The sequence below is a fragment of the Daucus carota genome, chromosome 3 (assembly GCF_001625215.2).
Source record: "Daucus carota subsp. sativus chromosome 3, DH1 v3.0, whole genome shotgun sequence".
In the NCBI taxonomy this organism is placed as follows: domain Eukaryota; kingdom Viridiplantae; phylum Streptophyta; class Magnoliopsida; order Apiales; family Apiaceae; genus Daucus; species Daucus carota.
The window spans coordinates 40,361,200-40,433,288 of NC_030383.2; the positions used below are offsets into that span (position 1 = coordinate 40,361,200).

General features: G+C 33.7%; 6 protein-coding genes and 2 long non-coding RNA genes across 8 annotated transcripts; 5 read left to right on the forward strand and 3 right to left on the reverse strand.

The window, feature by feature from the left end:
* Window positions 1-8,337: 8,337 nt before the first annotated feature.
* On the forward strand, window positions 8,338-10,407 carry LOC108213876 (uncharacterized). Its single transcript, XM_017385664.2, has 3 exons — window positions 8,338-8,423; window positions 8,510-9,899; window positions 10,018-10,407. The coding sequence occupies exons 1-3, from the start codon at window positions 8,338-8,340 to the stop codon at window positions 10,405-10,407; spliced, it is 1,866 nt and encodes a 621-aa protein (XP_017241153.2).
* Window positions 10,408-12,585: 2,178 nt separating this feature from the next.
* On the forward strand, window positions 12,586-18,022 carry LOC108215315 (uncharacterized calcium-binding protein At1g02270). The gene is made up of 10 exons (XM_017387764.2): window positions 12,586-13,102; window positions 13,214-13,318; window positions 13,718-13,823; window positions 14,397-14,617; window positions 14,729-14,805; window positions 14,905-15,013; window positions 15,118-15,243; window positions 16,381-16,491; window positions 16,798-16,905; window positions 17,239-18,022. The coding sequence occupies exons 1-10, from the start codon at window positions 13,016-13,018 to the stop codon at window positions 17,470-17,472; spliced, it is 1,284 nt and encodes a 427-aa protein (XP_017243253.1). The 5' UTR covers window positions 12,586-13,015; the 3' UTR covers window positions 17,473-18,022.
* Window positions 18,023-19,116: 1,094 nt separating this feature from the next.
* Window positions 19,117-19,917, reverse strand: LOC135151165 (uncharacterized). The gene is made up of 2 exons (XR_010289711.1): window positions 19,590-19,917; window positions 19,117-19,485 (listed from the first exon to the last, which is right to left on the reverse strand). It is a non-coding gene; the product is annotated as an uncharacterized LOC135151165 (long non-coding RNA).
* A 5,908-nt stretch (window positions 19,918-25,825) lies between these two features.
* On the forward strand, window positions 25,826-30,006 carry LOC108214866 (NAC domain-containing protein 91). Its single transcript, XM_017387097.2, has 6 exons — window positions 25,826-26,502; window positions 27,323-27,606; window positions 28,187-28,477; window positions 28,560-28,892; window positions 29,024-29,386; window positions 29,477-30,006. The coding sequence occupies exons 1-6, from the start codon at window positions 26,337-26,339 to the stop codon at window positions 29,762-29,764; spliced, it is 1,725 nt and encodes a 574-aa protein (XP_017242586.1). The 5' UTR covers window positions 25,826-26,336; the 3' UTR covers window positions 29,765-30,006.
* Window positions 30,007-30,630: 624 nt separating this feature from the next.
* Window positions 30,631-33,573, forward strand: LOC108213754 (peroxidase 5). The gene is made up of 4 exons (XM_017385541.2): window positions 30,631-32,055; window positions 32,267-32,458; window positions 32,675-32,840; window positions 32,955-33,573. The coding sequence occupies exons 1-4, from the start codon at window positions 31,840-31,842 to the stop codon at window positions 33,365-33,367; spliced, it is 987 nt and encodes a 328-aa protein (XP_017241030.1). The 5' UTR covers window positions 30,631-31,839; the 3' UTR covers window positions 33,368-33,573.
* A 278-nt stretch (window positions 33,574-33,851) lies between these two features.
* LOC108215283 (nascent polypeptide-associated complex subunit alpha-like protein 2) lies at window positions 33,852-36,082 on the reverse strand. The gene is made up of 4 exons (XM_017387711.2): window positions 35,921-36,082; window positions 35,515-35,626; window positions 34,460-34,578; window positions 33,852-34,375 (listed from the first exon to the last, which is right to left on the reverse strand). The coding sequence occupies exons 1-4, from the start codon at window positions 35,966-35,968 to the stop codon at window positions 34,034-34,036; spliced, it is 621 nt and encodes a 206-aa protein (XP_017243200.1). The 5' UTR covers window positions 35,969-36,082; the 3' UTR covers window positions 33,852-34,033.
* Window positions 36,083-37,470: 1,388 nt separating this feature from the next.
* LOC108215284 (RPM1 interacting protein 13) lies at window positions 37,471-38,728 on the reverse strand. Its single transcript, XM_017387712.2, has 3 exons — window positions 38,276-38,728; window positions 38,071-38,157; window positions 37,471-37,862 (listed from the first exon to the last, which is right to left on the reverse strand). The coding sequence occupies exons 1-3, from the start codon at window positions 38,564-38,566 to the stop codon at window positions 37,725-37,727; spliced, it is 516 nt and encodes a 171-aa protein (XP_017243201.1). The 5' UTR covers window positions 38,567-38,728; the 3' UTR covers window positions 37,471-37,724.
* Window positions 38,729-46,970: 8,242 nt separating this feature from the next.
* LOC108212467 (uncharacterized) lies at window positions 46,971-47,520 on the forward strand. Its single transcript, XR_010290014.1, has 3 exons — window positions 46,971-47,128; window positions 47,214-47,293; window positions 47,397-47,520. It is a non-coding gene; the product is annotated as an uncharacterized LOC108212467 (long non-coding RNA).
* Window positions 47,521-72,089: the final 24,569 nt, after the last annotated feature.

The window sequence follows — 72,089 nt, forward strand, 5'->3', positions numbered from 1 at the left end:
CTTGACTTCTATGCACTTATGTTCTTGCAAGCTTACTGTTTGTTTTATTGATCAATCAATGTATATGGTTAGATGTTATCAATCAATTCTGTTAAAGAGCTGTGTGCTTTTTATATGTAGGGCATAGTGTATATGTCTAAAAAGTAGTGTTTGGAAATTAATAACAATGTTAGTGTAAAACATGATTACTTAAAAAAAACACAAGATTCGTCATGCTTTAAATCGTTAATTATGTGTAGAAATTTGTAATTTTGAATTATTAATATAATTTTTATAGACCGCCGCAACGCGCGGCTTCTCAACTAGTACTATATTATGCTGTTAAACCGAAAGATGGAAAGTTTGATCGGTCGGTATTTGGCTGAAATATGGGTTTATCCCTATATTCAATTATTTTTTAACTAAAATATATTATTTTTTTTATATTTTTTAACGAAAAATACTCAGTCTTCTGAAATAACATCGAGTAACATAGTAGTTATCTTTTTAACCAAACATATTGTCTTTTTTAGACTTTTTAACTAAAAAAAACGATCTTCTACAAATAACACGGACGACATATATAGAAAAATATAGAGTTGGGCTCAATGGAGACCAAAAACTTTGGAGTCCTTAGAGACTACAAGATCTACCGTTAAAATAATCTGGCAATTAATGGACATGATTAAATATTTTTTGTCCTGCATTTCTAGTAATGTAATATTAATAATTTACATTATTTTTGTCCTGCATTTCTAGTAATGTATTATTAATATTCGTGTCCTGCATTTCTTGTTTTGGTATTAATTCAAAATTATCTTTATAATTTACACTATTCTTGTCCAACATTTCTGGTAATGTAATATTAATAATTTGTCTCGCATACTTGTGATATATCTAAGTGTTATTTTGTCTTGCAACAAATTCAATTCATTGCAGGACAATGATAATGAGTTCAGTGTCAATTATAGTAATGTCCAACTACATCTTTATTTTGTATGCAATTATCATTTTTATTTGTTAGGATTTCGGTGATTGAACACCAGTATTATGGAATTATTATTTTATGTTATGCAGAATTTAGAAGTTCTACTTGTTGTTCACCGATTTAGAAATGCAGGACAAGATAGGCAGAGAAAACGAATGTACAAGACAAATATCTGCAGCCCTGGATGTAAGTCTCTAAAGCCTCCACAAAAATCAGTCTCCATAGAACTTTTCACTAAAAATATAATAATTATATTAAAGTCTAAACATTGAAAGTCTGGTCAGTCGGTACTTAAGTCGAAATATGGGCTTATCTACATAACCAGTTATTTTTTTTGACTAAAATATATTATCTTTTTTATTATTTTTAATTAAAAAAACTCAATCCTTTGAAATAACATCGAGCAACATAGTAATCATCTTTTTAACCAAAACACATTACCTTTTTTTAGATAATCTAACTAAAAAACCCGATCTTCTACAATTAACACAGGTCACGTATATATAAAAATATAATATTATTATATATAATTATTATTAAATAATCGATGATATTTTTCAACCAAAATACATTAATGATATTTTAAAATTCTCTAATGGTCTCACTTTACAAGTAATATTACGAATCTATACTATATTATATATTATTATACTATTAAGGTCGAAACATGAAAAGTTGAGTTGATCAGTTAGTCGGTCGGTCAGTCGAGTTTGGTGGACCGATTGGTATTCGACTCACTGTCGATTAAATCAAAATATTAAAAATGAGGTTAGTATGATGGTATTCGGGTTTACGTGTTGCTTTAACTTATAATATGTCTTATACTATATTATTAATTATTAATAACAAAACATAAAAAGGTTGATTGGTTGATTTATATCTGGTTTATAGATTTTCTTAAATTATACCCAGTGCGCACTCGAATGGTAGCGACTACGGGTTCCCACGTAAAAAAACAACAACATATTTTAACATTATAATTAAAATATATATATTCGACTAATTTTTAATTAGTCATTTGACGAACTTAACTATTAAGAATTTGTTTAGCTTTTAGATAAAAAGTTTATTTAATCATATTATTTTATCATAATTTTATTTTAACAATAAAATTAAATAAATTTAAAATATATACAATAAAATATCAAATATTATAATCGCTCGTGCATTGCACGGGTTATAAGCTGGTTCTAATTATGCTTGTTTAGAAAGATACTACCTTATATAACCGTGTCACGGGATATTTATAATTTTATTGTATATATTTTAAATTTAACTGAAATACAAATTCATCATAAATATCAAATTTTTAAATGTTTTGACTTAATTGATAATAAAAAAGGTTATTAGAAAATGTTATATATTAAGGTTACTCGTAAAATAATACCGTCGAACTGATAAAACCCGACCGACTAATAAATTATTAATATTTCAATTTTAATAAAAATAATAATATATATTATATTATATTATAGTATAAACATATAGTATTTGACCCTTACAAAAATTTTAAAATATTGTAGATTTTTACTATAAATTTTGTCCTGGTATTTTCGTACATTTACTTCATTGAAAATTTAAAAGTGTTGACAATTTTTTTTTATCCCCCCTGTATACATTTCCTTATCTCGTCCCGGGTCAAGATTATAATGTGTATTAAAAAAACTTGTTATGGCTTTTGCCCTAATATGTAATATTTCCGGTTTACCACAAATCGGTTTTTAGTTTTTAATTTTTGATCTTTCATATTGTTTTAAAATAATTAAATCATCAATATACTTATATAAAGGAGAAGCGAGGGGCGTGTAGGTGGCGCCTATCACATCGCTCCGTCCTATTTTTCTAATTTTCTGGATTTTTTGGATGAAAAATATCAAAAATTAGAACTACCTTTTTTAGTTTCGGGTATATTAGAAGCAAGTTTCAGAATCTGATTTTGTTTCAAATTATTTATGGAATATAGTAGCTTGAAAGTTTTAATTTGATTTTGTTTCAGATTATTTAATTATGGGAAAGACAATATCAAAAATTAGAACTACCTTTTTTAGTTTCGGGTATATTAGAAGTAAGTTTCAGAATCTGATTTTGTTTCAAATTATTTATGTAATATAATAACTTGAAAATTTTCATCTGATTTTGTTTCAGATTATTTAATTATGAAAAATAGTATCACACAAGTCTCTTAGCACCTATAAAAACCCCTATAGATTGTAGGGTTTTGGATTATCTAAACACAACCTCCTCTCTCTCAATACCACAACCCTACCTCTCTCTGGTGATAGTTCTCTTGCTCAATTTCTAACTCGGAGGCGTCATTCTTCTGCAACGATAAGTGAAATCTGTTTTATACAGTATTAAAAAAATAAAAGTTGTTGCAAGGAGTTGACAAATCCAAACATGGGAAAAGAATATAGTCTTGACATAATATTGATGGTTGATATCAATAAATTAACTATTAGTGATACTAGCCTTAAACCCGTGCAAAGCACGGGCGGCTATATAAATTTAAACTAATTATTAATTATTATATAATAATAATATATATTAATGATAGTAAATTTACTATTTTTATTTTTTAACTAATTATAAATTTATATTTAAAAGTATAATGGTGGAGTTTTTATCTTGTAGTATATCAAATTGTTTAGAGATGTAAGACTATGAGAACTCTACGTGTAGCAGACTTTTAGTTATAAAGTGAATCACGAAACCAACATGATCAAACCAAAATTTTGTACGACGACAAATTATACCCATGTTGGCTTATTATATTATAGTATAGATAGTATAGATTATAGATAGCCCCGTATTTCGACCTAAGTACCAACTGACCAAACTTTCAATGTTTCGCCTTTAATATTATAGTATAGATGCGTATATATTTTTTAAGGTTTGACTTTAGTTTTTGGTATAGTCAAATAGGTCCTATATTTGTTTTATATTTTGATTTGTTTATATTTTGTTCGAAACCACTAATTTTGTCTGAAGCCCGCTAATTATAAAAGCCCGTGTACCGTCCGATCAAATTTTTAATGTTTCGGCTTTAATTGTATAGTATTTTTTGGGGTTTGACTTTAGTTTTGGTATAGTCAAATAGGTTTTATATTTTATGTTTTGATCGTATATTTGTTTTATGTTTCGATTTGTTTATATTTTGTTTGAAGCCCACTAATTTTGTTTGAAACCCGCTAATTATAAAAGTCCGTATAAAAGTCCGTTATGTTTCGATTTGTTTATATTTTGTTTGAAACCCACTAATTTTGTTTGAAACCCGCTAATTATAAAAGTCTGTATAAAAGCCCGTTATGTTTCGATTTGTTTATATTTTGTTTGAAGCCCACTAATTTTGTTTGAAGCCCGCTAATTATAAAAGTCTGTATAAAAGCCCGCGTACCGACCGACCAAACTTTTAATGTTTCGGCTTTAATAGTATAGTATAGATATGTTTGTTGGTTTTGTTTTGTTCATCAGACATGTTTGTTGTTTTTTTTTATATGATTTATATTGTATACTGGAATAAATTATTCATCGTTTGCTCAAGCAACTTTTAAGTAAAGGTTGTTTATACAATATTAAAAAATAAAGGTTGTTACAAGCAAGGGTAGTTATAGACCGCTATCTCACAGATTTAAAGATTTAAGTTAGATGTATTTGTGCACAATCAATCCAAAAAAATTATTTTTTCACCATGAATTATAATCCAATTTAAATTGTTAATTACGTGTATAAATTTATTTTCCTTTTTTCACCATGAATTAGAATCCAATTTTGCAATTTTATATATTAGTATTGGTATTACATCAAGATTTTTATAATATAAATTTATTTTATCCTACAAATATTAATTTTAAAATATTAATATACTTTTTATAGACAGCCACATAATTATTTTATCCTACAAATATTAATATTGAATCATTAATATAATTTTTATAGGTCGCCGCAACGCGCGGCTTCTCAACTAGTTAACTTATAATTTACTCAATTAATATGCTTTTTCCCCTGGATTGCAGTGCACTGAAAGTACGATGCAAAAACAGTGGGCGGTCACCATTAGCTGTGGGCCGAATCCCGAAAGCAACGTACAATAGATACTCCCTCCGTCCCATTTTAGTTGTCACATTTGGTTTTGTGCCGGTCAAATTGACCAAAGTTTGACTGAAATTTATTAATATTTTATCAATTGAAAAAATAAAAAAAAACATGTCACCGAAAATAACTTGTAATCTACTTTAAGATGTAATTTTCAGTTTTTTAAAATGATAAAAGAGTGACTTGTAATCTTTGGTCAAAAATTAGTCAATTTGACTAACGAAAAAGGAAATGTGACAACTAAAATGGGACGGAGGGAGTATATCGTTCGTCTCCGTCACATTCTAACGGTATACGTTTCTTTTTCAATGTTCAGTATGTTTTTTAAAACTCTTATAAAATACTATAGTAGTATAATATAAATTGTATAAAAATATAAATGTTATACCTTTATACAGAAAAAAATCTTAAAAATAAGTAACAGAATTATAGTTGATTGAAATATTAAAAACCTTGTCGCACTCCGTCCCTAGTGTATACTATTGGCCGGGACAGAGGGAGTATAAATAATAAATCATTTAAACAAATAAAAGATGCATACAAATAAATAAAGGGGTTGTTTGGTTCATGGTTAATGAGGCCGGTTAACGGGATTCGGAACCTCATATCCATACATTATAGTTGGATTAGCAAAATTTTTGTGTGAGATGGGAACCTCATTCCCTCTTGAAAAATATATCATTACTTCCACACACTTGGTTACCCTTTCCCATACCCATTCTCATACCCCTCATTCCTATTCTCGATTCTCATTTCTACCAACCATCCACACACCCCAAATATATATATATATATGCATACTCTCTCAATCCCATTTTTTATTATATAATACAATTAATTTTTAATAATATAAAAACATTATTACATTCACTATTTTCTTCCATTATTTTCTAATCTATAATAATATAACACAATTACATCCACTACTTTTCTCCATTATCTCAAATCTATTATTACATATAAATTAAATGCGTCCACCACTTTTTACTAAATAATACTCCCTCTGTCCCCCTCATTTGTTTACAGTTTTTTCACACTGCTCGACACGCATTTTAAGGTGCATATAAAACATAGTTCTACAGCTTATTTCTAAATTTTTTATTTTTTGTATAAAAATTTAAACGTGAAATTTTTATTCAAAAAAAAATCTCAAAATAATTTATCAAACTACATTTTACAAGCGCATTAGAATGCGTGCCGAACCCGGTCCCCAATGTAAACAAATGAGGGGGGCGGAGGGAGTATAGGTTCTTGGTCGTGCATTTTATGATGGTCCTATTTAAAAATTAAAGGTTTTGCGCATAATTAGAGGTTTGAGCTGTTTAGAGGTTTGATCATTGGAATATACTAATCTTAGTGTTTGATAGTTGGCGAATTGAAATAGAGGTTTGGATCCAAAAAATTGATTTTGAAAATTTTACTACGTAATTTTTTTTGAATCAGTGGTTTTAATTTGTGTAAGAAAAAACTAATTCAATTAGTTTTATGAGAAACTGTTAATTTGATCGATTAATCAAAACATCTACTTCAATCAGCTAGTCAAAACATCTAATTCAATCCGCTAACAACTAACCGCTAATCCCAGGGAAGGTCGGTATAATTTTCTTGCAACCTTTGAATTGAAATTTACATGTAATATATAATTGAGAAAAAAATAAAATTTATAATATTAGAAATTATATTTTGTCTTTTTAATATGTAATTTTCGTATTTCAAAAATAATAAAAAAATAATTAATAATGTTTAAACAAAATTGGTCATCTTAACTCTCGAAAATCAAAATGAGAGGGGAGAGAGGATATATAACATATGATACATGTTGCCTGCAACAAAGTAAAAGCAGAAACATCTGCATCGACAACTGGCTAGCACTGGACCCCCTTCTCACCGCCTTTTTGTCGCTTTGGCGTGACGATAACCAACATTAACATTATGGATATTAAATTATTGCACTATCAACTTTTCTTAGATTCACCAATAATTAATCATTTACGGCAACTCTGCTTGCCTTAATACTCCCTCCGTACCCGTGGGTTATATACATGGGATGGGGACGCGGCACAGATTTTAATACTCCTGTAGAATATAATTCTATAACTTATTTTTAAAATTTTTTTTTTATAAAAATTTGAATGTTATATTTTTATTCAGAAAAAAAAAATTAAAACTAAGTTATAGAAGTATGTTTTATAGGAGTATTGAAGTGTGTGCCGAGCAGTGAAAAAAAAACGTATAGAATTAAATGGGACAGAGGAAGTAGTACTTAACATTTTCACCCGGACTTGATCATATTCCCCGCTTCCATTAATTTCTACCTATTTCAAAAATAATTATTTATAATAATTTAAAAATATTATAACATTCACTATTTTATTTCTTTGTTTATCTCTATAATAATAATAAAAAAATTTAATGTGTATTTATATTGACTTCAATTTCATTTATAATGATAGTCCTAGCATGCATGAAAAATTTCAAAATCAAAATTTTCATCTTAACTAAAAAGTCTTCATCAATCTTCAACAGTTTCCAAATACATAATCCCCGACCTTTAATGGTGTATCTTTATATTTTCAGAGTCGTGCTTCATTTATCTTGGCAGCATCTCCATCCATCCTCACATATAATTGTTAACCATTCACGATGTACTCTGCATATCATCTACGATCCACTCCAAATATCATAGCTCTAGGTTATATATCAACCAAACTTATCCTGGGTTATATAACTTCCTCTGGATTATATACCAAGGACCAGACTTCCTCTGGGTTATAGTTCAAGGACCAGACTTCCTCGACCAGACTTGCTCTAAGTTATATGTCGATGATCAGACTTACTCTGGATTATATGTAGAAGGCTAAACTTACTGTGGGTAATATGATCAAGTAGACAACAACATTGTACAACCCCACAAACAACGGGTTAATAGGCTAAATCATAATCAAACTGACCTCTAAGTTGCAATTTCATAACTGAACTCAAAAAGTTTGCAATCGACTAACTTAACTAATATTTAGTTGCATTTTGATAATTAAACGGAAAAAAAGTTGCACAGCCGTTAACTTATACTCAATTGTAACGGAGGGACGTTAAATTTTTTAAATGGGCTGCCACGTTTCTTAATTGCATTCCACGTAGACTTTATAACCCGAAAGCCCAACAACTAAACCCAATTAATTAAAAATAATACCGATCCATTTATACTAACCAGAGCTAGCCTCATGTATTACGAAGAAAGAGAAGCGAGGAAGAACTCACTTGAAGAAACTCGATCGAAGATGACAGAATGTAGGAATGAGTTAAGAAATAGAGATTCAGAAGGGGATTCAAACGAAGTGGACACAACATTTAGCGAATCGATGAGGTAATTTCTAGGGTTCATATACCCAATTCCAAGTTGGGGGTTTTTGCATTTACAGGTTATCTGATTAAATGATTTCAATTGTATAGGTATGACGTAAAGCTTTATTATGGAGGTCATTTTGTACAAGTGCCTACCTACTCCTACACATCATCTCAGTTCAAGCTCTACAAAAATATTGACTTGGAGAATATAACTGTAAACGACTTGAAGGTATTTTTGGGCGAAATTGTTGGTGAGTTTGATAGCTTATATTTTGGAATCGATAATGGAAGGCTAGAGTTGCTTAATAATGCTTCAAAATTTGAAGTTATTGAATATAGTAGAACATGTAATAATCTGGCTACTTTATATGTGTACCATGTGTCCCTCCCTGAGTGTGATAATGATGATGACTATTTCAATGACCAAGACTGTAGTGACGAGAAATTTGTTCAGATTAAGAAAAAGGGTAAGGAAGATGAGCAAAGATTAGATGAGCTTCAAAATGAAAAATGCAATAATGAAGAGGGGAGTGACTCAGAAGATTCGTACTATAGTGAAGATGAAAATGACCTTTTAAATGAGTATACTAGTGAGGAATCAGATGATGAAATTTGCTATGCCAGTCCCCCAGAGTCAAAGAGAGTGAAAAGAGTTGATGAAATATTTAATGAAAATGCATTAGGTTCTGATATAAAATGGAAGGTTGGTTTGATTTTTCATGATAAAAAACAGTTAAAAAATGCTATTAGATTAAGCTCAATGGAATGTGGCAGACCCTACCATTACATGGTTGATGACCCAAGAAGACTTCAAGTAGGCTGTGCAAAGGGTTGTCCATTTAGGATGTGGGCCACTTATATTAAAAGTACCCAGTCTTGGCAGGTGAAGACTTTAAAAGATGAGCATAATTGTGTATGGAATTACCAAAACAGGCTTGTAACAGTTAAATGGCTTGCTGATAAGTATGGGGATAGAATAAGGAAAAATCCAAATTGGAAGTTAGTAGAGATGCAGGAGGAGTTCAAAAAGGAACTAAAGGTGGATGTGGGTAAGTGGAAGTGTTGTAGAGTGAGGCAAGCAGCTTTGAAGGGTGTTGAAGAAAAGATGGTTCAACATTATGCAAATCTGAGAAAATTTGCTGGTGAGATTCTAAGGAGCAACTCTGAAAATACTGTTAAGATAATGACCTCTAGGTTGCAGGAAGGGGATCCACCTAGATTCCAGAGAATATACATATGTTATGCAGGTTTGAAGAAGGCATGGAAGGAGTGTAGGCCAGTATTGGGACTTGATGGGTGTTTTCTAAAGACAGTCACAGGGGGACAGTTGCTTAGTGCTGTGGGAAGAGATGGAAACCATTGTATTCTACCGGTAGCAATAGCTGTTGTCGAAAATGAAAATTATGAGAGCTGGAAGTGGTTTCTACAGCTTCTGATTGATGACTTGGATTTAGGAGAAGGGACCGGAAAGACACTAATTTCTGATCAGCAGAAGGTAATGTGTAATATGTTTTTAAATCCTTACTTGTTACTGTCTATATTATGCTTTTTGGTAGTAATATGTTTGCTTGTTATTATCAACACTTATGCTCTGTAATTGTCTTGTAAAACAGGGTCTAGACAAGGCGATAAGAGAATTGATGCCATATGTGGAACATAGGTTCTGCACACGACATTTATGTGCAAATTTGAAGAAGGTCTATCCATCTAACCTTGTTACTAATTGTTTCTGGACTGCCTCAACATCAACTCATCCACAAGCGTTTAAGAAAGCCATGAAAGAACTGGAGAGGGTGTCCAAAGGAGCAGCTGAGAAGATGAATGAGTTGGATCCTGGAGTGTGGTCGAAGGCACTCACTGCTATCAATTCACAAAAGAAACAAGTGACTAGTCAATTGTCTACTGCATCAAAGTCATGCACAGGGAGCACAACCAGAACTACATTGAAAGGGGGGAAAAAGTTCAAGCCTCCAAGAAAGACCAAAGACCTGAACTCTCTTTAATTAAAAAATTCATATTTTGTTGAACTCAATGTAGCGGAAGTTTTTAAATTGTTCCACTCTATGTAATGGCACTATTTAATCTTTTGTTCTACCTCGTGTACCAACTGTGTTATGGTAATATTCAAGTAATGCAAGACTATCAGTACTTAAAACAAGTGTGCAATGCAAAAATCAGTAGTATTAATCTATCATGGTGCACAAAAACTATCAATCAAATTTTGAGCCAGAACATACAATATTATTTCTTTTGCTGCACCTTTCTGAAGAGCCTGAAGTATTATTTTTTTGGCCGCCAACAGGGTGCATTGTGCCATCAAGTACTGCAGGGTGCAATATTACTTATTTTTGTTATTTTTATGTAGATATAAAACAATATATTTTATATGATTTTTTGCTGTCTCTGTGATTGAGGTTTGTGTCATTGAGTATTTGTGTGTGTGCTTGTAATTTCTATGTCTAAAGTCCAGTTTTGACGTTTGTGATTTTCTTTTTGGGGCTGATTTTGTTGTTATTTTTTTCCAAGCGCAAGTGACCTTAAATAGTGGCTTCATTGTTTACCATATACTGATTTCTTCATCTTAAAAATGATGGTTCTGCATTCGAAAGAATATGGACTTAGAGCTATGTTCTCCTGAGTCCTAAATGTGGATAAGTTCATCAAGTTAAAGCTGATGCTTTTAGTATCCGCATATTATTATATGTTCATTTATCGGCCAAAATCCTCAGCCATGCCAGACCACATCTCTCCATTTGTTCCAGGCAAGTGAAGTTCATATATTTGAGTTTTTTTATTAAAGCTGGATTTGTAGCAGTGAAAATCTAGAGAAAAAAATCGAGTTCGGTGATGGTGTTCGGTGCTTCTATATGAACATGTAAGTATATATTGTAATTGGGTCAGGTTCTTCATTTAACTACTGATGGGTTATGACAATCAGCAAGCCTAATGGATGTTTTTTTACACGTCATCTAGCCACATCAGCGCTCCGTTAGCTCTGTTAAATGTTTTAACGGCGATCATGTAAATGCAACTAAATATTAGTTAAGTTAGTCGATTGCAAACTTTTTGAGTTCAGTTATGAAATTGCAACTTAGAGGTCAGTTTGATTATGATTTAGCCTATTAACCCCACAAACAACTCTTCAAGGAGGGGGTGCCTTGTTTAAAAAGCTCATTACAGAAAAAGAATTTTCGATGATTTATATTCCCACTTGCATCTCGAATACAAGCCTACAAGTCGGAATCGGGGTAGTTGTTATACACAAAATTCGACTATGGACCTGACTTGCTTGGGCTAAATCTAAATTGGTCGGATCCTTTATTACAAGCGTCATTACGATGATTTATATATTTTCGAAAAGCGTGGAAGACTCTAATGGACTATATTGAAGAACATATTCTATGGGTGTGCATTAGGATTATCTATTTAAAAGACCCTACTATATATTCTGGTGAGTTATCTTCATTTGGAGTATTGGGTTGACGTACATCTGATTTTGGATCACTTATCTTGTAGTCTGACGGGTTGTCCTTATCAGTGAGTATAGATGGGCCTTAACATTTAAGGGAAGTCATGATTTCGCCGGTCGGTTAAATTAGGAGAAATACATAGTGGTTATGTTGGCTTTGATCGATACGGTCAATGTCGTATTCATGAAATCCCGAAATTGTAATCGGACCCTAGGGCTCATCGTTGTGCATTCTTTAGCGGATTTCTATATCTTTTGTTGATCCATGGAAAAGAAATCCAAATCCATCTAGATCACCTGTCCTCCAAGAACTACGGGATAACTTGATCCCTATAAAAATAGGTATACGTAGGCAAATTAAAGAGACACGAGTTGAGTGTACAAAAACGCAACTCGAAATCCAAATCTCTGCCACCCTTTATTTTGATCACCACTGCTCTCCGCTACAAATTGCAAGAAACAACCATCATCACATATCTTAATTTCGACCCCAAACCTAAATATTTTTTTTTCTTTACCAACCTAACACAAAACATTGATTATTAATTGACTTGTTAATAAACTATTACATTGACTTTAAATATAAACTATTTAATTTTCATTTATAAAGATTACCCCCACACGGTTTGAAAGCTCAGCACACCAACAATCCAACATGCAGAAGAAGACAGCGATACAAACTAATGCAAGTCCAATCATTTTATATTACCCATAAATTCAAAAAAAATCAAAATTTAATTCCGTCGGTTTTCAAAACTCGGAATACACAAAGTAACAAAGAAAATATCTGTTGGCGCATAGCAAAACTCGTGTTTATCGACTTAGAAAATCAGGGGACATCCCTGTTAAAACTTGTTGAATAATGAATATTCATCATCTATAGTTTAATCCACCCAGATATTCTTCGTCTCCGTGAGTTCTTTATACATTAATTTTCTGCACCTCAGCCTTCTCTGCCTGTCTGTGTCCTTTTTGTTTGTGGTTGTAGTTATATACGTATTCCATTTAGCCCCCTTTGTTATTTCATTTATTCTCTTTCCCTCTTGTCTATATATTCTGCTCATCTACTGTTATATAAACACACACACACACACACACAAAAAACAAACCACATTCAACTACTTCTTCAGCATAAATAAGCAATGGGTAGGAAGAAGATAGGGAACCATTTGATTACATGTACAACTTTCAACATCTTGGCTCCCATTTACAAGAGGCTTGATCATCAGGTTCTTGATAAAAATCCCATCTTTTTTGGTTCTTGATGGTGTTTTTTGTGTTTTGATTGGTGGGTGTTTTGCTGTTTAGTTAAAGATTGTATGTTGTGTGTGATTGAGCAGGATCAGAGCTGCAGAGAAAGTGATAATAAGGCTAATTGGCTTGATAGGAATCAGAGGATTCTGGATATGTTGTTGTATGAAAGATCATCTATTATCTGCCTTCAGGTACTATGCTATTCATGTTAACACTCTTCGTTAAAATGATATAATTAGGCCCTTTTCCTAACACGATGAGGTTCCGAAAGATGGGCTTGTATAATAAACTCTTAAGTCTCAAAATAGGGGCTTTTGGGTGATATAATTAGGCCCTTTTCCTAACACGTTGAGGTTCCGAAAGATGGGCTTGTATAATAAACTCTTAAGTCTCAAAATAGGGGCTTTTGGGTGAGGAGAGTGTTAAATATGTACTATGAATCAATTAGGCTCTCCAACTGATTCTAACACCTTAAGGATTTAGGAGAGTGCTGACTTGAAACAAATATAAACCATTAGGATTTAGGAAGAGGAAATTATAGATACTAGCACTTTTAACATGTGGTGTATATTTGTCTATTGTTAATGCAGGAATTTTGGGTTGGAAATGAAGAATTAGTGACTTTGTATGATAAGGGACTTGGCGATGCTGGCTACATGACTTTCAAGCTTGCACGGACCAACAATCGTGGTGATGGTAAGACCCCTGATTTCTAATTTTTTCAAATGTTTACTGAATACATGAATTGTACTGCTTCTGGAATTATTTTTAGTGGCTAAACATTGTGCGGTTATTGTTTTTTGTTAAATTTATCTTCTCATATATGTAGGACTACTTTTGGATGTCAAAGATGCCAATTGGACTTTATCAATTGACATGTTTCTCCAGGTTGGAGGATCAAGATATTTCTCAATTACATAATTATTTTTTATTTTTAATCATTAAAGAGGAGTGAAAGTGTACCTTTTGAAAGGAATTGGTATTCGCACTGCCTTTACTATTTGATTGGTGGAGAAAACTATATATCGGAAAGGAAAAAAGGAAGACGATAGTAGTGAAAAGAAAAAAGAAGTATTGAAATATCTCTACAGGCATATGAAGCATTTATTTTCGCATCATCATCCCTTATGTGTTCATTTATATATGATTATCGTGATTTAATATTTGTGAGTAGTTTTACTGGAACTTCTTATTAAAAAAAGACTATATGGTTTGGTATTCATGATGTGTCTTCCAAGTGATCAAGGTTATTTCTATTGGTATATATAGGTCTACTGACTGCTGTGCATAAGGACTACTTTCGGGTTATTAATGATCAACCGTTTCTCTTACATGGGTTTGGAGATCGTGTTGCTCACCTGTTACATCTTGAAGTAGCTACTCCATTTTTGCAACACAGAAACAACAGTGTGCGGCAAGAAATTCTTGTTGTAAATACCCACTTGTTGTTTCCACATGATTCAAGTCTGTGCCTGGAACGCTTGCGTCAGGTAGAATAATATTTGAATTGGGATCATATTTTGTGTGCATTGCTATGAGTAATTTCCTTTCCTATTATCTGCTCTTTGGATATTAACCTGGACTATATTATTTTATAATAGGTGTACAAAATTTTGCAATATGTCGAATCTTATCAGAAGGAAAACAAGCTTCATTCTTTGCCAATCTTACTGTGCGGGTAATTCTTTGATTCATCACTGCTAGACTCCTTAACCCTTGTTCAAATTATATTGAAGAATCTAATTTAAATTCGATTCTACTATTTTCCACCTTGCAGTGACTGGAATGGAAGCAAGAAAGGCCATGTTTACGAATTCCTCAGGTCCCAGGGATTTATATCGTCCTATGATACAGCTCACCAGTACACTGACACAGATGCACAAAAGGTTACCTATGATTACTAATCATGATCCGCAACTACTTTCTTTCTTCTTAATAAAAATAAGAGTGGAACACTCAACTTATGTATTTTTTTTCTTTTTCTCGCCAGTGGGTTAGCCATCGTAATCATAGGGGAAATATCTGTGGAGTTGATTTTATATGGCTTCTCAATCCCAATAGTTACAGGAAAGTACTGAAAGTCAGTTGGAGTGAAACAGTGTTCGGCATGTTTAAGGTAAGCAATATTTTTCTTTGAATTCACTACCTTCACCTGTTGATGTAGTGTAGTGTTCAACAATAATTATGTGCAACTTTACAAAAGCACCTAATTAGCAATTCCTCCGTTCCTCTGGACTTTGTTCTCATACTTTAGGTCTTTAATGAGAAGGCATTATAAATTTATTTGTTTTTGCTTAACGTTTTTCGATAGAGATGTTTGAAGTTAATATTTTCTTCAAAACAGAATTTACGAAAATGGATTATATGCAAACCTGAAAATACGTCAAAAATTCAAAGGGACAAGTAAAAGTGGACATAGGGAGTAATCACTATGCGATTTTACTTTCTAACGATCCTTTTTAATGATCTAAAATTCCTAAGTTATAATACATGGTTAGTTTCATGAAATACTGAGCCCCTTTAAATAACTGATATATCTTGAACCCCGACTTCCTCATATAAGGAGCAGATACCTGACAACATTGATTTTATAAGGCAGAGAAGATGAATCTACTCAATCCAGTAACATGATTGACTGATTAGGAAAGTGAGTCATGTTGTTTGCAAACTAATGATGTTAAGAAGTGTTATATATTACAATACCATATGGATACATCTTTATGAATTACAATCTTTAATCTATGGTTACATATTTTTTCCTACGAGAAAATTTAGTCTAGTTTCCTAATAGTCATGGATGTTCTTTTTGCATATATTAAAAACTCCGCAATCACTTTATTTTGTTGGGGTTTTCTCATAAATACCTAAGTCTAAAATTATTTTTGCAAAAATACTACATTTTTTTTAAACTATTTTGCAAAAATACTATACCTATGAAAAATTTGCAAAAATACTGTATGCAACCATGTGCAACCATACTTGCAACTAGATGCAACCATATTTGCAACCCCTACGGGACCAATTAACTCAAGTTGCATCTGGTTGCATCTAGTTGCAGACCGTATTTTTGCAAATATTTTCTAAAAATTTAGTATTTTTGCAATTTTTTTCAAAAGATAGTAAAATCGCAAAAAAACTTAAAAAAAACTGGTATTTTTGATAAATTCCCTATTTTCTTTATGTCTCTCCACTTGTCATACTGATGGAGTTCAGTAGATTGAATCATCTTGACCATGTCGTCACTGATTTGCAGTGTCTTCTTCGACGGGAATCATTAACAGCAGATGATGCATTTGCCATTTTAAAGGCTGACAGCAGTGGTGATTACATTACTTATTCTGGGTTTTGTGATGCCTTGAGCCAGGTACGTAGTTGGGTGTTTCTATATATTTTTATAAAAAGATTCAGTTTAATGGCTTGTGAAATTATAATTTTGTAGTTTGATGGCCGTATCCTAGTTTTTGCACGATGGCCTGAAAATTAATTTTTAGCTATTTAAATGTTTTCCCGTCAAGTGTACTCATGTCCCTTTTGAAAGTTTAGCCTTTTTTTTATTAAATGTTGTTCATCTTCAGTTAACGAAAATATTGAGTAGCATAGGTCACGTTCCTTTGTAATGATATTTTCATTTGTTTATATGTAAACCTGGTAAGATTGTGCAACTTTGCAGCTTGGTGTAACTGGAAAGCAATATGGTCTGAGCATGGAAGAGGCAAAAGACTTGTGGGAGCAGGCAGATATTGATGGAAATGGAATAATCGATTACCAGGAGTTTCAGGTAATGTATTGACACATGTATTATGCGCTTTAATCTTTGACTTGTAACATTCTTTATTTTATTTTTCTGCACCAAAGCCTCTTTGGTCAACCAAAAACTAATGCAAATATATCCAGGGTGTTAGTGTGATGCCCTCAAGGATCTTTCAGTTCACTTCGATTTTTCCTTGGTTATTGAAAACATTTTTCCTCTGTCCTGAAACTCGATTAATACTACTCTATGGGAGACTTCTTTTAGTATTGGGTTAATACATTCATAATATGTTGTAACAAGTAGTAATTACATGTTAAATCCTGATCCATAATACTTATTTATTAATTTTCATCCTTGCAGCTGCGGATATGGAATCCTACATTGTCTCATGATAGAGATGATATAAACAATGAGACGTGGGAAGATATAGAAAATAGCACAGAGCACAGCGTTGGTTTGAGGGTGAAAGATGCTGTTCTTTTTCCTCCAGAAGTGGAAAAGGGGATGTGGCCTGAAGACTACTCTCTTTCTGATCATGCTCGACTCACTGTGGCATTTTCTCCTGTTAGAATGTCTTGCTCCAGGCTTACATAATCTTGACATATTTGGATCCTAAAGTTGGATGTTACATACACAAGGGATGATCAGAAGATCAAGGACATGAAAAAAACCCAGTGGCAGTTGCAGGCGGTCAATGACTTGGTGATTCTCAAGGTTGCGATATGAATAAATGAATAACAACAGTATATCTGTTCTGGTACCTTCAGATACCATGACGAAGAATCTCGAATTTTACAAGATACTTGGACCTCTAAGCTTTTTTAAAGACGGGGCTGATGGCTTCCTCTCTTTTTTTTTCTCACCTCTGATTTCGAAGGAGTCATAGCCACAATTCCACCTGAGACGTGCGGATTGAGCGGATGATATCAACATTGGTATCTTGCTTTTCATAGTTGGATCATGTGGCTATCTGCTTTTGGAAGGATAGAGGATACTGAAAGCTAAAAGAAATAGTTAACTTGTATACATTTAACAAATTGCAGTTTATCATCAGTGCATATTGGAGTTGCACTATCCCAAACTGAATTGGCTTTGATTTTGTTATTTATTCGGTTCATTAACAATGCATAATAATTGACAACCAGTGAGCTTTTTTTTTTTTTTTTTTTTTTTTTTTTTTTTTTTTTTTTTGAAAATGAGAATGAATCTCAACAATATGAAACAGCAGTTCACCGTGATAATTCTTTCATTCAAGAAAGCTTATTATCTAACCGTCGGACATGCAAGATGACCGGGGAAATTTAGACAATAAAACTTTAATGTCCGAAAAGAAAAACCCGTCTTCTTCCAAGAATCCTGAGAATAGAAGAAAGAAAACAAGAATAATATAAGTCGACATATATAACACATTATATATATTATAAAAATAAAAGATAATATATCCAATAATTAATTAATATTAAAAACACGTGTATATTGCATGAGATGATCAAAAAAATCCCACAATTATGATAACTCATAATTGAGACAATTAAGCTCTTAATTAAGGTACAATTATTAAAATATTAACGCCCTTAATTAAGACACAATTAACGTCCTCAATTAAGGCCAATTAACACCTCAAATAAGGCACATTTAACTCCATCAATTATGGAGCACAAATTACACCCTCAATAAAGAGGCACAATTAACGCCTTCATTAAGGCACAGTGAAGCGCCTTCCTTTTTGAAATCGTATCGCATGCTGATCCCGGAACTACCGTCGCCGTCGTCACCCTCGACCACCAAAATGGTATATATATTAAAATGCATTCATTTACAAGATTCAAAATTCAAATAACCCATAAATGGTACAAATATATTTAAATGCATTCATTTATAAGATTCAAAATTTGAATCTTTTAATTAATCTTCTAATTACTACATAAAAGTTCAACTTAAAGTATGAAGAAAAAATTCAAATTTTAAAACCAAATAAATTAAAATAGTCAACTTGCCATTCACAAAAACTAAAATTAAGACCTACATTTACTACTATTAAAATCAAATAAATTCCAAATTTTCAAATCTAAACTAAAATCATGCAACAAAATAAGTCAATCAGAATAATCTAATATCAAAACACGCGCTAATTAAGCACCATTACACCACCTCCATCGTCACCGTGCAAGAACCGGAAAAACACAAACATTCATCATGGGCACTAGCAAAAACTAAAAATCGAAAATGCGAATCCAAAACTCAAAAATGTAACTAATCATATGATATAAAAATGATTACAAATACCCAATCTCCTCCGAATCAGGCAAAATTGATCAAGAAATGACAAAATATGATACAAAACAACACATACACTAATAGATACAAGCACACCACACCATTATACTTAATCATGAAAATTATGAACCACACCATAATAATATATACTGTGAATCCATAAATAATCACATAACCATAATCATGAAGTATAATGTATTGGAAAGATCGCACCTTGTCGATAAGACTAAAAGCTTTCTGAAACGCGACAATCTTATTTGGAGGAATGTATTGGTAACGGTATTGAGAAGATCATACGGACAGCCAAGAGAAATCATCCAAGCTGCCGAACTGCTGCCACAGATGCTCTCATCGATTTTTAAGCTTTCTGAAGCTTGTTTTTTCAAGGTCAGTGTTAAATTAAATGTATGTAAATCGAGTATAAAAATACAAACCTGTGTGAAGAATTAACGGATATATGGTAACAGAAACCCATCAAATCTTGATGCGAGGCTGGGAAAACATCTAAAATGGAACACACTTTTGTACCCTATAGAATTCCGACAACCAGTGAGCTTTGGTAAAGTTAGAAGAGTTGATGATTCGTCGTGCTTGATTAATGATTGAAAATGTTTCTCAGCATTAGCTGCAGCAGCGTATGGCACTAGAGCTACTACTTTAAAGATTGAGACAAAGAAGATAGTGAATTTCCTTTCTAAAAGTAATATTATTGTATGGTTAGATTGTTAATGTTGTTCAATATGAACTTACAAATAATATAAAGAAGCAATAAATAAAGGGTCACGATGATCTAGTCCCACGCATACGAATGTCACATAAGTGATTTTGAAAATTTAGTGTTAATATGATTTTAAAGAGTTAGGGTTGCCTAATGATTTTTTCGATTTTGAAATTTTAAGTGTTAATATGATTTTGAAATTTTAGGGTTGTCTAATGATTTTTTCTCAAGATAAATATATGTTTCTAATTATTCTATCACTATTATAATATGAAAGAGATTGTGACCGTGAACAAATCTGTAAATATGAAATCAGTGCTATTGCATGAATAGTGCTATTTCGTGAAGATTAAAGTGATTATCGGCTGTAATAATTAATACGTGTACCTCAAATTAATCAAATAAACTGTATTATTATAAATACGTGTACCTCAAACTAATCAAATAAATTGGATTATTTTTATCTTTCTACAGTTATTAGACTTTATATATGAATAAAGACCATAATAAATATAAAATCAGTGTTAGACCATCTCCAAGAGTGTTATGTATAGTTGTTAGCTATAATACAATATATGGATAATAATCTAAAATTATAGCTAATAGGTTTTATGTTAAGTCCAATGATGTTATGTGTAATCATATTATCTAAAATTATGCATAATTCATTTAGAGGTCCTCCAAATCTAGCTATCCAAATTTTAGTTATCCATATTTTTTTGTTAAGGAGTAATGGTTGGAGTGTTTCACATTTTACGTATCCTCTAAACATGTCAACTAGATGACACATAGATACCAAATGGATGATATAGCTAACAGGTCTCTACCTTTGGAGATGTTCTTAGAGCATCTCCAACAGTGTTGGCTATAATCGTTGGCTAAATTGGACTTGTAAAACATAATGTAAAATTTTGTGATCATTGGCTAAATTTTGTGATCATTGGCTAAAATTTTTCATTTTAAAATGTCACTTAGACTTTTAGCTAAAGGTTTCTCATGGTTGAAGATGCTCTTAGAGCATCTCCAACCATCTAAAACCCTTGGCTAAAAGGTGAGTTGACATACTTAAAATAAAAAAATTTAGCCAACAGCTCCAAAAACTCAAATCCAACCATGCTCACCTGTTGTCTATAAATTTAGCCAACCTCTTATGGATGGCTAAATTTGTCGAATCTCTACAGGTCTGTAAGAAAATCTGTAGAAAGATTATACATCATTTATTACCATATTGAACTGATATATTCTATTTTAACAATTTAAAATATTAATAACATACTATTTTTAAATTATAGCCAATCAATATAGCCAGTACCATTGAAGCAAAATGTCTTACAAGTTCAGCAAATTTTACATAATGTCTTACAAATCTAATTTAGCCAACGATTATAGCCAACGCCGTTGGAGATGCTCTTATAATATAAATATCAAAGTGATTGTCAAAGGGCAGCTCACAGCACACCAATTCAACGCACCAAATAAAGTAAATGATCTGTTTTGATAGCACCCATACTAGGTAGTAATAAATATTGTGCATAAACATACGGACATGTAAACTTAGTCTGTGCAGTTCATTTGGAGAGTGGTGTAGAAAAAGGAAAGAAAAGTGTGAATTATAATTTTACTTTTGACTTAGTATCTGTTGAATATTTTATAATATATATTTAGGATTTATAACATGTTACCAACACGAGTTTCTGCCCAAATTTTATTTCAATAAAGATGTACAAGTTATTATCCGAAACTTATTTCGACGAAGAAGGTGCGTTCTAATTATATCTATTTTATTTTATAAATGTTGTTATTGAGATCTCCTTTATTATAATAATTTTTGAGCATGTATATATTATTGTTTAAAATTAAAGATTCATGTTGCGTAATTACAATATTTGTACTACAAAATTTATTATGTGATACATGATTAATTATTTATTCACCAACATGTTCTATTATTATATCATATATTAAATATTTACGTTTAAAATTCAAAATGGTGAATATTGTAAAATTAAAATTTGTTGCCTTGGATGTTTCTGGAAATGATTATATGTCATTGGTCTATGGTGCGGAAATACACCTTAGTGCTAATGGCTTAAATGATACCATTGACATAGAAAAAAAATCCCCAACTATTGAACAAAACACAAAAGCAATTATCTTTATTAGGCATCACATCCACGAACTCGAAAATCACCCGATTGGACCAAAATTAGAATTTCATTTTTAAAAATTTCAATTTTTAGTTTTATTCAATTTTAAGTGATTTTAACTTGACCGAAATCGACCCGATTGCTGACACGAACACTACCTGTTACCTGAAATTGCTACCCCTAAGAGCAAGTCCAATAGGTTACCTATCGCATTACTTATTAATAATATAAAATAATGAATCCCAGTGAGTCTAAGTGATTTAAGTAATCTAAAAGTAGTGTCAACTCCAATAGCAATCTCTATATTTGTTCTCCCAAGATTATTTTAATAATAAATTTGAGAGAGAGAAATGAAAAAGGAGGGAAAAGACAAAAAAAAGGAGAGAGAAGATTATTTTATTCATAAATATTAAATAGGTAATGGCTAGGGGTTACTTATAAATAGGTAATGGCTAGAAGATTTGAGGTTGTGCTAGTGATTTAAGTAACCACTAGGAGAGTGTTGGAGTGTTTGTTTTTAGTACATTATCAAAATGTAAGTTTAGGAGCAAGTTTAGGTAACCTAATGGACTTGCTCTAATACCCACTCATCCTTTCGAATAATCTCAAGGATAGATTTGATCACCAAAAACTTGTCCACTTACCATCTGTCCGATATGACTGGATTAATTTGAGGTTACAGGATTCAAATCCGTAGCTAAATATAATTATGCTCTTTTCAAGATAAGCTTAAAACTAATTTTGCGTGGTGAAAGTATTACTAATGCTAAAATAATTGAAAATACCCTCCAAATCTTTTATCCCAACACAATTATCCTGGCTAAAAAATATAGGGAGCAGAATTTTCAGAAATACGATTAGCTGATATCTCTCCTTGTGATTAAAAAGAACAATGAGTTGATATTGAAAAATCTTCAGAAACGTTTCACATACTCTGCCAATTACCTGAAGTACATAACACGTCATTCTTGAAGACTGAAAGTGGGAAAGGGTATAGACGAGGACGAGGTTATGGAGGGAACCGTGGACGTGAAAGTGATCGGTTTCGCAATCAATATCATTCTGGCCACTTGAAGTGACAATGTGATGGTTACAACACTAGCCACCAGAAATGGTAACGTGGAGTGTCAAAATAAAAGAAAGGCGCCCCAAGAAGGAAGGAATCGAGGCATCTGTCTAGGTGCGGATCTGAGGGGCACTGGCAATATCCTTGTCGCACGCCCAAACATCTTGTTGATCTCTACAAGTCATTCGAAAGAAATAACGGAAAGAGAATAGAAACCAACTTTGCTAATTATAATCTAGTTAATGGACCAATCAATAAGATCTCAAATGAAATAGACACTGGTGCTAGTCTTTATTATGTTCTAAATGACTAGATGTTATATGCATTATCTTACTTTATTTTATTATTAATAATTATTTTTATCTTTAATTTTATGTAAAAAATTAGTATATTCACTTTATAATAGCCTAAGCTAACATATTTGCATGGATGTTGCTACCTCACATAATTTCTAGCTAAGGCAACATCACGTATGTGGCTATACTAACATCAAAAATACAATGTTGCGATAGGGCAGAAGTGGTATGGCTAAGCTAACATAATCTAGCAACATTCACGCGGACCGCGTTGCGATAGATCTTTTATGGTGTAGTGTTTGCACTTGTTTAATGTATTTTTTCATGTTGTTCTATGTACTCGATGTGTTTTTAATAAAGAATTTTTTTTTTCATTTATATATAGAGATGGAAGATATATGCATCGTTGACTGTGCCACTACACCAACTATTTTACAAACTCGGAAATACTTCTCACCGTATGTGGTCAAAACGTCCGGATTTATTTGTAAAAAGTCAAAGTGACTTATATATAGGAACAGAGAGAGTAATATTTTAGATTGTTAAAATAGAATATATATATATATATATATATATATATGTTTAATATGATAAAAAATGATGTGTAATATTCTTATAAATTTCTTACATGTTGCAGAGGTTCGTTAAATATAATCATTCACGGGAGGTTGGCCAAAAGTTAGACATAGTTGGAGTATGATATTTTCAAAATATTGACTCTATTTTTCAATTTTGAGCTATTAACCAAAAAACCCAACCAACTTGTCATTTTTTTGCCAAAAAATCTTTAAACTTTTCTCTTCACCAACAACCCCAATAAACTTTATTCAAATCATTTAAAAATATAAAATAAACCATGTTTAGCATATGGGTGTTATTCATTCAATCAAAAATTGCGTAATAAAAAATATAGCTTCCTTTTCTTTTTTATTTTAGTCTATTCTTATTAAGGGAGAGCAAACCTCGGTTCGGGTTTTGGTAAAACTGAAACCGAAGGTCCTCGGTTTTAAAAATTGAAAACCGCAACCGAACCGACGGTTTCGGTTTTAAAATTTTGGTTCAGTTTTAATCAGTGTGGTTTTGGTTTTAAAACAATAAAAAATTAAATCAAGAAACATACTTTCAATTTAATAAATAAATTAGTTAACTAAATTAATGGTTGAGGAGAAATTTTAAAATTTAAATCATCGTTTGAACAAGGAACTATTTATGATATGTTCAATTGTATACAATGAATGATAATATAAACAAAAACTTATTCATATAAATTAAATTAATGATATTGTACTTATAATAACGAAAATATTTATTTGTGCTTTATTCACTCTGACAATCACATATTTATATGTTTAAACTTATGAGATTTATACTCACTGCTCGGTTTTATGCGGCTCGGTTTTCAGTCGGTTTTATCAGTTTCGGTTTGAATTCGGTTTTTTACTCACCCCTAATCCTTATATTGTGGGGCAGATTATTTGCCAGATTCAAGTTTGGCTCTGGTTCTTTTGTGGTGAACAGTTTTGGAGTTTTGGAGAGGGTGGTTTTCTAATTATATTTGGCTTGATTAAAAAAATTTAATTTTTTTAATATTTTACTGATTAATTGTAATCATGTTGTCACGTAAGATATGTGATCATTATGGTTAGCCCACATCAGTTATAATTAACTCTAGTCAATATTTTTTAAAAATTTAGTAAAGTTGATTCGGGTTGTTAGTGAAAAAAAGAGTTTAAAGATTTTTTGGCAAAAGAACCATAAGTTGGTTGGGTTTTTCGAATAATAGCTCTTTTTATTTTTATATGTAAACTTATGGACAAAGATTTTTCATGGTTAAAATTTTGCCGAAAAAGAAAGAAATAAGAGTGAACTACTGTCTACCGCCTACTGGTACAAGGAATCCGAAGACGGAAAGTTAAATGTTAAAGCATTGAATTAAAGATGTTTCCTACTCCCTCCGTTTTTTTTTTCTTTTTCTATTTGTAATGTCGGTACTGTTCATAACATGAGACAAATTACTAATTTAGATCTAATCTATGAAACTAAATATAGTCATGAGTGTTCTTGTTAGATTCGTATTCACGAGTATTTTAATACGGTGAAGTTTTTATATTTAATGCTACTACGAAATGAAAGATATTAACGATCAAAAGTGTGTGTTGGCAAACGTGAAAAGTACAAACAGGAAAAGTATTTAGGGACGGAGGGAGTACTCCTTCCATTTTAACTGAATTACCGCTTGCAAGTAAAAGTAAATCACAGTGGTTACCTGTCATCATCTCATTGGATGACTGACCAAAAGATTCTTATCTTCTTCAACACGTTTCTTTCTCATTCTCCACTGTGCCCCTACCACAGCTCCTTGTTTCGAACACCTACTAGGGGTAATAATGGAAATGAATTTATAAAACTAGTGTTTTCGCCAAATCCAGCCACTTGTTAAACGCGGTACAACGACATCATATGAATACACATTTGACGCGGCTGTTTCTATGTTGCTTTAACAATATTTACCATACAGGAGTATATCAATAACATTCATCCCCACCTTCCTCATCTTCCTTAATTCTGTGTCTTTAGGTAACCCCCAACCCCCCTCTACTACACTAGTATCATTCTCCTCCATATTCTCCAATCTCTCTCGACTAATTTTATAATCTCTCTTCTCTCTCTCTCTCTCTCGCTCCCTCTCCCTCATCTCTCTCTATCTCAATCTCTCCTCTCTCGCTCTCTCTCTCTCTCGCTCTCTCTCTCTCTCTCTCTCTCTCTCTCTCTCTCTCTCTCCCTCCCCCTCCCCCTCCCTCTCCCTCTCCCTCTCCCTCATCTCTCTCTCTCTATCTCAATCTCTCTCGACTAATTTTATAATCTCTCCTCTCTCTCTCTCCGTCTCCCCCCCCCCTCTCTCTCTCTCTCTTTAGGCACTTGTTTATTATCCCCACAATCATATAGATAATACTATGACTGTCGTTCCTGCTAATACCCTGCCGGTCGGATATCGCTTCCGACCGACTGATGAAGAACTCATCAATCACTACCTGAGGTTGAAGATCAACGGCTTTGAGAAAGAAGTTGCTGTAATTCGTGAGGTTGATATTTGTAAATGCGAGCCTTGGGATTTGCCTGGTAACTATAACACTCCTTTTTTACCTGATGTGTTTTTTACAATTATTTTGTCCTCACCTTAATTACACTTTGGGTATCTATTCATGTCTGATTGGGATTTTTACTTCTTTCTTTTGTTGAAGTTGTCTTCTTTATACATTTTAATTGTTGATATCCTGTTTTGCTTGTTTCTTGATGTTATGGTTTATGACTTGCTAAGTAAAAAGTTGGGTTTTATGTTTAGCAAAATGAAGGTTTGGTTTTTATTATGTTGAATGGATCTATGTGACTTTAAAGCTGATTAATTTATTACTGATTTTTGAGATCCAAGATGGTCTGATTGTGGATATGTGTTCAAAAGAGTGTGTGTGTGTGTGTGTGTTTGTGTGTTATGGGTTTTTTTTTTTATTGTGTCCTCAGCTAAATTACAGTTGAAGATGGTTCATTTGGGTATTTGTTGATGAGTGATCGATGTATTCTCATCAGTTTGGTGTACTGAACTTTTTTCTCTCGCGAAGGTTTTTTCTAAATAACAATTTTTGCTTGCTAGTTTTCTGTGTTGCTTGTTTCTTGATGGTGAAGTTTGGATTATAATCTTTGCTGAGAACCATTAGTTAGGATTTCTATATTTATCAAAATGAAGGTGTGGATTTTTATTATGTTGAGTGGATCTACTGGATCGAAGTTGATAATTTTTCATTGTTTTCAAAATTTTTGATGGTGTGATTGTTTATATTTGCCAAAATGAAAGTTTCGGACTTTTATAATATTGATTGGATCTATGTATATTAAAGCTGATCAATTTTTCATTCTTTTCAAATGCTTAATTATGTGAATGCAGATATGTCTCTGGTCCATTCAATTGATAATGAGTGGTTCTTCTTCTGCCCCAAGGACCGGAAGTATCAGAATGGGCAACGATCCAACAGAGCTACTGTGGCTGGGTACTGGAAAGCTACCGGCAAAGACAGGTTTATAAAGTCAGGTAAAGGAATGAATGTGATTGGGAGGAAAAAGACCCTAGTCTTTTATACTGGTCGCGCTCCGAAAGGTAACAGGAGTCATTGGGTAATCCACGAGTATTGTGCTACTGATGAAGCTCTCAGCGGCATGCATCCTGGACAGGTTCGTATTTGATCCCTTTCTTTAATTTGTTTAGTATGTGTATTATTTTGGAGCATTTATGTTGTGAATTCTTCAGCTTCCCAGCATTGGGCTCAGTATCACGTTTTCATATATCAATTTATCATTATAAATTGCATTGTACTGTTAGTTATTTGGCTTATTGTGCAAGTCCCTTAAAGTTAAAATGAGATTTGGTATAGTGGTATCAGAACAACAATCCTTTTCTTTTTTTAATTTGAAATTTATGTGTGGTGTTCCAAGAGGGAAAGAGGAATACTTGGCAAAGTGTTGAAAGAGCAAACATATGCAATCAATGCTTACCAAATTCAACATTGAAATTATACGATTTTAATTTGCAATATATTAGTGCAAATGCTTTGTGTTAAATTAGTGCAACAAGATTAATATAGTGTTGATTGAGATATTTGGATATATAAAATGAGGACTTCAGTATAAGCTTTTACAGTGTATATGAGTCTGTGTAACATTCCTTTCAGCTTATTTTGACATGTTTCTTGGACTGTTGATTGCTGCATAATAATTTAATATCAATGTTGAGATGGTGATTATCCTGATGCAGGGTGCTTTTGTTCTGTGCCGTCTTTTTAAGAAGCATGATGGAAAGCAAGATGAAATGGGTGAGAACTCAAACTGTGAAGAAGTTGAGCAGAATGTTTCATCTCCTACTGTAGTTAAACCCTCACCTGAAGATACCATGTCAGAGCAAGATACCCCAGTGTTGAGTAGACTGACAGGTGGTTTTGAATCTAATAACGGAACCCCTTTTAGTGTTGATCAGTGTGGCTATCCCAGCAATAAATGTATTGGTGAGGAAGCCGAAAGTGACTTGTTAGGCATGATATCTATGCAGGTAAGAAGATAAAATTCGGCTTCAATTTTAGACTGTTGTTTATTATGGGGTACTTACAATTTGTTTCTTCTTTACACTGCAGCCAAACCCAGACATGGAGAAATTGTTGGGAAATTTTGGCCAAATGCCAAATAATGATGTCAAATTTTTTCCAGAGGATCCCATGCAAGTGATGCAAGATTATTATCAGGGTTCTACACTTTTAGGCAGTGGCAATGATGGAGATATGGATATTGCACAGTTCCTTGATGCAATTTTAGCCAGTTCAGATGATCATTCGTGTGAAGACTCTACCAGTCATCCAATATCTGGTGTTGATAATGACAGCCCAAAGTACGTCAATTGTTTGCCAAAGATCTCTGCCAAGGATAGTGGATCAAGCAGTGACTCAGATGTGGCACGAGTGTATGACCAGGTATCAGTAGATGAGTAAATATAGTACAGCTTGAGAGTGGATATTTTTATTATCAGCATATCGTTTGATTTGGTTCTTGAAAACTTTTAGTAATACATCTGTTGGGTATTATTTTACTTTGTGCAATCCAGCCTGATCTAGGAGATTATCTTAACGATGAATTTCTGAAGGAGGCTCAGCAATTTCCGTCTTTGATGATGATAAGACCTACAAGGGAAGGTGTATACCCTGAATATAGAAATGAGCAATCACAGATAAATTTGCAGTCCATGCAAAATAGACTGGATGTTCCATCTGATGTTTCCTCTGCTAGTACTGGAATTAAAATAAGGTCTCGACAATCAAATAATCAGCGTGCCCAAAATCTAGTGTCTCATGGAACTGCTCCAAGAAGAATCCGTCTGCAAATGAAGCTTCAGGTTGGGTCGACTCATGGCTGCCTAGCTAAAAATACGAGCCTTCCTGACGAAAATATGGAAGTGCCAATCATTGAGGTAAGCAAGTTGTCATATTTCCAGTCAATCTCGTTTGCAATATTCTATTCCCAGGTGTAAATTTTTTTTCCATTCGATTGACATGTACAGGGCAATACAGAGCAGGCAGCTTCTCTCACTAGTACTACTTCAGATGCTGTTTCTACAACGGATGAGCATGTAGATTCCCTCTGGCAGGATAAAGAAGTTTCTCAAGAACAGAGCATGAACATAAAGCCAAAAAGCGATCTGCAATTTCAAATCAAAGCTCCCTCTATAATCACTAAGGCTCCTGTTCTGCGCTCTGTTCCATCAGCACTCCAGATTCACGGGAAATTTCTTGCTATTGGCATGGCACTAGCAGCAGCAGTTGCCCTTTTGGGTTGCTTTGTATTCTGAGGTCATTCTGTTTTTTTCTGACAACTTATATTATGTATGTTTAATTTGCTTAGTCATATGACATTGTTGCTAAGAAGAGGAACATCAACTTTAGGAGTGTTATTTAGTGTGGATATGTAGTTGGATCATAGCTAATGGAATTCAGCTTCCTGCGTAGTGTATATACAAATTATTATGTAGGCAGATTTTGTTTTTGACGTCTCTGCTCAAGAGTTGCTATGAAAATACTTGAACTTGATGTATCTGTGCACTGTCCTAACTCCTACTGGACCACTGAATGTATTTATGCGCGGATAATCTGATCTAAAAAGTCGGACAGCAGTGGTGAAACTTCAAACTTATTTATTTCAAATTATTTAATTCAGATCAACGATATATCGAACATAGAATGAAGATTAAATTACATAAAATTTAATTAAAAATACAACAAAGTTTATACTTGATAAAATTTAATTTAAAATAAAACTTACGATCTTATTTATTACAAAAAGATCAATATTACAAGTAATTGGAAGAAGAAAAATATTAATGTGTATTTTAGTCAAAAATTAAATAAAACTATTGAAATTAAAAGATGTCTTGATCGGAATTTAGACCAAAATAAACTTCCACCGTCCGGAAATGGCTTCAACCTTGCATGAAATGACTACAACGTTGTGTTGACTTGGATTGAATAGAACTCACCAAGTGCCTTTCTTTGGGTTGGGGCAACACAACAATGAGTAGTTCGCGAGTGGAGAAATGAAATGAAAAATTATATAGAAATTTTATGTAGAAATAAAAAAGAAAAATTGTAAGGAAACATGATATAGAAATGGAATAAGCATTTTTTTCAAAACATGTAGATTAAAATTCTAGTTAAAATAGTATTCGATTGAAATTTGAAGGAATGAAAATATGTACAAAATTCTAACAGAATTTTTGTTAAAATAGTACTAATGAAATGATTAAAGTATGAAAATATGTAAAAAATTCTAACCAACACCACGTTAGAATACAAAATTCATTTCATTCTCTCTCAATTCCATTCCACCCAAATGAATACAACCTAAGTACGTAAATTAACAAGTAATGGCTTAATAAATATAACCAAACGGGAGGAACCATCAACTCAAGTGAAGTGCATTTGTTCTATATGTAATTTTTGCCTCGGAATCTCTTTCATGTAATGTTAACGAGATGAGAGCTCAGCTTGAGGTTGGACATTACGCCAGGACTTATGGCATCACCAATCATATGGTTAGAAATGCATTACATGGTTTGGAAGTCTGAGTTTGCTGCTGCAACAGGGAGGATGTGTTAAATTATCAATTTCCTTAAAATTGTGTTAAGAGTAGAGTTTACCGGTAAAATCGTGTTAAGAGGAGGGTTCAGCGAGATGATACAGGATATCGTCACCCTAATCTATTCAGGGCCACTTACAGGAGTGGGACGGCACAATATATCCGTTGACAACAAGAAAAAAAATTCAACCAGTGTGAATGCCGTAGATTTTGATCACCTTGTACTCGTAAAAATATACTCATATGATTACCAAGATAAAAAGATAGCATTTGGACATAAACAATAGCCGACCCACTTTATCCTCCTCGTACAAGGTAAAAGACGTCAACTTATTTAAATGACCAACAATCTAGCATTATAACACTCTCAAGTAAGTGAGAAGAAGATAATGATAATGTATTTAGTTGGATTAATCTTTGCCAAAATGCAGTAAAGAACATCTTAAGTGCGCCAGAGTCGATGGTAATCCTATGCTAATTAAGATTAACCAGTTTCATGCATGAATCTCTTATACTTAGTGCGGTAATTTTTGTTAATCGAATGATAAAATGCACTTCAATACGTTTGTTTGAGAAGTCAAACCCCTCCTTTTGCTGCCACTTAGTAGCGATTAGCGATCATGCTTAGCTAAACAAACACGAAAAACCAAAAGCTCTTCTGCGCACTGAAAACATGATCGAGAGGCCAATATCTGAATCAACAAGCACCTGTTCTTCGCTATATATACATGTAGTAACTAATGGCTTAACCATATAATCAGGAAGTAGAAGGCAACTACTTGAACAGAAAAAATGACTTCTCTCTACATAACCAGTGTTTTCGTCGTTTTGGTATTGGTTTCGTATAATGTCCAGGAACTGAAAGCTCAGCTTCAGGTTGGATATTATGGCGCTAGTTGTGGCATGGCCGAGTACATTGTCAAAGACGAGGTGAGAAACGCCTTTTACAGAGACCCAGGACTTGCTGCTGGTCTTGTTAGGCTCCATTTTCATGACTGTTTTGTCAGGGTAAGCTTTCCAAACTTGTTCTCTAATGTTTCACTTAACCATATACAAGGGCACAACCCTCGCTTTTCAAAAAAAATAAAAAATACAAGGACACAAGGTTTCTTCTTGTTTTTCAATTTATTTGTACTCTTAGCCCTCACTCTCACGAACATTCATGCTATCTTAGCGGATTTCAAGTGCTCAAGATGTGTGTTGGTTACATGTACTCTAGGGCTGTGATGGATCAGTGCTGATAGACTCGACGGCATCAAACAGTGCTGAAAAGGACTCACCAGCAAACAATCCTAGTCTTAGAGGATATGAAGTGATTGACAATGCAAAGGCTAGGCTCGAGGCAGTATGCAGAGGAGTTGTCTCATGTGCTGATATAGTAGCATTTGCTGCACGCGATAGTGTAGAAATGGTAAGATCTTAGCCTACACAAATTTACGACTCAAGGGGTCCAGTGCTAAACCTAAACGGTTGATTTCACATAGTTGGATCTAAACAGTAATTATACCACTGGATTTTGCCGGCAAACTCAGCATTTTGCACATTACATAGATCCATTCATAATATTCATGCTAGAGCCAATTGTGTTTGTCTATAATGTAATTAAGTGATTTCTACGCATATTCAGACCGGAGGGCTTGGTTATGACGTACCAGCTGGAAGAAGAGATGGGAGGGTATCATTAGCTTCAGAGGCATCCAGCAGCCTACCCTCCCCAATAGACAACCTTAATCAACTAACTCGATCTTTTGCAAACCGAGGACTTACCCAAGAAGAGATGGTTACACTATCTGGTGATTATTTATTTACCAACTAATCACTAATTTCTAAGAATTAGTAGTCTGGCTTCAGTACTTGCTAAAATACATATTAGCTACAACACACTGATTAATGTGTACTTACGACAGGTGCTCACACCATTGGCCGCTCTCATTGCACATCATTCAGCAACAGACTGTATAACTACAATACCACAAGCATTCAGGACCCAAGCATAGATTCACTATATGCTCAGCAGCTAAAGCAGCAATGTCCGCAGAAAAGTCCAGATATGGCGAACTTGGTTGTGCCAATAAATCCATCTAGTCCAGCAGTGGCAGACACTGACTACTACATGGATGTTTTGGCAAATAGAGGATTGCACAACTCGGATCAAGCTCTATTGAGCAGCCCAATGACGGCAAACCAAGTGGCGCAAAATGCAATGAATCCAAGGCTCTGGGGGTCTAAGTTTGCAGCCGCAATGGTAAAGATGGGTCAGATTGGTGTACTAACAGGGAAGGCAGGTGAAATTAGAGCTACTTGTAGGGTCATAAATTAGAACTGGGGGAGGGGAAAGGGGGGTGTCTTGTTATTGCTGCCGTTAGTGATCATGATATAAGCTATAAACAAATAATGGTCCACCTTATCTGGAGTCAATGAGGATTCCTCCATATGGTTTGTAAGAACTTGTGGTCCTTGTATATTAATGCACTCAAATTCCCACAAAGCATTTTATATACAACTTAAAGAATCGGATATTAGAGATTTAACAGAGAAAATATCAAATGTAAAAGTATATTAAACTTGGGTTGGGGGGGCAGCGAACTTGAGGAATAAATTGATACTTATTCTTTTTTGCAATCCTTTTTTATTTAATATGAAAAGTCATTTATCAAACATTGTTTCCCAGTCTTCTTCTCTAGTCACCTTTAGATATATTAAAAAAACCAAATAAGCAACATATTATCTACCTTCTAAATATGTAGCACCATATGTTCCCACAATGGTCACTATTATCATGGGAAAAAATTTGCAAGGCCACCTTCAAACAACAAATTACTTGTCTAAAGCACAGAAGTATGCAGCTGGGTAAATATTCAACAAAAAGGAAACAACATAGTGCCACTAAGCGACATAAGTTGTGCTAAAACAGCAACAATAAGATAAATATCTTGAGTTCCAAAACACATATGAACTAGCTCTTGAGGAAAGACTTAATTTGTACCTAAGTTGTGAGTTCCATAATAGCACTGACTATGTCTCCTTCATGTGTCTTGAGAGCTTTGACAGCCTTGTTTCTTGATACTCCTGCTTGTGTCATTACCAATTCAATGTCACGGTCATTCACACCAGTCTCATCAACTTCTTCCTCTTCCTCATCAGCCTGAGCTATACTAGGAAGTTCCGCCTTGGCCATCACAGATCCTATGTCCGGCATCTTGAACTGTTGGGCAGCTTGTGTTTGTAGCTGAGAGCTCAAATCCTCTATCTTTGCCTCCCCAAATATGATATATGTTTCAGAATTTGGGCTTTTGAAGACGTCAGGTTTTGAAATGAAGAATAATATCTGAAACATAAATACACTTTAAGAAAGCTCACAATTATCGGTAATTATATTTGAAATTAGGATAAGGCTATAACAATGGCTCACGTTTTTGGTTCTCTTGATGGTGACCCTACTAACACCTGTCACCGGTTTCATGCCGAGCTTCAACATTGCTTTACGACTTTTCTTCTCACTTCTGCTCTGCTTTGAACTTTCACTACCACCTGCAACTCAACTCACAGGAAAACACATCAGAAATTACAAAGGGACAAACAATTAACTTGCAGAGTTTTCTTAAGTATATATTTCTGCAATAAGTGTCCATCTCTTAGAATTAGAAAGGCAGGAGAAACCATAGTTTGATTTTGATATCTCCAGTATGATTATAAGCATTGTTGCTTAATGAAGCAAGATAAGAAAGAGCCAGGGCACAATGTGCAACTAAGCAAGGATACAAATATACAAGATCATATTACGGCAAACAACGCTGGATAGTCAGGATGGTCGGCTGAGATACTTAAACTATGTTTAATGCAAATAAGCATGTACACAAGCATATAGCATCAAGTATCACCAACCAACAAGAAGTTGTCAAGATAATCAACTAATACACTTTTAAACACACATTAGTAATTTTTTTATTGCATTTCAAGCCTGAGGTAAAAAAGAGAGAAAGAACCACAACAATGCTACGATTCTTTGCCACTGAATTTTTCTCTTGTAGAGCACAAATATATTTGGCTAAAAGATGGCTCACCGGTTCTTGAAAAATAAATTACTGAAGATAATAATACAAGCATCACCTAAATAGGACCCTTGTAGTGACCACAGAGAGCCAAAAGTGGTGAAATGATGCTTAAAGTTAAAAATGCAGGTGTTTGAAGAAGCAAATAAAAGCACAGTTAAAGACGATATACATTTATACTACATATTGACGTAATTTGGTGATTAACAGTTGTTGAGATAAAAAAAAGCCACATGAATAATTAAGCTGCATGTACTCGAAATCAAATAGCTTATAATGAGTATTATATAACTAAATTATGGGAATTAATCAGCCAATTTAAATCCATTATATGTCAAAATAACAGAAAGTAATAAATTATATGCATTCAAAAAGAAATAAAATTACAAATGCAAAGAGGAGAAAAGAAAGTGACCTGGAGTGCCATCTTCTTCCTTGTCATCGTCGTCATCCTCGTCATCGGAATCGGCAGCTTCATCATCGTGGTCGTCTTCTTCCTTGACGTCCTCCACTATTGGCTCTTCATTCTGTATATATTATATGTTTTGAATCACGCATTTGTTCGAAATTCAATAACTTATACTAGTACTACAGCATAAACACATAATTTATAGATTAGAAATACAGAGAGGAAGGGAGGGAGAGAGGGGGGGGGAGAGAGAGAGAGCGGGGGGGAGAGAGAGAGTTGAGAGAGCTGGAGAGGGGGAGGGAAACAAAGAGAGAGAGAGAGGGGGGGGGGGAGAGAGATAGAGAGAGAGTTGAGATAGCTGGAGCCTGGAGAGGGAGGATGGAGAGGGGGAGAGAGAGAGAGAGAGAGAAACCTCAAGTTTGTTTTGGATCTCAAGCTCGTCAACGACTGGACCAGGCATGGTTAATCGGCGGAAATGCGCTCTCTATATCTCTGCAGCAGCAGCAGCGAGTGAGCTGAAGAAGATAGACTTTGGGTGCCTTAGATTACACTGTCGTGCTCATTACCGGCCTTTTTATCTCCTAGGGTTACTATTTTTGGGCCCAGCCCGTGTCCATCCATCATCTCTGGCCCAATTTACCCATACTACTCGCAGCCCGCAGGATCATAAATTTTCTGATCCAAAAGTATTTTACTACTATCGACAAAATTTTTTTGATTAAAAGAGTGTGTGCTACTGTGCTTTATTCTAAAAATCGGCCTGCCTTTCTTACTTTTCACAAATAAATTATTTATTTTTTTTGCCAGAAATAAATTATCTATTTAAAAAAGAACAAATAGATAATATGTATTTTTATCTAAAAATAAATGCTTATTTCTACACACACAAAATGTTCAACATCCTCCTAAATACTTATTTTCAGACAATAATATATAAATATGAAATTTTACTTTAAATAACTCTATTAACCTTTTCCTTTTGCAATTTTGTGTATATCTCTTACTTGCAATATTAACTAATTTCCAATTCTATTATTTCAGTGTGAAACTGCCACCAAGTACTGCTAAACAAAGTATTCATCAACTATTAACAAAAATGCCGAAGCAGTAATATTTCCTAACAGCAGACTTGTTTTATATACGTGCTAAACCTGAGATATCAAACAAATAGAAAGCAGGTATGTTAGAGGATCAAAACTCTTTCAGTTCAGTTCCACAAGCTGTTGGTATCACTATTTTGCTCAAATCGACAGTTTTTCCACCCCTGCCTCTTACATCCTTGTCGCATCCGGCATCTCCCTTCACCGCTTCAATCTGTATATAATGTTTCGTTACATCCCTGCCACTCTCTTCCTTCCAACCAAATAAAAGAGTCAACAAAACCGGGGAGCAAAGAACAATCAAATGCAACCACTGTAAAGTTTCAATGTTGTCTTCCGACTAGCATAATAACAAAATAAAACAGTGACAAAAGTCCATTAAGAATATCCATTTCGATCAGAATTGCCCCCTTTGTGTGATCTATCCATCTTAGCAGAGACTTCTTTAAGCTACAATGCACATTCTATAGACTAAAAGACTAATAGTTGGCATTGCATTCTGTAATTCATTTAGTACAAACAAACTGCCAAGGGAAAAGGAGAGACTAACAGTGAATTTTATTTAATAAATTAGGTTTAGCAAAAAAAAAAAGGACTAAAGTAAAGGCATTCACGGACAATTTGCATTCTTTAATTCAGTTGGTACATAAAGAAACTCGCATATCATTTCTATATTAGCTGGCAGAAAATTGTAGCAGTAATTAGGCTCAAAGGTCAATAGTCAGCTTACATACTGTGTTTATTCAATCAATTACTTCAATATTTTTCTAATCAAGATGTATAGTAAGAGATTCAACACAGTAAGAACTAAGAACAGTTTGCAGTTAATCCACAAAAGCAGTTGATACGGCGAACAAAGAAATTAAATAAAATGCGAAGATTTATTAGCACTACATCAAAAGCTTTTAACATTCATATTGTAGCATAAGTAGAATGTACATATTCACCATGTCAAAATAAGATTACTACAATCTATCACTTAGGCAATGTTAATTTAAGACTTGCAACTTGACAAAATGATCACTTCCACCCAGCCAAACTCCAATAACTGATAGCTACAAGGATTAGTAGTTGGATAAATTTAAAAAGCAAAAGGCCGCAAAAGATACTTCAGAATCAGTTGACAGCTTTCTGGAGCGTTTGCATAGCTTTCCTTTGTAATTTCCAGGCTTCATTATTTATAGCATGACAATGCCCGCTCGATCCATCCCAATTTTCGCAAGGAGCAGCTACATCGCACACAAAACAGTAGCACTACAACCAACCAAATCAGAAAGCAATAAAACAGAATTCAAACACAAAAATATAAAATAAAGCCCAATACTTTAGCCAAAGCACATACATAACAACATTTACAGATTACAACATGTCCCCGATGTCAAAGCCATAACCCTTTCTCGATAGCAAAAACAATGCAACCAGAGACAATGTATATACCAAGCACTAACAAAACTTAATTTACCAGTTGACAGTAGCTTTCGTGATCGGTAGTGCTAAACGGATACTTGGCACAACTATGCCTCGAATGAGGAAAATCCCTACAAGCCACCTATGCATACAAAACAAATCAATAACAAAATCCTAAATCAAGGAAATGAAAAGCCCTAACAAACAGTGCAGATTCAAAAAACATAGAACAACATATTCAACAATTAAAACATAAAAACCTGGCCTTTTTCAGCGACAAGAAAAACATCAGGAGAATCATCAGCATTACTAGAAACAGAGAGCTTAGAAATACTCAAAGACTCGTCAGGGTCAAAATCTAAAATAAAGCAATCTTCTTTATCTTCAAAATCCTTCAATTCATTCCTGTTCTTTAAACAAAAGATTGGCCTTAAAGGGGTGCCCTCTTCGACACCATCATCATAACTTGGAGAATTCAAATCAATAATGTCATCTACAACAAGAAGGGGCTTTTTAAGATCCCCTTTAACTTTGCTCTCAAAATCACTCATTTTTTTGAAAAATAAAATGACCCTTTTGGCTTTTGTTGAAATATTGATAAACCCTAGAGAGAATTTTCAAGAACAAGTGCAACGGGACTCACGTAATTTGAAACAACTAGTGTAGCGTTGGTTCGGTTCTTTGCCCGCGTTTCGATTCTTGGAAGTGTGATAGTCTTTGGGCCGACTGTTGCTATTCTGTTTTGTACGCTTTGCGGCTTTGGTCTGTCACTCATGTTCTTAGGCCCAATGTTCTTTTTGACGAAAAGGCCCAATCTTTAATATGGTTTGTAATATAAGCAGGGGGTGTTCATCAAATCGCCCACGCCACATAAACCGTCCGCACAACTCCACACCACACCGCAAAATGCAGTTTTTTTTTTCGTGGTGCAGTTGTGGGTTCAAATTTTAACAAACCGTGCGGTGCGGTGCGAGTTGCGATTTGACATTATACAAGCGCGGTTCAAACGGTACCGCACCGCTATTTTCTAATATATAAAAATATATCACATATAATTAAAAATATTTATATTATATAGATAGATTATTTATTATGATGTTATTTCCTATGTTTGTATATATATATGTTCAAGTTACTCAACTTAATTTTAATAAGTTTACAATACAAATTAAGGTTAGTTTTAAGACGATAAATTAAATATTATAATTATATTTGTTCATATAAAATAATTTGTTAGTGTTGAAATCTTTTCATTTTCATCATTATCATACTCATATTTTAGTTTATATTTCTTTTGATGAGTATCGTAACTTTAAATTTATATATGTGTGTGTGTTTGTAAAAATTATTTTTAAATACATAGAGTTTGAACTTATATTTATATTGTCATTCAAAAGTATAATTTTTTTGAATTTATAAACCACGCAAACCGCATGAGTCGCACCACACCGCACCACAATTATGCGGTGTGGTTTACGCGGTTTTTATATTACGCGGTACGGTTGCGGTTTACGAATTTTCCCAAACCAAATCGCATGCGCGGGTTGGTTTGCAGTTTTAAGAAAAAAATCGCACCGCCCCCACCGTGAACACCCCTAGTCCCTCCCTTAAACATCCAACGTATAGTCTACCTTCACTATTTCCACATATTTTAAGATTTTTACATGATATAGTTTCACAATTATTTTTAATTTTTATTTTGAATAAATATATAAACTTCAAAATATTCAAGAATTTTTTTAAAAAAATATTAAGAAACTAGCATAAATACCCGTGCAAGGCACGGGCCGCTAATTTATATTGTATTTTAAATCATATTTTTGTATAAATTATCTTATTTGGAATATGCGTATTATTTATCAGTTTTTCTATAAAATATGCGAGTTTGATTCCTTTCTTTAAGCGAGTGGAAATATAATATTTACTATTTATCAATAATAATATTAATCACCATACTTTAAAAATTTATTACGGATCATAAACATATTTGGACGGATTAGCTTATGTTGTCAAATCACGATTAAGTTTCAAGATATTACAGGAATTCTTGTAATGCGTATATAATTTTCGATATTTTGATTGTGATTAGGTAACAATGTATCACTACCACAATCTCACGCTCCTATTTTCATTTTATTATAAGCGGTTTTATATGTTGTCATAATATACTTAAAGTGTGTATGGAGTATTCGAATATTTTGATAACACTTAACATTATTCGGACTCAACGTGTAATTTTTAATGTTCAAGACTAAATCAACCTGAAAGTGTGTAGATTTGGCGATGTTTAAGATTAAATCAATATGAAAGTGCGTAAAATAAATAAAATTTATGGGATTCACTTAAGTGATTATGATTGCGAAATTTAAATAAAAGTCAAAAATCAAAACACATGAATATTTTTGTGGTAATTGATTAAAATTTACATGAATTAATTGCTTGATTAATGACTTCAAATATTTTGTAGCCACAAATTTGTTAGAGATACTTTTATAAATGAAATTTTAATGTAAGATAATAAACGTAATTAATGTCATATTTTATGTGTAATTAGAGCAATCAAAAACATTTAATAATTTTAGTAAATTAAATGAATTTTTGGCTGGTATTCTTGTAATTATATGATGAGTAAGGGTATATCAGACGTTTCACAGCTATTTTCTTGATATTTTTGCCCTTAGTTGCCTTATTATATATATATATATATATATATATATATATATATATATAAAAGTAGATTACATTATATAAAAATCTCGAAATATGTGTCAAAAAATAGCATAAAAAATGAGCGGGAATAGAATGAGTATATAGTTTTGTCCGGTCTTTTCGATCCCTCGAGGCTTGATCTTAATTCGGTCATGGATAAGATATAACGGTTGGCTATGGGCCTATGGCACCTCTAAAATTTGCCATCCAGTATAAAATGCGCCAAGTGAGGCTCCCTTACGAAACTAACCGGTCTGAACGTAAAGTTTTCAAAACTAACCAGCCTACGTTCAACTTTTCAAAACTAACCAGCCTAATTCAACAAAACTCGGGCGACCCCAACTGAAAAATTTCCCCTGCACCGGACGCCCTCGTCAGGGGCGACCTCAGTAGTTTTTTTTCACCGTGCAGGACGCCCTTGTTAGGGGCGACCCCTGCTGAACAGCTGTGACGTGGTCGACACTATCACGGGCGACCACGTGTGCTCTTTTTTCGCTTAAAACCCCAGCCATCAGCCCCAAAACACCACAAAACACAACATTTCATACACAAGCACTGCACTGCCGAAGTGAAAGAAAAGGAGGAGAAGAGAAAAGAGGGAAAAGAGGGAGAATAGGGAGAAAATAGAGGTCGCCCGAGGCTCAGAATCGAGATTTAGCGCGGCTTAATACCAAATCAAATTCGAAATCTTATTTAAGGTACTATCTCCATTCTCTCTAAATTAGTGTATATATATATATATAATGACTTGATTTGGACTAATTTGTTGTTTGATTAACTTGATTTGCATGTTATAAGATCGGTTAGTTTAATGATTGTGCCTTGAGATTTGTTATTACATTTAGATTTTTAAATTTGTTAAATATTTTTAAGATTTATAATTGAAATTAAGGCTAATTTATAGATTTGATATGTTGGAATTTTAGATTTTGTAGGTAGAAAATAAATTTGAAATGAAGAGAATTAAATTTGAAATAAAATATAAAATTCGAATTAAAAAATATTATGGATAATTTTTAAATTTGGTAGTACATTATGATTTTTAAATTTGTTAAAAAAATTAAAGATTTATAATAGAAATTAAGGATAATTTATAGATTTGATATGTTGGAATTTAAGATTTTGTGCTTTTTAGATTTTGTAGGTAGTAATTAAATTTAGTTGGAGAGAAAAAATATAATATAATATTCGAATTAAAAAGATATTGAGAATATAATATTCGAATTAAAAAATATTCGAATTAAAATATATTAAAATATAATATTCGAATTAAAAATATAATATAATATTCGAATTAAAATATAATATAATATAATATTCGAATTAAAAAATATTCGAATTAAAATATATTTAAATATAATATTCCAATTAAAAATATAATATAATATTCGAATTAAAATATAATATAAAATAATATTCGAGTTAAAATATATTCGAATTAAAATATATTAAAATATAATATTCGAATATAAAATATATTGAGAATTAAAAAGATATTGAGAATATAATATTCGAATATAAAATATATTGAGAATTAAAAAAATTAGAAATAAAATAAAATATTCGGATAAAAAAGATATTAATAGCTAATATTAAAAAAAATCGATTTATATTAATATTATTAGCATAAAACAAAATTATATTAAAATTCGATTTATAATAATAAAAATTCGAAAAAAAGCAAAATAATCGAATTAAAATAAAAATTTCGAACTATATTAATAAAAATCTTTATTATATTAATAAATAATTCGAATATATGAAATTTCGAGAATTAGAATATTTATGAAATTAAGAGAATTAAAATAAATAGGAAATTCGAACAAAAATTAATTTAAGGTACGCTCTCGATTCTCTCTAAATTAATGTGTATATATATATAATGACTTGATTTGGATTAATTTGTTGTTTTATTAGCTTGAGTTGCATGTTATAAGATCGGTTAGTTTATTGATTGTGGCTTGAGATTTGTTATAATTGAAATTAAGGCTAATTGAAATTAAGGCTAATTTATAGATTTGATATGTTGGAATTAAGGCTAATTGAAATTAAGGCTAATTTATAGATTTGATATGTTGGAATTTAAGATTTTGTGCATGTTAGATTTTGTAGGTAGTAATTTAATTTAGTTAGAAACAAAAGCTTTGAATTCGAATTACAAATATTATGTTGGAATGAGATTTTGTATATATACAAAAGCTTTGAATTCGAATTATAAATATATTTGAAAGTTGTTGGCGCAGATGGATCCTGCAGCTTATCATCCCGGGCCGGTTAACGGCACTTTGTTGACATTGCAGGACACGCATAGGTCCACTTTTGTGTGGAACAGTAGTACGGTAATGACTTGATGGACTGTTGTTTATTAAAGTTAATGTTTGCTTCACTATAAACTGCTGACAAGTTCCTGTATTTTTAATTGCAGGACATTCCTGATCTTAGAGTCAGGACGAACTTCGGTGAGTACTGGAATGTAGTTGATCAAACCAGGCCGCCTCAGGCGATAATAGATGCTATTAATGATGCGGGCTTTGAGTGGGTGTTCAGGTTGGGTCAGGTCAAGCATGACAGGGGCTTGATTACTGCTTTTATCGAGAGGTGGCGTCCAGAGACGCACACTTTTCATCTACCTTTCGGGGAGGCCACCATTACACTGGAGGATGTCCATCACATTCTCGGGTTACGAACCACTGGCCGGCCATTTATTCTACATGGCTTCACCACACTATACCATAGATTGGATTTAGCAACCACTCAAAAGAAAATTTCTTCAAAAGCGTTGCAATTGAAAAAATAAACTGAGTATATTGCAATGCCGAAAAAATCGTTACAATAGAACCAAAATTTCGTAACAAATTTCGGAATGAATAGTCTATTGCAATGTTTATTAGCACCGTTGCAATAGATGTTATTTTTGGGCCAAAAAATTGGCGGGCCAGTGAAACTTTGAAAGCGGGACAACAAAATATTTTGCCGGGTTAATCAAAATAAAGCAAATTGGGGAAAATAGAAGACTCAGCCCATAGTCTCATAAACACTCCACTAAAACCTGGTCACGGAGAGAGAAAACATCGAAGAAATCTTGTGATCAAGAGAGAAAAGATCGAAGGAGGCGAGATAGAGATCGAAGAAAGCTAGTGATGAAGGGATCAATCTTCTTTCCGTAATAACTACTAGTATGTAATGGTTTGGATGTGTGTTTAATTGAGTTTTTACTTGTGTTTAATTGAATTTGTTCATGTGTTTAATCGATTATATATTGTTAATTTGGTCCTATGTTTGTTAAATTAAGGATTAATGTTCTTAATTAGGTCTTAGTTTTGTTTAATTAAGAGTTCATAATTTAGGGGTTTTGTTTGTTTGTTAATTTATGGGTTTAAGTTAGGCTTCTTAATTCTTCTGTTCTTTGTTGATTGATTTTCTCATCGTAAACACTTTGCTCTGGATTTCCTGTAAATACTCTCCGGTTGCTAGTGTACATATTAGTAACTACAAGCTTCTTTCTTTGTACCAACTCATGGCTGTTATTAATGGTCACTCTACTATAGATTTCAGTTTATTTGTATATTTGTTATAGAATTTACTTGGATATTGGGCCACTGAATCTATTATATAGGTGGATCCTGCAAATAATAGGCCATTGTAAGAAGGGGCTGTGGATACTATTTTAGAAGCTGAGGCAAAAAACCTTGCTATCAAGCGGTAAATTGCTCAGGCTGCTTCTGCTGATACTGACCTCCAGTGCCTTAGTTTACCAGCAAAGCTACTTATTGAGCCTGAGGACAGTGAAGATGTGGTATGCTTGTTTGCTTTACCACACTGGAACAGTTACAACAGTCCTTTATCGATACAATAGCAAATGGATCAGCATAAAAAGATGCCAGATATTCTTGTACAGTGTGTGAGCTCTGTTTGATCATATTATGTTACATAAACTGACTGCTAATATAGAATAAATATCAGCTCTTACCATTTTGTTGTTTCATGAATTTTGCAGAGAAGAAGACCAGGTGCAACCTCTGATAGAGTGGTTGATCCTAAGGTTGATCAAATCTGAAAATTTTCACCCTCTTTTGTTCTTAAAAGAACTTGGAAGTTTTATTATAAGATTCATCCCTAAAAAGCTTAATCTGCTGATGTATATGTTTTAACATATCTGCTAAAATTTGCTTCTTGTTATTTTCATATTTTGTATGCTCCTATTTCAACTTTGAGCCCAAAAATGTGATGTATTTGTGCGCAGGCATATGTGCAACAGCTAGAAACCAGTAGGATAAGGTTATCACAGCTGGAGCAAGACCTTCAAAGACCAACATTAGTGTTCCTTTGCACACAAAGCAGAAAAATAATTATGGAGCCTAGGTATTTACTTTAATTACAAAATATAATTTAATACATATAAAGAAGATGAGGGCTCTCATAAGTACTAACCAATTTAAACACTTTTAATTATCTTTTCAAGGATTTCATCTCTTGGTTGAAGAAATTTTTTGTAATACAGGCATTGGCTTGTTTATGATACAATTTATTTTGCATTTTCCACATTGACATACTATCTCACTTGCATAGACTGTTGATACTTGTTATCACTTCATGCATAAAGTTTCAATATTGCTTAGTAGTCCATTTGTAGGTAATTACAGAAAGATCCTTAATGCAACATAGACACAGTTGCCTTTTCTCCATATGCTTGATGAAAATTGAATAATTCTGTGTTCTCTGTTGTATAATGCAATTTAACTGTTAATATTAAATAATTTATTCAGGGCTTGTTACCATCAGAGAGTTTCTTTGCCTTTTCTATTTTTTCTAGCATATATACACCTGTGATAGTTCCTTCACCTCCACGATTAAAGAGGGATGAATAATAGCCAATTAAAGTTTCTTTCGGATGATAGTCTAACAATCACAGCACAGTGACTAGCATATCTGCACATGGAAACTATTTGATTGCGTTAGCAGCTAGGCTTTAATATAAACACAATCCACTTTTTACATTTCTTTACCTAAATAACTTCAGTCAAATTTCACTATTTTTACTAAGTTATGGAGCCTGGATATTTACTTTAATTACAAAATATTATTTAATACATATGAAGAAGAGGATGGCTCTCATAAGTACTAACCAATTTAAAACAGTCTTAATTATCTTTTCAAGGTGCCGCATAATTTGATATGGAATATGCACGATGGTTGGATGATGATCACAGACATATGGCAGAACTTTGAACTGGATTTCAAGCACATTTATCATATGGTGATCTTCGAGGAACTTGCTCTGCTTGAGGAATTCAACAATCTAATTGAGGGTGCTTTGCTGATTTCCACAGAAGCCCCAACAGATGGTTCTCTATGACAAGTCATTTTTTGTTGAGTTTTTGTTGATAAAAAATTTGATGTAATAATATATTGAGTATTTTGTTTAGCATTTCAGATTTAGGATTGTTTTTATGAATTTTAATTTTAGTGGTACTACTCTTGGCTGTGATTGTGTAGGCATGATGAGATTTGTGGAGTGTAACATTCATAGTTTTTTTGGGATGTTCTTGTAATGAACCTGTAATGGTGGAATAATATATTTTAATAATAGTCATGTCAATTTTTTTTATTCATACTGTTGCAATATGTGATTATAATGTTGCCTTAGAGGTTGCTTTTGCTATTGTAAATAATGTAAAAACAATGCATTAGGACCATAATTTGTTGCCACATGTGTTATATGGCAATGTTTAAACTAAAAAAAAGTGTTGCAAATTTTGTTGCAATAAAAGAGCAAACTAAAGCAATGATTTAAATACCATTGCTATAGAGGAAAAGTTGTTGCAATATGTGGCTCTGGCAATGATTTGAACTTGTTGCAATACATATGTTAATTCATTGCAAAAAGGGACCTATGGCAACGGGGGCAAACTTAACGGTCGATTTTTTGAAAATCATTGCAATAGACGCAATTGCAATGATTTTGTATAATATAGCAACTATTTTCAGGGGTTGCTAAATGCAATCTATGGTGTAGTGCCACCACAGCTCGCGAGAGATTGGCCATGATACGCGATGTTCTTGGACTGACTCCCGAGGCGGCTGATGTGAGGAAGAACTGCTTGAGGGTCGGTTGGTTGATTGATAACTTTGGCGACTGTGCCCGGTTGGACGAGGCAGCGGAGGATTTTGATGAGCAGACTATCTTTCACATCAGGGCACACCTACTGTGTGTTATTGGATCGTTGTTTCCTAATAGCAGCGGGAACTATGTGAATCTCAACCTCCTTTGGATGCTACGTGACTTGCAGAGCGTGGATGGTTATAGCTGGGGGAGTGCTGTTCTTGCATACCTTTATAGGAAGATGTGCGATTCCACCCATAAAGTCACAAAAAACTTCGCTGGATACGCCACGTTAGTACAGGTACGCATTTACTATCATTTTATTTTTCAAGTTTTTCTTCATATATATTTTGATGTGCACATATATGTATGTACCTTCACACTAGGTGTGGATATACGAGCGGTTCCCTACATTAGCTCCCCGACACACGGCCACACCCCTGATTATCTACCCACTTGCGCTAAGGTTTGTAATATGCTACTCTTCTCGTAATCGCAATAAGTTTGTATATCCTCCAGTTTGTGCACATGTACTAGTTCACACGTATAATATAAACATTTTGTTGTAGGTGGACAGGGCCGTTTACCCGTACTGAGGTGCCGCACGGTCAGCGTCGTATCACCCGGTACGAGCTGGATAACATGATTGAGGCAAATTTTCGGTGGAGGCCGTATGCACATTTTGATGACGAGCATCAGCCTGAGTATGATTTGTACCTGCGTTGGACTGCTCCTACGCCTTTAATGTACATGGCCTATGTGGAGTGGTGTTATACTGATAGGGTGACGAGGCAGTTCGGGTTCGTGCAGGACATACCCACATCCTCTCCACGTGCGAATCATAGTAACCTGCACACCATTGTCAACGAGGCCATTAACTGGGAGGGCGCCAGGGAGTCTCACACTCGTATATGGGATAGGTCCCTTGAGCGAGCTCTTACATCTCCCCCACTCATGTTTGGCGAGGGTTGCACTGCGGCATACATGCCTTGGTTTCTTGCAGTGACACGTAGATACATTGTAAACCCCGTCTATTGGAGGACTGCAGAGGCTTTCCAGGGCACACAGGGCGCCACACAGGCACTGGTAAACTCCCTTGTAACTGTTCTTCTAACTTCCTTCCATTACTATGCTAGCTTATTTTCTATATGTTCTGTTATAACTATTCTTCATCTGATTATGTCTTCACATGGCTGTTAACAGGAGGATCAGCTTGTAGATATGGAGAGTGCCATTAACCCTGCTACCCTGGATCTTGCTCGGGCACAGAGGATTGTACAGGGGTTGTTAGGACGTTTTAGGGGTTCAAGAAACCCTAGCAGACACAGAGGACGGCCACCAGTTACACCAGTTGAGCCGGAGCCAGGCACGTACTACACTCACGTGGCCAGTGGTAGCTCAGACACGGGAGGTTGGTCACACCTGGTTGGCACTTCTTCTTCGCCGGTTGGGGATGTAGCGGGTACTTCTAGGGCGGATGGATGGGACTCCTGGCCCGCGTCGACGGTCAGGCCATCTACATATGCAGGGGATGACTACGAGGGTGGTCCACGTGGCTTTACGGTCAGATTAGAGGATGACCAGGACATGTCTGCTGAGCGTCAGTCGCAGGAGTCATACCAGTTCCAGGATGCAGATGCTTATCGTCCTGACATGTCTTTCCTGAGGGATCAGTACACCACACCTCCGCCACAGGTCCCGGTGCCGTCATTTGCTAGCCAGTCCTACATCTTCGGGGCACCCGCGTTTCCATTCGCACCGCCACCAGAGAGGTCCATTCCTACTCCTATACAGATGTCCACTTTTGCTTCGTACACTGGTGAGAGTAGTCCATGGACGCCCCCCAGCACAGCAGTACCAGGGCACTCCGAGGCCGAGGAGCAACCTGAGGATGAGCATCGACAGCAGCCACCTAGAGCTGCGAAGGGAAAGGGTCGAAGATGTCACACCGGAAGCCACATCTTCGGCCATAAGAAGAAGTAGGATTTCCCTCGTATGTAGTTTGTTTATGGTTATGTACCTGACCATGTACTCGTACGTTTTTATTTCTTGATCTGATTATGTACTCTTAGTCTAGTAGATCGGTTGTTACGTTATTATGCAGTTCTTGTGCTTTTCTTCATTCTTATGTCATAATGTTTTATAATGATTCAAGCATTGAAATTCATAAGGACAATAAAGGAAACCTAACATAACATAATAAACGACAGAACACTAAAACACATACACATGTTGATCTTTCTCGAAACCAGTAAAACTGACTTTATTTGGACTAAACTTTACATATATCAAATAACTGAAAAAAATAATATAAAATTTGAATTACTTGAACAACAAAAGTTGAGACATTACATATAAGATACAATACATATAGTAATGGGGGTGATCTTGTGGAGAAAATACCTAACTCAAAGGGATTTCTTCAAAGAATTTGAGATGGGTCAGAACTTCAAGAATCTGTGTACTCTGCTTTTACAAGTACAAAGTGGGAAAAAGTGAGACATAAATAAAAATTTGGTTTAAGAATCGTGTGACTTTTGAGATGTACCCACTATAGGTAAACGGCATTCTATTTAGATATTGTTTGTTCGAATTTTCCTTTTTTATGTATTTTGTTTACTTATTATCGGTAATTACCAAGTCCTTGGAACCTTCAAAACAGATAGAGGTTTTATTATATTTGTCAAAAGAAAAGTTTTATTATTTGTTTTCGATCTATTTGTACTTAACTCTAATAACTAAATATATAGATAATTTTTAGTAATTAAAAATAGAATAAAAACAGATAGACTAACATGTATATGTACTTAATTTCATATTAATATTTTGAAGATATTAGCATAGAATGATAAATATACATTTCTACTACCCATTTATAAAAGAAATATTATAAAATATAAATCTTTACGCAAAAAGATAATTAATCAGTTAATAAGATTTAATCAAATCAATATACTGTAAGAAAACATTCTTATGCAAAATTTAAAATTACTTTTTAATTTCAAATTTTAAAAAATTTCCAGATTAATCCGCGACCGAACAACGATTAATCGGCGATTAATCCCGATTAATCGCCGACTTTTAGAATGCTGGTGCTAAGATATATATTATTTCATGGTATTAATTATATTTATTTCACAAAACAAATAAAATTTGATTTTAAATAAAATATTTAATACAGTAAAAAAGTAATTGCGTATACAATTTTTGGAAAAAAGGTCGGGTAGGGGACGCCCCTGTGGAGGGCGACCTGCCCACGGAGAAAATCAATGGGGGTCGCCCTCGTCAGGGGCGACCGGCCCTGGGGAAATTTCATGCATGGGTCGCCCGACTTTTGTTGAATTAGGCTGGTTAGTTTTGAAAAGTTGAACGTAGGCTGGTTAGTTTTGAAAACTTTACGTTCAGACTGGTTAGAAATGTAAGGGAGCCCGCCAAGTGAACTCGTGCAAAGTGATATGGCCGGGATAGAAAAGTTTATTACTCTGTTTTGAAATATAGGTCGTTTGACTTTTTGCACGCAATTCTAAGGGTTTTGACCGCAATTAGAAAACATTATTTTAAAATTTTTTTTTTTGAATAAAAATATGTGATATATATTTTTATTCAGAAAAAGAAAATTTCAAAAATAATGATTTTTAACATGCGGTCAAAAGATTTAGAAATACGTGCAAAAAAGTCAAGCAACCTATATTTCAAAATAGAGGGAGTACTCGAAAAAGAATCCCATTTATAACCATCCTACACACTTTCGTCTCGGAAAAAGAATTCCACTGATATGATCGGATGGAAGCGATGAGGAGATCTGTGAATTCAAATTAGGGGTGTTCGTGGTGCGGGTGCTGCGATTTTTTTCTAAAACCTCGAGCCAATCAACGCATACGATTTGAAAAAATTCGTAAACCGCGTCCATACCACATAATATTAAAAACACGTAAATCACATATATTTGTATTTGTAAAATAGTTATCTTTGTTATAAACTCTAAATTATAACAACACCCATACCAAGCTTTTTTTTAGGTGCTGTTGTCAGTGTTGTAAAAAGCGGGAATCGGAATTAGTCGGTGAAGGCACCGTCTAGCGATTAATCGGATAATCGGAGATTAATCGGAGTGATTAATCGGATCATTAATCGTAATCAATTTAATATTATTTTTTAAATTGTATATATATTTATATAACTATATATAGTATAAATTTATAGTCATATAAAATCGAAAGATTGACGATTTTTTATAACACAAAACATGATACAAAGTTCGGTCATCTCATATATAAACTTGAATTTGATAGAATCTGCTAAGAAAGATATTGCAAATTTATGTAATTAGAGTTTAGGAGCTAATATTGAAAAAGTGAAAGGTTATAAAAACAACTTTAATTTCTGTGTTTTGTCAATTCTGTGCCTTTTGTTTTATTTAAAATTAAATTTAAAATTTTAAAATTTTTTACTTTTTATTTTAAATTTTTTTAAGTTCACCGATTTTTGACCGACTTTTTCCGATTAATCCCGACTTTTGACCGATTAATCCCGATTTTGGCCGATTTTCAGAAAAAAACGATTTTTTTACCGATTAACGCTTAATCGAGACGGTAGCCGACCGAACAGCGATTAATGGGCGATTAATCCCGATTAATCGGCGACTTTTTGAACACTGGCTGTTGTAGACAACAAAAATAATTTTTTCGAAAAACTACTAAAAACTGTTTAATAATTCTTAAATCTTTTGAGTCAGAAACTACTTTTGGAGAAAGCATGTTCCTCGTACTTTTGAAAAAAGTTGCTCTCCGGTTTGTACTGGAAGCTGTCACCCCATATTTTTGAAAAAAATTGCTTTCCAGTTTGCACTGGAAGTTGTCACAGACTTCGCTATCGAACCTCAATAAAATCTTTATAGTTTTATATTATACCTAAACATGTGCAGATTTTTCTACAAAATACCAGATAGTTATTAACTTCTTTTACCACTATATCTTCAAATAGCCGAACAATTTTGAAAGACATTCCCCGGCACATCCCAACTGTCTAAAAAAAACCTCTTACATTTTACAAATATATGAAATCAAATCTAGACATTTCAATCGTGTCGTGTACTTTCGTGTTTTGTGTATTTAAAGATGAAAATCATACCCGACCCGTTTAGGATTCGTATATCTAATCTTAAACTCAGTTCGTTTGAAAATGTGATGTGTACTTTTAATGTATTTTTTGTGTACATTTAATAAAATCTAATAACAAAATATAATTAATATATATTTTCGAATTATATTATATATATATTATTTTATGAAATATATATTAAATTTTTATATTTATATATAATTGTCTACAAATTTGTACATGTATATATAGGCCACGTGCTCAAAAAAGAAAATTCCTAAAAGAAAAACAATACAAAATACCTTAAAATCAAATATAGAATGTCATTTAAAATTTGAATTAAATTTAAATTATATGCTGATTAACGTTTTGTTATGAATAGTAATAGTATCCGTCATGTTTAACAATAAATATGGATAAACATAACATGATTTTATGTAAAATTAATCGTGCAACACAGACACACATTCCATTCTGGATTCTGTTCTAGATTTTATAATATTTCATATTAGTAATTTGGGTGAGTTTGGAAGTGAGATTTCATATATTAAATTTTATTTGATGTTTAACTATGTAATTATAATCTTAACAAATCATTTTTTTATGAAAAATGAAATGTTATGATAGTATTTTATTTTATTTTTCCAAAGTTTCTTTATGGAGTGCAATCCTTTTTTATATATAATATATATTTTTACATGAAAAATAAATATACTTATATCTTGTATATTCGTGTATATAAAATTAAAACTCATATCCAATACTAAATACAACGTGTATTTTCGTTTTCGTGTTTGTATATTTTTGTGTTCGTGTACCAAAAATTAAAATCCAAACACTAATTTTTTATGTTGTGTTCGAGCTAATGGCAGATAATAATAGCTTGAGAATTACTTTATTTCTTAAGATATTTTTTTTTGCACTCTAACTAAGCGGCAGACCCGACAGGACTGACAGATAACCCGACGTTAATAGCAGGTAGTGTCGTATTTCGCATTATGTTTCATGTTGCGTATAATATTGTACGTGAGATCTAATCTATACATACCCTCATGCTTTAAAAAGAACGTGAATAAGTCTAGATATTCTTTTTCTTTGCGGCAAACTGAAAGTCGAGTACTTGTTACATGTCAATTCCCAGCTCTCCTAATGACGATACTCTACTTCGTATTTTATTTTCCTAGTAGTCTCTTTATTTCACTGAACATTATTGTTGTGTAATAAGCCGTACCATGTCGTGACAATTTATGTTGGTGGCTCTCTGGTCCTAGCTGGCAAGAGAATATTTTCTGTTTGTTGTCCAACGGTACTGTCCTCTATATAGAGTGGTAGGAATAGCCTGTATCACTCAGCTTTTAGATCTACAATTGATGAAATATATGCATCTGGGTTCTTCCATTCTCTTTAGCTCTCTACTCTGTTATTCATCATTTAGCTTTAATTCATAAAAGTAATATGGTATCAGAGCTGCTGATGATGTTTCTTTTTAAGGAGTGAGTTTATTGAGTGCCATGTGATTCATATTTGTTTACTTTCATCGCTAAAAGCTCCTGTTTGTTTGTCTCTGTGTGTCTCTTATAGAGTAGTGCTCATCTGTGTTAAGCTGTGTCTTCTATGGCTAGGAGCAGCAAGTTTTCTTTCTCGGATATGCAGAATCCGTTGTTCTTGCATCCCTAAGACAACCCTCTTTCCATCAGCGTCACTAAGTTGCAAGGTGCTAGTGATTATCGCTCATGGAAACGTTCCATGGAGATTCAACTGTCTTCCAAACGCAAACTGGGTTTTGTCGATGGCTCCGAGAGACGTAGTACAACTGATTCCACAGAGGCTGTGCAGTGGGATACTTGCAATAGCATGGTAACCTCTTGAATCCATAATAATCTCTCAGATTCTATCAAAAAATCTGTTCTCTTTATTACATCTGCTGCTGAAGTATGGAAACAACTTGAAAAACGTTTTCAACTCACTCATGGTTCTCGCAAATATAAGCTCTGTAAAGATCTGTTTGCTCTTCGTCAAAATGGTAGTCCTGTTGTTGATTATTATACCTCTCTAAGTAGTGTGTGGGAAGAGCTAGATTCCATGACTCTCTTACCTTCCATTACAACTTTTGGAGATTATATTACTAATCTCTTGAAAGCGATTGCCACTCAAAAGGAAGAATCTAAGTTGTTTTAGTTTCTAAATGGCCTAGATGAGATTTATGGTGCACAACGTAGTCAGCTGTTAATGCTTAACCCTCTTCCAAGTGTTGAAATGGCTTGTTCAGCCATTCAACAAGAAGAGTCACAGCGTGATGTCTTAAAAACCTCGTCCTTGTTTGAAAATGAGGTGTCTGCTATGCTGAGTAAAAGCTCTGTTAGTGAAAGAGCTGTGTCTTGTGGAGTCTGTGGAGGCAAGGGTCATCCTGATGATAGGTGTTGGAATGTAATAGGATACCCAAAATGGCACTATAAATGTTAGGTCCAAAGTATCGTAGAAGGGGGGGTTGAATACGATACTCACTACAATTTAAAATTCTTTCGAATCTTGCGGATAAACAAATTGCAGTTCTGTAATGGGTTTCGTGTTCCGGATATTTATTGGGTCGATTTCTGAGGATATGAAAATATTAAACCAACACACAATATTTTTCAAGGTATATCTGTATATTGATAAATACCTCGAAGGGTGCTACAAATCCAAACCCGAAGGTTCGGCTACAATGGCCACGACTCTCAATATTACAAACTCTAACCGCTACGGATATTTCTATTACAAAGCTAGACTAGAGTGTATATATAGTGGGAGTAGCCGTGCAGAGCACTTGGCCATTTCATCCCGAAGGATGATATATAAATTGTGAGAACACAATTCACATATTTATAGGCTTTCATAAACTAACCATGGTTAACGAGTTCGTCCTGGACGACTTGAGTTCGTCCGGGACGGATTCGATTTAACAAAATAAATCTAACTCCTTAATGTAAAAGTTGCGCCTGAAGTATACAGTGTGTATATATATATCAAAGTTGCGCTTGATATATATATATACACATATATATTCAAAAGTTGCGCCTCTTTTACACTCCCTTCCATTGCCTTAGAATAATTTCAAGAACTGGATCAACCTTTGACTGAGGGTCAAAGGTTGCGCTTGACACAAGAAAGTCAAACATGGCGCCTTCTCCTGGTCAATGGTTGCGCTAGAGACTCCCCCTGTAGCTAGTACTTAGACAAAATTCAGAGCACATAACCTTGCGCTACAGTGGACGACTTACAGGAGGCGCAACATTTGACCGGGTCAAATGTTGCGCTCCAAACCGTTGAGCAGTTGGGAGACTTAGAAAATTCAAAGTACTTTGTTATGTGAGGAGGCGCAAACTTTGACTAAGTCAAAGTTTGCGCTCCAGTCGAGTTATCTCCACTGTATATGTACTTAGACATTTTCTAAGTGAGGAAGAGCATTTGACTTTTGGTCAAATGTTGCTCCTCACATAGCTTCCTTGTTCTCTCTCATCACTTGGGGACGAACTTTGACTTGGTCAAAGTTTGCTCCTCAAGAGTGCATTGCCTTCACTGTGATAATACTTAGAGAAATTTCTAAGTGAGGAAGAGCTGTTGACTTCGGTCAAATGTTGTTCCACCATTGTAAAAGCTTTCCTTGTTATCACTCCTTTGACTGAGATTGACTTGAGTTTGCTCCATCCATATATTTATATTATATTCATAATATTATATAAATATATGTATAAATAAAGATATATATATATAAATGTATATAAATAATATTTATATAAACATATAGTAATATATATATATACATATATTTAAATATATTCTCATATATTTAAATATATATAATATACATAAAATTATATGTAAATATAAATATAAATATATATAGGGATATATATATAATTATCTATAGATATAAATATACACATATTTATGCACATAATATATATATATATATATATATATATATATATATATATATATATATATATATATATATATATATACACTTAAATATATAAATGTTTATGTAAAATATAAATACATATACTATATACATATATATTTATTTAAATATATATACATATAAATATACATATACATATGTTTAAAAACATATATACATATATATTATATATATTATATTTAATTAAATATACATATATACATATATAATTATATTTGTACATATACAAATATATAAGTGCACACATATATAAAATGTCACTTCCTGATATGGCTTTCAGTGGAAGCTTTGACATATGGCATTTGAGCAGTAAGCTTTGGCATAGCTGGCATTTGGCTTGACTTGGCTTTGGAACAAATGACTTGATATGACTGGATCAATTCTTCGATCGATAAATACTTTGCAAAGCTCCGTACGTGCTGACGCTTAGTGCACTGGTCTGGTTCACAAGCGACTAACACTGAAGTTAAACATTGTACCGTCTTTGTCAGCAAACATTGATCAGTCGGTTCCGGGTTAGTTTATGCTTCAGTTTGTTGATTATAAATAACCAACCAAGATATATAGAAATATCTTGCTTCAGGGGTTGCACTGAAATCTTTCGAGTACTTGGACAACATCTTCATTGCTTCCACAATCTTGAATACTTCAATCTTTATTCTTCACTGAGGCATGAACATATTAATGAACTTCTTCCAGTGAACTTATTCCTTCAAGACTGTAGATGGCTTCTTCAACCTTTGTCTTCGTATTTTCCGATTCCGGTGCAGGCGTAGTGTTATTTACTTGTCCTGTTCTATTGTTGAGTTATCATCCCTATGTAACAGATAGGGTTGTCTTTACATTTAGACTTACAATCTCCCCCTATTTGTTTGTTAATCATAACAAGCAAATCCTCTGGAGGATAACTCAACTAACACTAGAAAAAGTAAAGTCCTGGACTAGTAAATAATGCTACAAAGTTTCTGGATCATATAATACATTTCCAGATTTCATGAATAGAAATAACAAATGTGCATATCACCTTTATTTCTCTGGTTCTTGCTTTCCTGCTAGATAATCCTCATAGTCTGTCTTGAAGAGAATTCAAAACATCCCATTATGCAAAGAACAATCAGCAGCTTCATTGAATTCTTCAGTGGTAATGAATAAGAACCTGTCTACCACTTACTGAAGAATAGATGTATCACCTTATACTTCTCCTCCCGTTACCTTGATCAGGTTCCCAATAGCTATCTTCCTTAGATGAAAGATCAATCCTCCTCCTTAGTTGAAAGAAGAATCTGCCCCTCAGTAGTACACAGCTAAAGAGTAGTTTAATCCCCCTTAGTTGTAGACAGCTAAAGAAAGCTAACTTACTTTTTCTTCCCCCTTACATATATTCTCCCCTTAAATATATTCTCCCCCTTAGTTGTGGAATCCTCCGAGGATATGTGGTATCAAATATGGTCAAGGAACGTGTCCAATACATCCTGTACCAAAAGATAATATCCCCGTAGAGAACTAAACAACACTAAAGCTGGGGTCGAAGAAAGAGTTCAGAAGAAGGGTTTACTTTGATTGGGTTGGTCCCTATGCTGAAAGAATAGGTTCCAAACGGAAAAGTAATGAGTAAAAACTAACATTCCAGTAACAACATCCACTTTGTCTTTAGGTATAAATTTGGTAATTAGTGGGTGTCTCACTAAAATGTTCTGCAGGTGTATCACTCAACACTCAAATTTCTCTCGGTTTTTGGGTAAGGGTGTCACTCACAAGTTCTGTAAGTGTATCCCTCCACACAAATACTAAGCTTCCAAAATGCTGAGTACCTGCAAGAAAATCACCTTAGCCACCCTTAAAGGGGGTCACCGGTGGTGCAATGGGAGTTCGTAATTCCCAGTCCCTACAGACTCATCAGATAAATTTGAATCATGGTCCACAAGTTGCCAACCACTAAGTGGCTTATCCAATTAAGGATCTAGAGTTGTTTGCTCTGGGAGGTTAGACAAAGGCTTAATTATGGCAAAGGCCTAAGTCCTCCTCAATGTCTGTGAAGACACTTGATTCAAGAGAATCATCAACCATAAGTTCACAACGTGAAATGGAATGAACCGTAGTTGCTTCCGTCAATTCTTTCAACAACTTGTGAGCTTTCAATACCAATTATTATTATATGTACCTCACAAGTGTTTCACTCTTCTCAATATCCTATGTGTTGGCACTCACTCATGCACACATATTTTTCATTCTATCATCTCACTGGTTCTTCTCAGAATCTCACCAAGTGTTTAACTCTCAGTGTTTGGCTCACAGTGTTTCTCTCAGCACTCAAAGTATGGTCTTCTGTACCTGCATGAGAAAATCACCATAGCCCCTTCAAGAGAGGTCACTGGCGGTGCAATGGGGTTTCGTAAATCCCCGATCCTCAAGCGACTCATCAATAAATTGACTCATAGTCAGAGAGTTGCCGATCTCCTATAAATAGGAAATCCATTCCGATTGGATCCAGATATGTTCTTATCTGGGGAGGGAGACGAGAATCCTGAAGATTTGGCAATTGAGATCCTCGTTTCCTCCTTACACCTGTAAAGGCATCAACCATCTTATTTACCGTAAAATGGTAAATGAAGAAGTTGCTTCTGGAACAAAACCTTTAACCTTACTGTGCACTCTCTTGTATTGTGTCCATAAAATTTTCTGTTTAGGCTCTTCATCAGAGTGATTACTGATGATGTGCTTGACTCAATACAAGATGCTCTGGCTGACGAGCGAATTTCAATGGACTCATCCTTTTGAGAGAATGATTCCAGAGACTGTTTAATTGCCTTTTCAGCTCTATATTCTTTTGGGAGAATACAGATGAGCAACAGTTACCTCAAGTTTGAAAACACCTTTTCTTTTTGAGAGGTAGAGCTGTGGGTACACTATATCCCTCACATCCTTATTTACTGTAACAAGTACAGTTTCTCCCTCATTGACCTCTAGTCTAATAAGTTCCTTATCACTCCAGGGGGAAAGTTTGGATGTGTTCTGAATTTGGTTTTATAGTCTGGGATAAAGATTGTTGGTTTTCAACCTTATGACTATCTAGGAAAGCCAAGAGGCTGATTAAGTTCCGAAGAACAGAAAGAGATATAAATGCATTTTAGAAAATCTATGATTTTGAATGAAAGCAATTGCATTTAATCTTTTGAGGAAAAATGAATCAGTTGTGATTGTAAAAATGATTTGCATAAAGAATGACAATCACAACTGATGAAAGAATCAAAGTTTTCCATTAAAAACTGGTTTGAGTACGAGAGTCTGAATCTATGCATAAAAGGTTTAGATGAACTTGTCTTTGAAAAAGACACAGACTCCTGTTTCTCACCATAATTTAAAAAGGAATCAATAAAATTTATGCGCTACAGTGTATAAAGCACTCGCCACACTAATTAGTGAAAAGGCCTCATACTAGCACATCGTCAAAACAGACGCTGCAAGTGACAAAGATCACCAAGTACACAAATACAAGATAATCAATATCTCGTCTTATGACGCTACATGTATAGATGCAAAATATTCTAAGAAGTATTTATGAAATAGAGTAGTGGATACCAATTGTTGAAATCAATTGATAAGAAAATTTCTTTGAAGAAACTCACCACTCCAGAACATAAATATGAGACAGAATAAAGATTATGTTGTCTCCCTTGTACTCAGAATATTAAACACCTAAAATATATTAGCACCAGTGGTTTTAAGAAATATGCAACAATATTTCACCAGTGCCAATACATCACAATCAATTCACAAATAAAACATCAATAAAGCATCAAAAATAGATACCAATTAAATATTTCAAAAATGAATTAATCATGCTTCTATTATTCTATCAAAGTCAATCATGAAACAAATAAGCATATAATTGTGGATCACAATTTAACTAAGATAAAATAATAATTACCTACGCAATATTATATAATTATCAGATCATCATATAACAACTAAAATCATGACAATCATACAAAGATATTCGCAAGCCCGAGGGAAAGTTGAGGGAAATTTCACAAGTCCTTATACATGTAAGCATTAAGTACAAGTAAACTCACACAACTCCTCGCAGAAAATATTAACACTTAATATTAGTGATCTACATATAAGCATGCAAAAATATCACTAACACTAAAAGTATCACACCTATATGCAATCAGACATGAAATAAAATACCAATTAATAAATCATCAAATATCTAACACAAATAGCTATGCTTCAAATATATACACTAATATAAATGGATTCAGCCTAGAGAGAATCTAAGTAACTCCACAAATACTAGTATATCATGGATAAATTCTAACTAGATTCTAACCACATACCAATTACTGATACAAGTCACAAGTCTAGAAACAAATAAGTCATGCTTCAGATTTTATACCTATAAAGATGAATTCAACCTAGAAAATAATCCTAAGTATGTTCACAAATACAGATATATCACGACTAGATTATGACAAAGTTCTCTACTAGATACCAATTTTTGAAGAGGTATAGATCAAGAAAAATAACATAATTAAGTCATGCTTCATGTCATCCCTGATCATTTAAATCATGAACAAATAAGTCACTTAATTGTCATGCAACACAATTTAAATAATTGAAATAACAAACACTCATGCTAAAACATATAATCACCATCTAAGCATGCAAAGCAATAAACATGGCAATCACATATAATAGCAAAAAGCACGAGGTACTGGATTTTAAATAAATTCACAAGTCTTATATATAGACAATTTAATACTCATGAATTCATTCAAGGAATACGATAGACATGCTCATGAAAGAAGTAATACCTTATGTCAACGAGCACTAGATCGAGTTAGGTCCTTAGGTTCCAATAGCAAGATCCTTAGGTTCAAGGGAGTAGAGAGTGCTTCACAGAGTTGCTGGAAATGGAGTTATTTCCTTGTTCTTGACATCTTCTTATTATAACAAGAAATTAACCTCCTTCCACGAATGAAAGCTTCAAGAGAGAATAAATCCCATGTCTTTCTGACAATCTGTAAAACAATATCTATGTAGTTGTACAGGTTAAGCACAGTATCTTTAGGGTACCATTCCAATAGATTAGGCATCCCCAAAAATAACTATAAACCTCTTAACAACTAAATGGATAGATTCTCCAAAATCCACTCAAAACCATGAACATTGACATAGAGAAAATATAACATGTGATCATTTTGCAGTTAAGTAAAGTGATGAGTTGAATACCTCTAAGACTTGACATTTCAGTTGATGTACCTTTCTTGTACTGATCAAGTTCAGTGGTTGTTGGCTTAAGTCTTGGCAGGTCTAGAATCTTCCAAAATGCGCATATTCAAAAGATCCTTGACTTCCTTTTATTGCCATCATTCTTTAGGCTAACTAGTAGATCATAAAGACTTGCAACTTTCCAACAAACTCATCTTATCACTAATCTGCATTCACTTAGCAATTATCTTGCACAAGTGACGTTAGTCCACATATAATATAATCATGGTATCACAGCACAGATAGTATATTGTGTGTGCCTTGTATCATGAGAGGTAATAATTTGGATACCAAATATGACTCTAGCAAATAGATATTAAAACAATATGCTAGTCAGAAGTCATACCATGTCTGTGACGACCATCAGGTGTTGGATAACAACTCATAGAGAGCTAGTGAAGAAAGAGAATACAAATTCCGTTGGATCTGCAACTGCAAAGTCCTTGAAATGTTGCATGAAGCTTCATCTTCTAGCTCACTGTAATATCCTGAACCCAATTCTCGTCAATGGTGCTTTAGTTCAATCATGAAAGTCGTTGAATCCCCTAAGATGTAGAGTCCTGAACTTGAAGATTCTATTTCCATCATCTTCATAACCTTCTCTTTTGAAGTAACTCTAAGCAACCAAATTTGGCTTGTCCCTCGTAACAGAGCCAAAAACATCCAGTTGGAATCTAAATACCCGACAAGTACTAAGTAATGAATTGTCATTAGGTCAGGGTATCAGAATCTGCACAATCTGCTTTCAAACTGATTGAGATCATCTTGCTGTGCAATCATTCAATCTGGATCCCTTTAAGAGCTTCTGAATCTTCCTTAAGTTTCACTTCAAATTGAAACCCAAAGAAATAACATTATTTCACAATAGCTCTTCCAGTCTTCACTTCACCGTTAGGAACATTTAAGAACTAGAACCCGGGAATGATATAGACTCAAACCCTTTGTCTAAGCAGATACGTTCTTGATATGTCCTGTTCATCTTCAATGTGGTGTTGAGTTTGACTAGTGGATCCACCAAATGCTCCCCCTAAGCTGTTGCTGGGATCTCCTTAATAATCCTTATCCTTGCAAGAGATTCTGCTTGGATCTGAATCATTATTATACCAATAATATCACCTTTAACAGCTTGGAGCAAAGTGTCGTTCAATGTCCTGTCCAGACTTACAATCACCTTCTGTTGATTAATCACAATCACCCTGTAGACTGTAGACTCCATAGAGTAGCCGAGGAAAGTATTCTTTGATCTTTAAATGCAAGACTTTCAAAGAGGCATTTTCCACCAAACACATACCAAAAGTTAGTGTTTGCTTCTGATTGGCCACTGGCAAAAATGGTGTCTTTCTGGATTTATAAATGATCAGGGTTCATCTTGATCAACCTTCATTTGTGACGTCTCGTCCTTCGAACACATACTAACAACACGAAAGAATCTAGAGCAGTCAATGATCATCGCAAAAAGATATCTAGCTTTGTTTGCAGACATGACATTAGCTGATCCGTAGAAATCCATACGTATCATCTGAAGCGGCTCAGTAATGTTAGTCATATCTTTGCTTTTGTGCGATGCTCCTTCGACTTCCCTATTGACATACCTCTTATGCTTCATCCAATCTGAATTCCAGATGAGGTAGTCCTCTCACCAATTCTCTCTTTACGAATAGAAAGAGTTCCTTGTTTTGACATACAAGTGCGAGAGCTTCAGATGCTATAGCTAACACTTATCTGATGAAGCTTTACTACCGAAACAACTCACTCCATCTTCAGTTAAAGTTACATATTAGCTACGAGCAAATTCACATCCTTCCTGGTTTGAGATAAAACACTATTCCATTAACTGACATAATGTCCTTTGTTAGGGAACAGTCTGATACTAGGAATTTGTGTGATTTGACTCTTCCAAGAAAGATATGCTTCCATGATGACATTCCAGGAAAACAGGCATGTCCCGCAAGAGAATCTTTGTTGTCATCTTTCAAAGATTATTGACGGAACTGCTCACATGATCACATTTGCTACCAGGGTACTTTTTGTGATTCATATGATTTCAGCTACTCAGCAAACAGAGTGCACCAAAAATCATATGGAATATATGTAACCTGCAATCACAAATGGAAAGAGTTCTATGGTCCCCAATCATAACTGGGTCCGGATGGATTAGAGATTTTTCTTTAACGATGGTAACAACAGAAGCAACCTTAACATGCTAATTCTTATCTAGACATTGCCCTAATGTGATTCTCAAACATGCTTTTCTAAAATCAATGCAAGTACAAAGACATGCATTCATGACATGAAAATAAGCAGACATGATGTTGAATACACATGGCAAACAATCAAAGATAAGACAATAGCAAGACAGACAGTTATGCAATTCAGAAGATTCAGTACTTTCTACTTAAACCAATTAACACAAGTGTAACAGGTAGCAAGTAGAATTACAGATATTCAATAATCTTCTAAGAGCATAAGGATTAATCCCAATCTGTTGTTATACGGCATTATACTATCTCTATTACCTAAGTTAGTTTTAGATCTAACATGAAGTTCTAAAAGTTCTACTAACACAAGGTAGACATTCCATCATTAAACAAATAAATTCCTTAACAAACAATTCAGATAAATAAGCAAATCTAGTTGTACTAGGGAATTTGAAACTAAGTGTTTTAACAAAGTTATATATGCTAGGATCATAACCCATAAAACTAAGAGTCGTGTTCCAAAGGAAAGCTTCTAATCTCAACATTGCAAATAATCAAATCCTAAATATTCATACACATGTTAAGAATCTGCTAAAGACACATGCACAAGATTATCATCAAGCCTAGTAACTAGAACAGTCATCTAGCATACCAGTTTAACATTTTCTACTGTGATGCTATCATGCTTGTGCTTGTGTGTTAAACAATTCTACTCAGAGATTTATAACATGCTTTGAATATAAAGAAATATGTATTGCATAGTTAGAAAGAATTCGTACCTGAGATGTGCGAGTTGAGTCATCTTCAGAGAATGCTAGGATAGCCAGATAACCATAATCATCCTTCTCATCAGCAACTGATCCAGCTCACACCTTTCCTAAAATAGCATAAGAACTTGTTGTGATGTTTCTTTCAAAACATCCACTTGAATTTCAGACAAGCCCTATCATCCTTGTTTGTCGAGGCTTCAATATATATAGCAACCCTTCTTTGCTTAAGATACCAAACAATATTGTGTGTACTGACCAACTCAGTTTTCAAACAACCTGTCGAACTGAACCCCGAAGAGTCTCCACTTGAAACCAATGGATTCCATCTGAATCTGACATGACTAAACCTCTCAGATAGTGTTATGCTAATCCTTGAAGTTATGTCCTCACATTCTTCAAAAGTGTTAACTTTCGTCGACTTGAGCTTCCTCAAATTCAGTAGTTACAAACTCTTCTGTTCAATCCTAAGGTTCTGACATAAATGCACGAAACGGATTTGGTGCGGTAGTAACTCGATAATTATATCCTTAAACCTCCACAGTTATCTGTCTTTGGTTCAGTTGATTCTGGATGGATTTAGCATTGATACAATTCACTGTGTAATTGTATATCCCTGAATCACTGAGTTAGATTGAAATCCCTTGAAGATTCTTTTGCAAAAACTTCTCTTTTCCTACTACTAGTGGTGCCATTCAAAGTTGACATTCCGAGCCCTGGAAAGATGCTTCATTGTAGATGTAGCAAATTCCCATCCTGATCTGGTGATCTGATAATCAAGTCGGAGTAATTACTCAGATTAAGGCCTGAAGTACCTTCTTCAAAATCCACTTTTAGTAGTACCAAATTAGTCTTCAATTGAATCTTCTTCAAATCACAATCAGCTTTGTCGAACATAGAAAACTGCTTCTAATAATCCTTTGAGAAATCAATTGGATTGGGTCATCAATGTACTTCCATTACCGGTTCTGAGAATCTGGTATTTGAAAGCCCGGTGTTTGTCTTGTAATCTGTCAGCCTGATCTGTCTCAACTAAATGTCAATCTGATTTGTCTTGGAGTAGAATTATTAAAAAGGTTACGGAACACTTGATTATTTAAACTAAGTTTAAATTATAAAGAAAATAAATTTAAAAATAAGTTTTAAAAGATAAAAGAAAATAAAGTATAAAATAAAATAAGTTAAATCTATAAAGTAAATTTAATTATATTTAAAAAATAAATTCAAATAAATTCATAATAAACTGAATAAGTTTAGAATAAATTTATTTCAGATTCATTTAGTAAATATATTAAAATTTATTGTATAAATTTAATTTTTGAAAATATTCAAGTGTCTCGTCTCCAATTAAATTATTACTTCCAGAACAAACTAAATTGAACCCTTGAACTTGAACTTATATTCATAATCAGTTAAATCCTCTTAAATTTATATTCTAGATTTTAACTTAAATTTAAATCATAAACTATACAAATTCAAATAATAAATTTATAAAATTTATGATAAACTTAATAAAGTCTAAGAGTAAACTTTACAAGTCTAAAATAAATTTAAACAAATTTATTAAATGAATTTGGTAAAGTTTATAAAGTAAATTTAATTAAGTTTATAAGATAAATTTAATTAATTCATAATAAACTCAATTAATAAGTTTAAAATAAATTAAGTCAAATTTATAAAATAAACTTATTAAAATTTAAAGTATAAATTTATAAGTCCCAGTCCAAAGTTCAGTATCCGACGGATAATCCTTGCTTAGGCCTACGGACAAATTCAGCAACACAAACCGGAAAAACATTTCCCCTAATCAAATATCAAAAGCTAGGTTCTTGATTTTCCGTACGATAAGGATCCAGATTTGTATATCAATCAGCCTCGCTCTGATACCAATTGTTAGGTCCAAAGTATCGTAGAAGGGGGGGTTGAATACGATACTCACTACAATTTAAAATTCTTTCGAATCTTGCGGATAAACAAATTGCAGTTCTGTAATGGGTTTCGTGTTCCGGATATTTATTGGGTCGATTTCTGAGGATATGAAAATATTAAACCAACACACAATATTTTTCAAGGTATATCTGTATATTGATAAATACCTCGAAGGGTGCTACAAATCCAAACCCGAAGGTTCGGCTACAATGGCCACTACTCTCAATATTACAAACTCTAACCGCTACGGATATTTCTATTACAAAGCTAGACTAGAGTGTATATATAGTGGGAGTAGCCGTGCAGAGCACTTGGCCATTTCATCCCGAAGGATGATATATAAATTGTGAGAACACAATTCACATATTTATAGGCTTTCATAAACTAACCATGGTTAACGAGTTCGTCCTGGACGACTTGAGTTCGTCCGGGACGGATTCGATTTAACAAAATAAATCTAACTCCTTAATGTAAAAGTTGCGCCTGAAGTATACAGTGTGTATATATATATCAAAGTTGCGCTTGATATATATACACACATATATATTCAAAAGTTGCGCCTCTTTTACACTCCCTTCCATTGCCTTAGAATAATTTCAAGAACTGGATCAACCTTTGACTGAGGGTCAAAGGTTGCGCTTGACACAAGAAAGTCAAACATGGCGCCTTCTCCTGGTCAATGGTTGCGCTAGAGACTCCCCCTGTAGCTAGTACTTAGACAAAATTCAGAGCACATAACCTTGCGCTACAGTGGACGACTTATAGGAGGCGCAACATTTGACCGGGTCAAATGTTGCGCTCCAAACCGTTGAGCAGTTGGGAGACTTAGAAAATTCAAAGTACTTTGTTATGTGAGGAGGCGCAAACTTTGACTAAGTCAAAGTTTGCGCTCCAGTCGAGTTATCTCCACTGTATATGTACTTAGACATTTTCTAAGTGAGGAAGAGCATTTGACTTTTGGTCAAATGTTGCTCCTCACATAGCTTCCTTGTTCTCTCTCATCACTTGGGGACGAACTTTGACTTGGTCAAAGTTTGCTCCTCAAGAGTGCATTGCCTTCACTGTGATAATACTTAGAGAAATTTCTAAGTGAGGAAGAGCTGTTGACTTCGGTCAAATGTTGTTCCACCATTGTAAAAGCTTTCCTTGTTATCACTCCTTTGACTGAGATTGACTTGAGTTTGCTCCATTCATATATTTATATTATATTCATAATATTATATAAATATATGTATAAATAAAGATATATATATATATATATAAATGTATATAAATAATATTTATATAAACATATAGTAATATATATATATACATATATTTAAATATATTCTCATATATTTAAATATATATAATATACATAAAATTATATGTAAATATAAATATAAATATATATAGGGATATATATATAATTATCTATAGATATAAATATACACATATTTATGCACATAATATAATATATATATATATATACACTTAAATATATAAATGTTTATGTAAAATATAAATACATATACTATATACATATATATTTATTTAAATATATATACATATAAATATACATATACTGTTAGGTCCAAAGTATCGTAGAAGGGGGGGGGGGGGTTGAATACGATACTCACTACAATTTAAAATTCTTTCGAATCTTGCGGATAAACAAATTGCAGTCCTGTAATGGGTTTCGTGTTCCGGATATTTATCGGGTCGGTTTCTGAGGATATGAAAATATTAAACCAACACACAATATTTTCCAAGGTATATCTGTATATTGATAAATACCTCGAAGGTGCTATAAATCCAAACCCGAAGGTTGGCTACAATGGCTACTACTACTTACACTCACAAACCCTAGCTTCTAAATATATATATATAATACAAAACTAAGCTAGAGTTTATTTGTGTGTAGTAGTGTGCAAAGGCACAAAGCCATTCCACCATAAAGGTGGTGAAGGAGTGTGTGTGAATAATGAACCCACATTTCAAGTATTTATAGACTTCTCACTAACTAACCATGGTTAACTGAAGTTGCGCCAGTTGCTTCATGCATGCCAAGGAAAGAGGTTTCTTACTTAGATTATATACATATAAATCAAGTTGGCGCCTCAAGAGAGAGAGGATGGCGCCACTTGATTATACATATATATAATTTAGGGTTTGTATCACTAGTTGGCGCCTAGGAGGGAGTTCGCGCCTCCTAGTGTTTGCCTCGGTCACATATACTTAGAAAAATACAAGTTATGAAGCCAACTTGCGCCTACAATGAATGTGCTTGCCCTGTTCTCTCTCCTGGTTAAGAGTTAACCAACCTGCGCTGCTGTTTGCTTCACTGTATATTACTCTTATCTCTCCTAAAAGAAGTAAGTGGCGCCAACTCCAACTTGCGCCACAAACTGCTCCCAGTATGATCAGTGTATATGCCTTAGTTGATTTCCATCTTAACATTTAACTTGCGCCACAACAGGGTAATGCATCCACAGTTCTCTCTCCTAAGACCACAAACTTGCGCTCCATAGAGTGTACCACCTTCCCTGTTATCTCTCTTCTTCCAGGTCAAATGTTGCGCCTTTGATTTCACTGTGAAGACACTTAGAAAATATTCTAAGTGTAGTGAACTTGCGCTTGATACAGTAGAGAACTCCACTGTTATCTCTCCTCCCTCACATGCAAACCCTAGGTTGCCCTAGACACCTGACATCATCACATGCATGCATAATATATATAATATAATATATTATGTTGTTATTATATTAATAAATAAAAATATATATAAATATACACACACATATATATATTTTATTTATATGAACATATAATAATATATGTACATATATTTAAATATATTCTCATATATTTAAATATATATAATATATAATTATATGTAAATACAAATGTAATATATATATAAATATATATAGAGATATATATAGTTATTTATAAATATAAATATAAACATAAATATATATAAAGAAAAGTATATATAAATATATACATATATATAATATTTATATAAACATATAGTAACATATATATACACATATATTTAAATATATTCTCATATATTTAAATATATATAATATACATATAACTATGTGTAAATATAAATATAAATATATATATAAAGATATATATAACTCTCTCTAAATATAGATATATTTATGCACATAATATAATATATATATACACTTAAATATATAAATGTTTATGTAAAATATAAATACATATATTATATACATATATATTTATTTAAATATATATACATATAAATATACATATACATATGTTTAAAAACATATATACATATATACTATATATATTATATTTAATTAAATATACATATATACATATATAATTATATTTGTACATATACAAATATATAAGTGCACACATATAAAAGATAGGTCACTTTGGCATAGCTTGCAGAGGCTAGGCATTTGGCTTGGCTTGGCTTGGCTTTGGAACAAATGACTTGTTATGACTTGATCAATTCTTCGATTGATAAATACTTTGGAAAACTCCGTACGTGCTGACGCTTAGTGCACTGGTCTGGTTCACAAGCGACTAACACTGAAGTCAAACATTGTACCGTCTTTGTCAGCAAACATTGATCAGTCGGTTCCGGGTTAGTTTATGCTTCAGTTTGTTGATTATAAATAACCAACCAAGATATATAAAAATATCTTGCTTCAGGGGTTGCACTGAAATCTTTAGAGTACTTGGACAACATCTTCATTGCTTCCACAATCTTGAATACTTCAATCTTTATTCTTCACTGAGGCATGAACATATTAATGAACTTCTTTCAGTGAACTTATTCCTTCAAGACTGTAGATGGCTTCTTCAACCTTTGTCTTCGTATCTTCCGATTCCGGTGCAGGCGTAGTGTTATTTACTTGTCCTGTTCTATTGTTGAGTTATCATCCCTATGTAACAGATATGGTTGTCTTTACATTTAGACTTACAATCTCCCCCTATTTGTTTGTTAATCATAACAAGCAAATCCTCTGGAGGATAACTCAACTAACACTAGAAAAAGTAAAGTCCTGGACTAGTAAATAATGCTACAAAGTTTCTGGATTATATAATACATTTCCAGATTTCATGAATAGAAACAACAGATGTGCATATCACCTGTATTTCCTTGGTTCTTGCTTACCTGCCAGATAGTCCTCATAGTCTGTCTTGAAGAGAATTCAAAACATTCCATTATGCAAAGAACAATCAGCAGCTTCATTGAATTCTTTAGTGGTAATGAATAAGTTCCTGTCTACCACTTACTGAAGAATAATTGTATCACCTTATACTTCTCCTCCCGTTACTTTGATCAGGTTCCCCTTAGTGATAAGTAGCTATCTTCCCTTAGATGAAAGATCAATCCTCCTCCTTAGTTGAAAGAAGAATCTCCCCCTCAGTAGTACACAGCTAAAGAGTAGTTTAATCCTCCTTAGTTGTAGACAACTAAAGAAAGCTAACTTACTTTTTCTTCCCCCTTTCATAAATTTTCCCCCTAAATATATTCTCCCCCTTAGTTGTGGAATCCTCCAAGGATATGTGGTATCAAATAGGTCAAGGAATGTGTACAATACTTCCTGTACCAAAAGATAATCTCCCCATAGAGAATTAAACAACACTAAAGTAGGGTTCGAAGAAAGGGTTCAGAAGAAGGGTTTACTTTAATTGGGTTGGTCCCTATACTGAAAGAATAGGTTCCAAACGGAAAAGTAATGAGTAAAATTGACATTCCAGTAACAACATCCACTTTGTCTTTAGGTATAAATTTGGTAATTAGTTGGTGTCTCACTAAAATGTTCTGAAGGTGTATCACTCAACACTCAATTTTCTCTCGGTTGTTTGGGTAAGGGTGTCACTCACGAGTTCTGTAAATGTATCCCTCCACACAAATACTGAGCTCCCAGAATGCTGAGTACCTGCAAGAAAATCACCTTAGCCACCCTTAAAGGGGGTCACTGGTGGTGCAATGGGAGTTCGTAATTCCCAGTCCCTGCAGACTCATCAGATAAATCCGAATCATGGTCCACAAGTTGCCAACCACTGTGTGGCTTATCCAATTAAGGATCCAGAGTTGTTTGCTCTGGGAGGTTAGACAAAGGCTTAATTATGGCAAAGGCCTACGTCCTCCTCAATGTCTGTGAAGACACTTGATTCAAGAGAATCATCAACCATAGGTTCACACCGTGAAATGGAATGAACTATAGTTGCTTCCGTCAATTCTTTCAACAACTTGTGAGCTTTCAATGCCAATTATTATTATATGTACCTCACAAGTGTTTCACTCTTCTCAAAATCCTATGTGTTTGCACTCACTCATGCTCACATATTTCTCATTCTGATATCTCACTGAATGTTCTCAGAATCTCACCAAGTGTTTAACTCTCAGTGTTTGGCTCACAGTGTTTCTCTCAGCACTCAAAGTATAGTCTTCTGTACCTGCATGAGAAAATCACCATAGTCCCTTCAAGAGAGGTCACTGGCGGTGCAATGGGGTTTCGCAAATCCCCGATCCTCAACCGACTCATCAATAAATTGACTCATAGTCAGAGAGTTGCCGATCTCCTATAAATAGGAAATCCATTCCGATTGGATCCAGATCTGTTCTTATCTGGGGAGGGAGACGAGAATCCTGAAGATTTGGCAATTGAGATCCTCGTTTCCTCCTTACACCTGTAAAGGCATCAACCATATTATCTACCGTAAAATGGTAAATGAAGAAGTTGCTTCTGGAACAAAACCTTTAACTTCACTGTGTACTCTCTTGTATTGTGTCCATAAGATTTTTGTTTAGGCTCTTCATCAGAGTGATTACTGATGATGTGCTTGACTCAATACAAGATGCTCTGGCTGACGAGCGAATTTCAATGGACTCATCCTGTTGAGAGAATGATTCCAGAGACTGTTTTATTGCCTTTTCAGCTCTATATTCTTTTGGGAGAATACAGATGAGCAACAGTTACCTCAAGTTTGAAAACACCTTTTCTCCTTGAGAGGTAGAGCTGTGGGTACACTATCCCTCACATC

Excerpts from the sequence above, each read along its gene's own strand:
- LOC108213876 (XM_017385664.2), top strand. The coding sequence starts at position 8,338 with ATGACAGAATGTAGGAATGAGTTAAGAAATAGAGATTCAGAAGGGGAT. Across the intron at positions 8,424-8,509 it reads ACATTTAGCGAATCGATGAG|GTATGACGTAAAGCTTTATT; the intron begins GTAATTTCTAGG and ends TCAATTGTATAG. Across the intron at positions 9,900-10,017 it reads TAATTTCTGATCAGCAGAAG|GGTCTAGACAAGGCGATAAG; the intron begins GTAATGTGTAAT and ends CTTGTAAAACAG.
- LOC108215315 (XM_017387764.2), top strand. The coding sequence starts at position 13,016 with ATGGGTAGGAAGAAGATAGGGAACCATTTGATTACATGTACAACTTTC. Across the intron at positions 13,103-13,213 it reads ACAAGAGGCTTGATCATCAG|GATCAGAGCTGCAGAGAAAG; the intron begins GTTCTTGATAAA and ends GTGATTGAGCAG. Across the intron at positions 14,806-14,904 it reads TTGCCAATCTTACTGTGCGG|TGACTGGAATGGAAGCAAGA; the intron begins GTAATTCTTTGA and ends TCCACCTTGCAG.
- LOC108214866 (XM_017387097.2), top strand. The coding sequence starts at position 26,337 with ATGACTGTCGTTCCTGCTAATACCCTGCCGGTCGGATATCGCTTCCGA. Across the intron at positions 28,893-29,023 it reads TGGCACGAGTGTATGACCAG|CCTGATCTAGGAGATTATCT; the intron begins GTATCAGTAGAT and ends TGTGCAATCCAG. Across the intron at positions 29,387-29,476 it reads TGGAAGTGCCAATCATTGAG|GGCAATACAGAGCAGGCAGC; the intron begins GTAAGCAAGTTG and ends TGACATGTACAG.
- LOC108213754 (XM_017385541.2), top strand. The coding sequence starts at position 31,840 with ATGACTTCTCTCTACATAACCAGTGTTTTCGTCGTTTTGGTATTGGTT. Across the intron at positions 32,459-32,674 it reads CACGCGATAGTGTAGAAATG|ACCGGAGGGCTTGGTTATGA; the intron begins GTAAGATCTTAG and ends ACGCATATTCAG. Across the intron at positions 32,841-32,954 it reads AGAGATGGTTACACTATCTG|GTGCTCACACCATTGGCCGC; the intron begins GTGATTATTTAT and ends TACTTACGACAG.
- LOC108215283 (XM_017387711.2), bottom strand. The coding sequence starts at position 35,968 with ATGCCTGGTCCAGTCGTTGACGAGCTTGAGATCCAAAACAAACTTGAG. Across the intron at positions 35,627-35,920 it reads AGATCCAAAACAAACTTGAG|AATGAAGAGCCAATAGTGGA; the intron begins GTTTCTCTCTCT and ends TAATATATACAG. Across the intron at positions 34,376-34,459 it reads CCATCAAGAGAACCAAAAAC|ATATTATTCTTCATTTCAAA; the intron begins GTGAGCCATTGT and ends TTTATGTTTCAG.
- LOC108215284 (XM_017387712.2), bottom strand. The coding sequence starts at position 38,566 with ATGAGTGATTTTGAGAGCAAAGTTAAAGGGGATCTTAAAAAGCCCCTT. Across the intron at positions 38,158-38,275 it reads TTGTCGCTGAAAAAGGCCAG|GTGGCTTGTAGGGATTTTCC; the intron begins GTTTTTATGTTT and ends TTGTATGCATAG. Across the intron at positions 37,863-38,070 it reads ACGAAAGCTACTGTCAACTG|TGCTACTGTTTTGTGTGCGA; the intron begins GTAAATTAAGTT and ends GGTTGGTTGTAG.